The sequence below is a fragment of the Lactuca virosa genome, chromosome 9 (assembly GCF_052849685.1).
Source record: "Lactuca virosa cultivar CGN04683 chromosome 9, Lactuca_virosa_CGN04683_v6, whole genome shotgun sequence".
Lineage (NCBI taxonomy): Eukaryota > Viridiplantae > Streptophyta > Magnoliopsida > Asterales > Asteraceae > Lactuca > Lactuca virosa.
The window spans coordinates 89,489,308-89,557,968 of NC_136434.1; the positions used below are offsets into that span (position 1 = coordinate 89,489,308).

The 68,661-nt window shown below is 36.4% G+C and overlaps 3 protein-coding genes, 1 non-coding gene and 1 pseudogene across 4 annotated transcripts; 4 read left to right on the forward strand and 1 right to left on the reverse strand.

Annotated features, from left to right (window-relative positions):
* The first annotated feature begins 32,850 nt into the window (after nucleotides 1–32,850).
* On the forward strand, nucleotides 32,851–34,470 carry LOC145135500 (protein NODULATION SIGNALING PATHWAY 2-like). The gene has a single exon (XM_079069769.1). It carries the CDS (start codon nucleotides 32,925–32,927, stop codon nucleotides 34,263–34,265), a length of 1,341 nt encoding a protein of 446 aa, XP_078925895.1. The 5' UTR covers nucleotides 32,851–32,924; the 3' UTR covers nucleotides 34,266–34,470.
* A 2,064-nt stretch (nucleotides 34,471–36,534) lies between these two features.
* On the forward strand, nucleotides 36,535–38,102 carry LOC145136710 (protein NODULATION SIGNALING PATHWAY 2-like). Its single transcript, XM_079070816.1, has one exon. It carries the CDS (start codon nucleotides 36,603–36,605, stop codon nucleotides 37,974–37,976), a length of 1,374 nt encoding a protein of 457 aa, XP_078926942.1. The 5' UTR covers nucleotides 36,535–36,602; the 3' UTR covers nucleotides 37,977–38,102.
* A 1,334-nt stretch (nucleotides 38,103–39,436) lies between these two features.
* Nucleotides 39,437–40,888, forward strand: LOC145139498 (protein NODULATION SIGNALING PATHWAY 2-like). The gene has a single exon (XM_079073301.1). It carries the CDS (start codon nucleotides 39,437–39,439, stop codon nucleotides 40,886–40,888), a length of 1,452 nt encoding a protein of 483 aa, XP_078929427.1.
* Nucleotides 40,889–41,574: 686 nt separating this feature from the next.
* On the reverse strand, nucleotides 41,575–41,656 carry TRNAS-CGA (transfer RNA serine (anticodon CGA)). The gene has a single exon. It is a non-coding gene; the product is annotated as a tRNA-Ser (tRNA).
* Nucleotides 41,657–63,825: 22,169 nt separating this feature from the next.
* On the forward strand, nucleotides 63,826–65,310 carry LOC145135762 (protein NODULATION SIGNALING PATHWAY 2-like; annotated as a pseudogene).
* Nucleotides 65,311–68,661: the final 3,351 nt, after the last annotated feature.

Here is a 68,661-nt window from a genome sequence, read left to right on the forward strand (position 1 = left end):
CGATTTTGTTTATGCTTTATAAAAATTAGAGTACTTCTTTTGATAAAAATGTTGCGGAATTTGTGATGGGTTTTAAGCATAAGAACAATCCTATGTGCTCATACAAACCCTAATGCTTGGATCTAGGTTTCTCTATTGTACATGCAATGAATCCAAGACTTACAAACCCTAATCTAGCATACATAATATCAAATTAACATGTAACATCAGATCTAGATGTTTACCTCTTCAAATAGTAGCTTGAATCTTCTTCTCTTGAGCTTAGAATCACAATTGTAATTCCTCTAATGGATCACAAACACCACACAAGCAAGAAGGCAACTTTGAGATAGAGGAGGATGCTAATTTTCGGCCTAGGGTTTTTCTCTTGGGAACATATGACAACCCGAAACTTCTATCTTGTACCTTAGTCAAATTCTATCAATGTTAAACTCGTTTCAGCTATCTTTAGCATTGTTTTGAGCCTGTTTGGATGATCTAAAGCCTTGTACAACCAAAGTTTGAACTAGGGATGGGTTGGTTTAAGATTTAGGGTTGCAAATAGGCCAAACACTCCATCAAAAGGAGTGTGTGGCCGCACATATGAGTGTGTGGCCGCACACCCGAGTGTATGGCCGCACACATGAGTGTGTGGCCGCACACCCGAGTGTATGGCCGCACACATGAGTGTGTGGCCGCACACCCGAGTATATGGCCGCACACACGAGTGTGTGGCCGCACACCCATCCTCCAGCCGCACACTCATCCCTATTTATATAGGGTGACCCCTTCACTCATTCCTTTCATTTGGCTACACTCTACTTTCTCTCTCTAAGAACTTCATCCAAGAACGCTCTCAAGGCCTCAAAAACGTGAGTTTTCCATCACCTAGCTTATCATACATGAAGGACCCATTGATCTAAGCCCTTAACCATCAAAGTTCATCATGTTCTTTATCACATGAAGGTGTACGGCCGCACACCTTCATAAGGTGGCCGTACACACCTTAAAGCTCTCCAAAGTGAAGAGTTTGGCCTTCATTCACTAGTAGGACTTGGTATTAGCATTAGAACATCTAAAAATCGACATTTCAGGCACAAATGAGGAGTGTACGGCCACACACACCCTCTGTACGGCCGCACACTCCTGTGTGCAACCGCACACACAGCCTGGCCGCATACCCTGGCCGCACACACATGACACACCCTAATGACCATACACCTCCTTTGTTTGATCACATAAGGTCCCGACAAGCATTTCCAAGTCCTTAGAGTGGTTTCCCGTCATGTTTTGTCATGGAATACCTAAATCTAATACATATATGTGCTATTATATGTTACTAGGATCCACTTGAGTGCGAAACCTCAATTGACACTCAACACTCGTAACCGATCATCCGCTCGAATCATCTGTCAAACAGTGAGTTCATACCCCTATATTTTCCGTGTTTTTAATGTTTTTAGGGGGGGAATACAAGCCAAACGCTAAGTATTTTGTTAAGTTTTAAACTTATTAATGCAGTCCAACGTTTTCCACGTTTAATAACATATTCGGATATTTTATCTCTTTCTGTAATATGTTGAACATAAGGGAAACTTCTATTTTGGAAATCCAACTTCATAGCTTTCAGAAAGGTTTTTACAAAGAACTTTCCATATCAACTCTAATAAACTATAATGGGTATAGTTTGGGATAACCCTCTAGGCAGTCTCTACTTAATCGTATTTCATAAATGAATATATATAAACTATGGCAGATTTAGTTTATGTTATATGTTTCTCAGAAGTATAAAGTACATTTATTCAAGGATAATTACTGTTTTATACTGATTTCTCGCTAGTAAACTAGATTATACAGAATTGTGAGGCGCTACTTCAATACGGTACCCTTAGGTGTATAGTGATAAATCCTTTTAGTATAACCAGAGTACCCTGGAGGGAGAGCGTGAGATTTGTGAATAGATCTATTCGGGACTGACAATCCCACACCAGAACTGCTAGCTACAGTTAGGCGGGCACGCCTGTGGTGAACAAATGTCATTTAGCTTAACGCCTGAAGAACGTTATAAAGGTCTCTCGGTCATATCAAGTATGGTTATACGACTCGCAAATAAGTATAAACTAACCTTGTTTACGGACTCTACTCTTCACTTGTTTTATTTTGATTAATAAAACTACTTTCATGTATATACCGATAGTAATCATGGGTTTTCAAAACTTACATCTCTACCTCTAGTACGGATAACCTGTTTTTAGGGAAAATATAGGATTTTCCCAAGATAACACTGGCATTTCTAAAACTGATGGTTTATTTTCTACTAATGGACACTCTTTCAAAACCGCTTTTCATAAGAAAATATAGGATTTTCTTGAGGAACACTTTTCAAAAGGATTCAAAGAACATTTTCCACCAAAACCAAAATGCTTATGAACTCACCAGCTTTACGCTGATACTCTTTCAAAACTGCTTGTATTCTCAGGGAATTAGTAAACAGGTACTTCCAGGAGCTCGGAGAAGTCGAAGTGTTAGAGTCGCGTCTTTCTATTTTGCTTTTGATATGAACAAAACTATGTATTAAAACAATGTAAACCTCTTTCGTATATGTATTAAATGTCTGGTTGTGTTTACTATGCTTGCTATGATACAATTGTTGTGATACTACGCATGACGTCCTCCACCCCAGAACAATTCCGCCATCACGGTTTCGGGGTGTGACAGATTGGTATCAGAGCCCTTGTTTATAGCGAACTAAGTATACCGAACCTTACATGGTATACAACTAAATACTAAGGGGCCTAAGTGCTCTAAACTAAAAGTATACTTTCAGAAATACAAGTATTTTTATAAAATTATATAAGCATACCCGAGTATCAGAATCCGTGTCGTAAGCAGAACAAAACAAAAGTATTTGGATGCTGGACATCGCGGTTAAACCTGGGCAGTTATGTAATCAAGTCTAGGGTGAATATAGCCTGATCAACTATATTTAGTCGAGACATGACCAATATGTTCTTAGGAGTGACTGTGGTGTTGCAGCAAGCCTAAAACTTACGTAGATACCAGAAGAGTCCTAGAGCCAAACATAAGGATTAAAATACTATAGGAGTATTTTAGGATGCTATAACAACCAAGCCGGAAACTTACCCAAGAGTCCAATCTTCAAGAATTAATAATGTAGCTATAATACATTGGACGTATTATTAGATTCGATGCCTATTAACTATTCCTTTACCATCACCTCGCATAGATAGCATGGCTGGATTCCACCTCCCTGGCGACCCGTACTTTCCTAACCAAGGAGATGAGGGATGGATCGAACCAGAGCCAGAAGGAAACCATGAAATCCCTTTTGACGATGGCATTGCCGAACCATTTCCTGAAGAGACTGACTCGGAACCAGAAGTCGAGAACTTACCCCCAGTGGCCCCAATACCAAATCTCAACCCTCAGCTCGTACTCGAAGGCCCAACGCCTATGTGGGTCGGAAGCCTGGATAGGTGGAGTCACGAACACGGCCAACCCCTCCCGTATAATGGGGATCGCCACTTCTATAATGGGGACGGAGGAGGCTCCGCAGATAGAGCCCTTCCAATCATAGTCCGCCAAGTGGCCCGCAATGTCGAAATGAACGTGGCGGCCATTCACCGAACTGTGGAACTCGAGGCGGACTTGGATGCCAACACAAACCGTATTCGCAGTTTCGAGGCTACTCATGGGAGGATTTTGAGAGACTATGAAGTCCAGCACCGAGATCTAGTTGCATCTCGAGCTGAAGTTGTAGAGCTCCGTGCACGCCAATCACTATACGAGAGCCGCCTGCTTGACGTGGAGCTCCAGCTAGCTAACTTAAGGTTCCGCCTGAGGAGTGGCCGTCGCCAGTAGGAAATATTCTACTTGTCCTTCCTCTTGGTTAAAGGAATAGCTTTCCTATTTAAGTTCTAAGTAGCTCCTTTCTCTGTAGGCATTCTTGTCTTGCAAGTACCGATTCACTAGTTCTTTATGTTGACAAATTGTTCCTCTAATGGTACGTTGTAGACCTACTCCTAGGTCAAAACTTTCCAAACTCTGTGTAATCTTAATATCATCAATGGTAGCAACTATCATATTTCAGTTAAAGATTTTCATCGTCAAAAGTATACCTTGGAGCAGTAGCATTCAAATTGAGCAACCTTAACAAAGTCCTATCAATGTTTTGTCCTCAAAACATGAATCATAATATGTGCTTAGACGATTATTCCTTTTCCCCATCAATTTCATATCAGTCTCCATGAAAAGCTTCAATGTCCTAATCGACATAGGATGAATGAGTCTCCCATCGTGCTGATGACCTTTGCTTCGAGAAAGCGATTCGTCTCAATCTTCCTTCTGACATGAGTCCTCACTAGTTTTAGTGATAAGTCTGTTCGAACCCTAGTATTATTTCATGCGTCGAAGCCTAAGAGCATTTACGGAAAGAATGCTACGCATTTATGGCTCATGTTGCCAATGAGACGCAATAAGTTAAAGACCTCGAGAGCATCTTCGAAGTCTGCAACTTTCCCACTGTCTTCCCCAAAGGCGTTCCAGGGATTTCTTCCGAGTGCCAAGTTGAATCTCGTATCGACTTGATCCTCAGAACTACCTTTATAACCAAATCTCGAAGAGCCGATGAAAATGTGAGAGTTACTCAGCCAGCCCAAGGAGCTGAGCAACCAGGAGTTCGTAAACTTATTTTATGTGAACTTTGTGTGTTCAAATCTGTTCTATCCTTGCTAAGACCATATCATGGGGATGTGGGCCGAGTCAATGAGAGTCAGATAGCAAAACGGGAAATCTCAATGCATAGATAAACATTTAGGATACATCCAGGGGCAACCATTGTTGCTCATAAATTTCTTTTCTTGACATGTAGCAGATCATGCCTCCGAAGGAACGTACCCAACCCACCAATAAGACACCAGTCCTTCAGGTGGACTCAGCTACGTTCCAAGCTACTGTCACGGCAGCCGTAGCAGCCGCCCTAGCTGTTCTTAACGCTAACAACCCAAGTGGGAATGGGAACAATTTCCACATCTCGAACTGTAGCAACACCTCAGGAAACCAACAAGGGCTTTTCCAGGAGGACACTCCGACTCCCAAACCTAAGAGCGCCAAACGAAAATTTTGGAACAAGAGAGAGCGCAAGTTGTGTCAGAAACTTGCCAAGAGACAACAACCCGTGATAGCTCCTACAGCCACAACATCCGCCAAACCAGTGCCAACGCCAGTGCGACGATATGCTGGAAAACTTCCAAATTGCGAGGAATGCAACTTCCACCACGTAGGAGAATGCCACGAACTTCGATGTAAGAACTACAACAGGCAAGGACACACCGCTCGTTACTGCAGAGCACTAGCACCGTCAAACGCCTCGATTTCTGGTGAAAAGATGGGTCAGGTTTGCTACAAGTGTGGCGAACCCGGACATTTCAAAAGAAATTGTCCAGGGGCCGAGGATGGCCAGGAAGCTCGCTTCGCAAAGACCCCGACTGAGCACATCACTTCCACTACCGACGCGAGCATAATTCAAGTGTGCGGTACATGTGGCGAAATGGGACACTTCACAACAGACTGCCCAACAGAAAGGAACAATGAGGAAACCGGAGGAGTCTGACCTCAGTGAAGGAGGAAGCATCGAAGGACTCTGCCTTGTTTTGGTACGTTTTCAAAAACCTCAATGACTAATTCATAATCCTAATTTCTTTCTCGTCCAAATTTAATCACGACGTACTCTTAGAAGTTGATGCCCTAAGGGGTAAAAAAAATATGGTAGCCTAGTGTATACATTAGAGTCAGTTGTGTTTATACATGACTTGTATGCGCCAAGAAATCATAGGAAAGTCTAGTGAGAATCATTTCATCGAGAGTTCATGGTTTCAAAACATCGGGACCCTCGCACTAGTAATAGTACCTACCGAGTCCAATATCAAACGCTGAAAACACCAGAGACGTTCATCTAGGGATACCAATGTGCTAGCAAAACGATCCTCCCGGACTAACTTAACGCGCGATTCTACGACACCATCCTGTCTAGTTTCGACCGAGTCTATGTTATACCAAACCCTTTTGTCTTAAATCGTTCGAATCGCGAAACTCCCGTCGCTCGTGATGACAAACTAGATGCGAACTTTGAAAAATTCATGTCTCTTTGAAATCCGAAAGTATTCATGCGAAGAGTATCATCCACCAAGAAATGGACGAGATAAGAGAACAATCCAGAAAATTGAAGATGCGTCGTGAGACACTCATCTATCCTTAATTGAACCTTTTTGCAAACAACGACGACCTTTCCAGTAGCAAGGTTGCGCCGTTCGAAGCCCTCTGCAGCCATAAGTACAGACCCCATCTGCGCTAGGCTGAGGTGGGCAACACACAGCTAGACAAGAGTCAAGTCCACAATATCACTCTCGCAAGTCATCATCCGAGAGACGGCAGAAAGGATCGTACGAAAGGGCTACGCCGATGAGAGACAAAAACCCTTGAAATTCCAAGTTGGTGACCGTGTCCTTTTAAAGGTCTCACCCTGGAAAGGCCTGATACGCTTCGGAAAGCGTAGAAAGCTAAATCCAAGATACGTTGGACCGTCTGAGATCCTAGCTAGGATCGGTCTCATAGCGTACAAACTCCAGTTACCTCGAGCGCTTAGCAGCATCCATCCCGTCTCTCTTGTGTCGAACCAAATAAGTGTCCGTCCGATGAGACACCTACGAATTCCCCTCGACAACCTCGAGTTAGACGAGAGTCCACTGAGCTCACAGATCGAGAAGTCAAGAGAACGAAATAACGTCACATCCCGATAGCGGATGTCCACTGGAACGTCAAACAGGAACTTGGATTCACTTGAGAGCACAAGAGTTCCATGAACCTTAGGTACCTCCATCTTTTCCAAGTCTATGAGTTATACCTCTATTCTTGAATTTCAGGACGAAATTCCCTCTAACGGGGGGATGATGTGACAACCCGAAACTTCTATCTTGTACCTTAGTCAAATTCTATCAATGTTAAACTTGTTTCAGCTATCTTTAGCATTGTTTTGAGCCTGTTTGGATGATCTAAAGCCTTGTACAACCAAAGTTTGAATTAGGGATGGGTTGGTTTAAGATTTAGGGTTGCAAATAGGCCAAACACTCCATCAAAAGGAGTGTGTGGCCGCCCACATGAGTGTGTGGCCGCACACCCGAGTGTATGGCCACACACATGAGTGTGTGGCCGCACACCCGAGTGTATGGCCGCACACATGAGTGTGTGGCCGCACACCCGAGTGTATGGCCGCACACACAAGTGTGTGGTCGCACACACGAGTGTGTGGCCGCACACCCATCCTCCAGCCGCACACTCATCCCTATTTATATAGGGTGACCCATTCACTCATTCCTTTCATTTGGCTGCACTCTACTTTCTCTCTCTAAGAACTTCATCCAAGAACGCTCTCAAGGCCTAAAAAACGTGAGTTTTCCATCACCTAGCTTATCATACATGAAGGACCCATTGATCTAAGCCCTTAACCATCAAAGTTCATCATGTTCTTCATCACATGAAGGTGTACGGCCGCACACCTTCATAAGGTGGCCGTACACACCTTAAAGCTCTCCAAAGTGAAGAGTTTGGCCTTCATTCACTAGTAGCACTTGGTATTAGCACTAGAACATCTAAAAATCGACATTTCGGGCATAAATGAGGAGTGTACGGCCGCACACTCCTGTGTACGGCCGCACACACCCTATGTACGGCCGTACACTCCTGTATGCAACCGCACACACAGCCTGGCCACATACCCTGGCCGCACACACATGACACACCCTAATGACCATACACCTCCTTTGTTTGATCACATAAGGTCCCGACAAGCATTTACAAGTCCTTAGAGTGGTTTCCCGTCATGTTTTGTCATGGAATACCTAAATCTAATACATATATGTGCTATTATATGTTACTAGGATCCACTTGAGTGCGAAAGCTCAATTGACACTCAACACTCGTAACCGATCATCCGCTTGAATCATCCGTCAAACAGTGAGTTCATACCCCTATATTTTCCGTGTTTTTAATGTTTTTAGGGGGGAATACAAGCCAAACGCTAAGTATTTTGTTAAGTTTTAAACTTATTAATGCAGTCCAACGTTTTCCACGTTTAATAACATATTCGGATATTTTATCTCTTTCTGTAATATGTTGAACATAAGGGAAACTTCTATTTTGGAAATCCAACTTCATAGCTTTCAGAAAGGTTTTTACAAAGAACTTTCCATATCAACTCTAATAAACTATAATGGGTATAGTTTGGGATAACCCTCTAGGCAGTCTCTACTTAATCGTATTTCATAAATGAATATATATAAACTATGGCAGATTTAGTTTATGTTATATGTTTCTCAGAAGTATAAAGTACATTTATTCAAGGATAATTACTGTTTTATACTGATTTCTCGCTAGTAAACTAGATTATACAGAATTGTGAGGCGCTACTTCAATACGGTACCCTTAGGTGTATAGTGATAAATCCTTTTAGTATAACCAGAGTACCCTGGAGGGAGAGCGTGAGATTTGTGAATAGATCTATTCGGGACTGACAATCCCACACCAGAACTGCTAGCTACAGTTAGGCGGGCACGCCTGTGGTGAACAAATGTCATTTAGCTTAACGCCTGAAGAACGTTATAAAGGTCTCTCGGTCATATCAAGTATGGTTATACGACTCGCAAATAAGTATAAACTAACCTTGTTTACGGACTCTACTCTTCACTTGTTTTATTTTGATTAATAAAACTACTTTCATGTATATACCGATAGTAATCATGGGTTTTCAAAACTTACATCTCTACCTCTAGTACGGATAACCTGTTTTTAGGGAAAATATAGGATTTTCCCAAGATAACACTGCATTTCTAAAACTGATGGTTTATTTTCTACTAATGGACACTCTTTCAAAACCGCTTTTCATAAGAAAATATAGGATTTTCTTGAGGAACACTTTTCAAAAGGATTCAAAGAACATTTTCCACCAAAACCAAAATGTTTATGAACTCACCAGCTTTATGCTGATACTCTTTCAAAACTACTTGTATTCTCAGGGAATTAGTAAACAGGTACTTCCAGGAGCTCGGAGAAGTCGAAGTGTTAGAGTCGTGTCTTTCTATTTTGCTTTTGATATGAACAAAACTATGTATTAAAACAATGTAAACCTCTTTCATATATGTATTAAATGTCTGGTTGTGTTTACTATGCTTGCTATGATACAATTGTTGTGATACTACGCATGACGTCCTCCACCCCAAAACGATTCCGCCATCACGGTTTCGGGGTGTGACAGATTGGTATCAGAGCCCTTGTTTATAGCGAACTAAGTATACCGAACCTTACATGGTATACAACTATAAATACTAAGGGGCCTAAGTGCTCTAAACTAAAAGTATACTTTCAGAAATACAAGTATTTTTATAAAAGTATATAAGCCCCTTTATTTAATTAATCTCTTTTAGTCCATTAGGTTTCCCAGCCTTAGTCCATTAGGTTTCCCAGCCTAAAACTCAACTATCACACATTTGACAGTTTATGCCCCTTTATTTAATTAATCTCTTTTAGTCACCAAATTAATTCCTAATTAAGGTATGACTAATACTAATTAAATAAATATGATTTCTCCTTTAATATATTATTCTTATAATATATTAATAAACCATAATATCATCTCTCTTTCCTTAAATTACCTTGTCAAGTTGCTTTGGTGAAGGCAACCCAAAAGGATCATGCACAATCGGGTCAAGTACATACCAAATATAGTTACGGGCTTAGACACTAATCCAATAGTCTCCCACTTGGATAAGTCTAGTAACTATATCTTACATACGACTTCAGGATCCGGTTGGCAATCGTAGCTCTTATATGCTTCTGTCAACTCTGATCAAAATCCTATCCTTCAGATAAGGGATCGTATAATCCTCTGTTCTAGATATCATGCTGACAATACTTATTGTCCAACATTTTGTTTCTCGATCTCTGATTCGTTCGACATAGAATTCAGTTGAACACATCAACCTCATCCTGACCGGGCCCGGCACATAAGTCAAACCAAATCATCAAATGGCCAAGATATCGCTTTTATACTCTTAGAATAAAAGGAACAAAAAACTTCGACTTATATGCTTTTATTATCTACTAGCTAAGTTACACACAATAATACGTTTTATAACATCAAGTTACTGATGCGTTTTCGTATTATCAATGTATAATCAACTAGCAAACAATAACCATATCTCTAGGTTTAAAGATTATATGATATTATCATCTTGCGATCACTTGTGATATCTTTCATGAAGTGATACTAGCAAGTGCGGGTTTATTCCAATGCTCAAAACATATTTCATAAGCACTCATAAACTTTGTAGCAAACCTTTGCTATGTCTGAAACCTTTTAGACAATCTACAAACAAATTTATAACAATCTTCTTTCATATCTACTTCCAACATATGAGTGATTGTGGACTGTTCGAACAATCTTATTATTCAGGAAGTCAAAACATGCAAAATCGAAACAATAGATAAATAATCAACACAAGATAGTAACTTTCTTATAAATAACACACCTTTATTTAATCATCAAATGTTGAATACAAAATTATCCATTACAAGTTTCCTACCTATCTAATCTAAACTAATATCGTCCTTTAGCCCAACGCTCCTAGCGTGCTTCAAATGCTTGACCCTACTCAGTCCCTTCGTAAGGGGATCTGCTGGGTTATCTTCTGACGATACCCTCTTCACAACGAGGAGTCCCTCTTCTACCCGATGTCTAATAAAATGGTATTTCCTGTCGATATGTCGAGATCTGCCATGATCCCTTGGTTCCTTGGTCAAGGCAACCGCTCCTTCATTATCACAGAAAATTTCCATGGGCTCCTTTATGGATGGCATAACTCCAAGGTCTCCTATGAAGTTCTTCAACCATATAGCCTCCTTCGACGCTTCTCTTGCCGCAATGTACTCTGATTCGCACGTTGAATCAGCTACGGTCTCTTTCTTGGAACTTTTCCAAGTCACTGCTCCTCCATTCAGGGTAAAGACTTAGCCTGACTGCGATCGGTAATTATCCCGATCCGTCTGAAAGCTAGCATCACTGTACCCTCGCACCCTTAAGTCATCACTCCCACCGAGGACTAGAAACCATTCATTGGTCCTTCGTAGGTACTTAAGAATATTCTTGACAGCAATCCAATGTGCTCTACCAGGGTTCCCTTGATATCTGCTGACCATGCTCAAAGCGAAGGCCACATCAGGGCGAGTACAGGTCATAGCGTACATAATCGAGCCAACTGCGGAAGCGTAAGGTACTCGACTCATATCAGCTATCTCTGCCTCTGTACTCGGGCTCTGAGTCTTACTCAGTTTGGTATTGCATTGGATTGGCAACTCCCCTTTCTTGGAATTTTCCATACTAAAACGTTTTAGTACCTTTTCCAAGTATGTATCCTGACTGAGTCCTATCAGTCTCTTGCTTCTGTCTCTCACTATCCTTATTCCCAGAATATACGAAGCCTCTCCGAGGTCCTTCATAGCGAAACACTTCCCAAGCCAGGAATTGACCTCCTGCAAGGTTGGGATGTCGTTTCCTATGAGCAGTATGTCATCGACATACAATACGAGGAAGCTCACTATACTCCCACTGGCCTTGACATACACACATGACTCATCTTCGCTTCGCAGAAAGCCAAACTCTTTGACCTTCTCGTCAAAACAAAGATTCCATCTGCGAGACGCTTGCTTTAATCCATAAATGGATTTTTCAAGCTTGCACACCCTATTGGGATGCTTCGCATCGACAAAACCCTCTGGCTGATTCATGTAAACATCCTCAACCAACTTCCCATTTAGGAAAGCGGTTTTTACGTCCATCTGCCAAATTTCATAATCATGAAACGCAGCTATTGCGAGCATTACCCTAATAGACTTTATTTTAGCAACTGGCGAGAAGGTCTCATCATAGTCAACTCCAGGAGTTTGAGTAAAGCCCTTCGCGACCAATCGCGCTTTATAAGTGTGCACTTTCCCATCCATGTCTGTCTTCTTCTTGAAGATCCACTTGCACCCGACTGTCTTACGACCTGGTACATTATCAACCAAATTCCAAACTTGGTTGTCATACATGGACTGAATCTCACTGTCCATTGCCTCTTTCCATTTAGCAGACTATGGGCCTGCCATGGCTTCCTTATAGCTATTAGGTTCGTCCAGATTTACTAGTGTACTATCACTAATAAACGTATCCCCGTCAGTAGTAATATGGAAACCATAAAACTGGGGTGGAACACTAACTCTATCCGAACGTCTAAGAGGTAAGGATCGGTCAATTGGATCAACAGGAGTTTCTTCCTCAGGTTGCATGCCAGTGTCAGAGGTTCCTTCATCTCCTGACTCTGGAAGCTCTTCAAGGTCAATCTGACTCCCACTGTCTCCTTGACTTATGAGTTCTCTCTCTCTGAAAACCCCTCTCCTAGCAACAAAGACAACATTGCCACTTGGTCTATAGAAGAGATAGCCAAAAGACTTCTGTGGATAGCCGATGAAATAACACTTCTCACTACGAGGTTCTAGCTTGTCGTGAGTCTCTCGTCTTATGAAAGCTTCACAACCCCAAACCTTGATATGTGCTAACGAGGGAGCTTTCCATGTCCACATCTCGTGAGGTGTTTTGGCAACCTTCTTGGTGGGAACTAAGTTAAGGATATGGGCGGCAGTCTCTAAGGCATACCCCCAGAATGAGATTGGTAACGAAGCACAACTCATCATAGAACGAACAATGTCCAACAAGGTTCGATTACGTCTCTCAGCCACACCATTCAATTGTGGCGTTCTAGGAGGGGTCAATTGCGAAACTATTCCACATTCTTTTAGATAGTCGTGAAACTCAAGACTTAGGTACTCTCCTCCTCGATCAGATCGAAGCATCTTGATTTTCCTGCCCAACTGATTCTCCACTTCATTCTTGAACTCTTTAAACTTTTCAAAGGTTTCTGACTTCTGCTTGATTAAGTAGATATATCCATATCTGTTATAATCATCTGTAAAAGTCACATAGAAGCGACAAGCGTCCCTTGTGGTGGATCTAAAGGGTCCACATACATCAGTATGTATGAGATCCAATACACCCTCACCCCTTTCACATGTGCCAGTAAAGGGTGACTTGGTCATCTTCCCAAGTAAACAAGACTCACACACGTCATCGTCCCTAAGGTCAAATGACTCCAAGACTCCATCCTTTTGGAGTTGGGCTATGCGTTTCTTGTTAACATGGCCAAGGCGACAATGCCACAAGCATGCTTTGTCCAAACTTGTGGACGAATCAATATTCAAAACATCATTTCCTAAATTATCTATAATTAACACAGATTCATAAATCCCATTACAAGGTAATTCATTGAAATAAAAAACACCATTCAAATAAGCATTAATAGAACCATTACTATTATCAAACGAATATCTGAAACCTTGTCTAAAAAATCCATGAAAAGAAATGATGTTCCTTGCCATATATGGCGAATAGCAACAATTATTTAAATCTAGCCCTAACCCATTACTCAACACTAAGGAATAAACTCCGATCTTGGTTACTGGTGAAGACTTCTTGTTTCCCATGATCAAGTTTATCCTTCCATGCTCCACTTCCCTACTTTTTATTAGCCCCTGCAAATCAGAACAAATATGGTAACCACATCCAGTATCAAGGACCCATGAAGTAGCAAGTGATGAGTTATTAGATTTAATTAAATACATACCTGCAAATGTGGGCTTTATCTTCCCATCCTTAATATCCTGCAGATATTTAAGGCAACTTCGTTTCCAGTGGCCCTTCTGATGGCAATAGAAGCACTCTGCTTCCTTGGGGTTAGAAGAGGGCTTAACAGAACCTGCTTTGGTCCTACTAGAAGAGGAACCATCTTGGGTCTTACCCTTATGGTGGCTCTTAGAAGGATCCTTCCTCTTCTTTCCCTTTCCTTGGCCAATTGCCAACACAGGAGCAGCTACAGTAGAGGATGATGCAATAGATTTGTCCTTGAGGTTGCTCTCAGTTGTCCTCAGGAGCCCTTGAAGTTTACTCAGGGTGACCTCTTCTTTGTTCATATGGTAGGTCATTCTGAACTGGTTGTAGCAGGAAGGCAAGGAGTGGAGGATGATGTCGATAGCCAAATCCTCATCAAACTTAACATTAAGTTTGAGAAGACGATCAACATACCTTTGCATTCTTTGCAAATGAGTAGTTAGGGATTCTCCACTCCCCATCCTAGCGGTGATCATGTTGGTAATGATCTCAGAGCGCTCTTGCCTCGCGCTTTGGTGGTACCTGTCCAGCAAATCTTGATGCATCTCATATGGATACATGTCCTCATATGACTTTTGGAGTTCGAGGTTCATGGTGGCCAGCATGATGCAATGAACTTTCGTAGCATCACACCCGTGGGCCTCAAAGGCGGCCATCTCTTCAGGAGTAGCTTCTTCTGGGTTGATCTTTTCTAGTTTCTCATCGAGGACATATTCTTTGTCCTCGTAGCGAGTTATCATGCGAATGTATCTCATCCACTCGTTGAAGTTCGACCCATCAAATGTCACCTTTTGACACAGGTTCATCAACGAGCATGACCCAGAAGTGTTGTTGTTTGCGTTTGCGTTAGACATCTGAAATAGAAAGAAACAAAGTTTGATTAGAAATGAATCCCCAATTAAACACCCAAATGAGAAATTAGGGCTAGGATCCAACAACCTTATTTACAACTTAGAAAAGGGATGCCGTAATCTAAAAGTAAATAATTTGAAGGTAAGTGAATGACGATTCACAAATTTTCACCATGAAAAACGAAAAGGGATTAAGTTTTAAATGTATTTGAAAATTCCTAGATTTCTTTTGAGATTCATTGAACATTTCAATGGCATGTTTAAATCTCGATATGCACTTCAAATTTGCGACTGGGATGCCGAGGATCGTAAACAAGTTGTGAAAATAACCATGCGAATCAACATGGTGCACCCAATGTCTCTATCACCTAATCAATGTGCCGGTTAGCCACACACGCTCCATTGATCTATGATAAACATCGAGCCACCCTTTGTCACCAATGTCAATCCCAAATTAGTGTGCCGGTTAGCCACGCACGCTCCACTAACGTTTGACAGGGGTACAAAGTGTAATTCCATGGAATAACATCATTTTCACATTTTACCCTAAAGTAACTAAGATTGAGAATTTATAAAACAATGTAGTTACTTTAATATTTCCATTATACTTATAATGAGGAATTAAGTGCCCTATCCTATCTGTTCGGCTAACGACCCTCCACCAGTCAAGCAAGCGGTGGGTGTGAGTGTACACCCATTAAGCGCCATTTTATAGGCAGCAACCTTATACCCACCTTATAGACTGGCTTCGTGAATGAGGCCTACTAGCGATAAGACTAGCTTATTCTTATACACACATATATATATATATATATATATATATATATATATATATTAATCTTGTAATAGATAAAGTATAAGATTGAATTTTAAACTTGTAAAATTCTAAGGGTTGAAATTTAAAGTTTTCAAAATTAAACTTTTAATCAAAAATTAAATTTCAAAACTTGAGGGCAAGTTTTTGAACTTTTCAAAACACAAGGGATCAAATAACAAATAATATAAATCAAACAATTAATTTAGTGATTATCTATATTTGACCTAATTCAATTTCTTGCAAGACAAGTTACCCAATTAATTCAAATAATCAATTTTAATCATATAAGGAATTTATTATCTAATCAATTGGTAAATATCTTTTGTTTTTGGCAAGGATAGTCTCACAAAATCATTAAAATTCGAATTTTATCAGTAAAAACAGATTAGGCAACTATTCCATAGCAAAAACAGCAAGAAATCCCGATATTGCCTCTGTCAGACGATCCGACTCGCCGAGTCACTCATGGACTCGCCGAGTTGGGCCGACTCGCCGAGTCCATGAAGTGACTCGCCGAGTCCAGTCGAACAGAAGCCAGAAAAAACGATTTTCAGCATGTTAAACACACAAAGCATCCATACAACAGAAACCAATCAAGGCTCTGATACCACTGATGGGTTTTAAGCATAAGAACAATCCTATGTGCTCATACAAACCCTAATGCTTGGATCTAGGTTTCTCTATTGTACATGCAATGAATCCAAGACTTACAAACCCTAATCTAGCATACATAATATCAAATTAACATGTAACATCAGATCTAGATGTTTACCTCTTCAAATAGTAGCTTGAATCTTCTTCTCTTGAGCTTAGAATCACAATTGTAATTCCTCTAATGGATCACAAACACCACACAAGCAAGAAGGCAACTTTGAGAGAGAGGAGGATGCTAATTTTCGGCCTAGGGTTTTTCTCTTGGGAATAAGTGGCCGAAAATTGCATGCAAGGGTCTCTTATTATACTATAGGCTGCTAGGGTTTCAATCTAAACCCTAATGGATAGCTTAGCCACCAAGCAGCCCAAGGAACCTTCTGGAATAGGGCCCTTGGATGAAAATATGATGATCCCTCATCATAATTTCGTTCCCCCCTTAGTCCATTAGGTTCCCCAACCCAAAACTCAACTATCACACATTTGACAGTTTATGCCCCTTTATTTAATTAATCTCTTTTAGTCACCAAATTAGTTCCTAATTAATTTATGACTAATACTAATTAAATAAATATGATTTCTCCTTTAATATATTATTCTTATAATATATTAATAAACCATAATATCCTCTCTCTTTCCTTAAATTACCTTGTCAAGTTGCTTTGGTGAAGGCAACCCAAAAGGACCATGCACAACCGGGTCAAGTACATACCAAATATAGTTACGGGCTTAGACACTAATCCAACAATTTGTTCCCAGTAAAACATGATAAATACGTTATCAAAGCATTTCCGAATAAATGTATTTTTATTCATTTTAAAACATTTGGGATGTCATCGTCAATACAGAAACATAAGCATAAACAGAACTTACATTCATTATCACTAGTGATCTACACCTCTTTAATCTCTCAGTGTAATGTAACTTCATATCGACACCTGTGATAGAAATAAGCTGGAGTGGGTCAGGTTGGGAAACCTGGTGAGTACATAGGGTTTTCAACCCACAATAATATAATTATTATGTTTAAACATCAAACAATCAACGCAATTACCTATCCCCATTATCTTCTTTACTCTTAAGGATCTACCCTAAGAATCAACTATTCCTCGTTCATTCATTCCTAAGGATCATCCTAAGGAATCATAACGAAGTCCATCTTCACCGGGATTTAGGCACTAAGTCTGCATAGTCGCCAGGATTTATACAACAGACACTAAGTCCGCATAGTCGCCAGGGTTTATACAACAGGCACTAAGTCTGCATAGTCGCTAGGGTTTTGGCACTAAGTCTGCATAGTCGCCAAGGTTTATACAACAGGCACTAAGTCCGCATAATCGCCAAGGTTTTGGCACTAAGTTTGCATAGTCGCCAGGGTTTATACAATAGACACTAAGTCCGCATAGTCGCCAAGGTTTTGGCACCAAGTCTGCATGATCGCCAAGGTTTAGGCACCAAGTCTGCATGATCTCCAGGGTTTAGAGTACACCGGGTGAACACATCGTTCACAACAACTACAGGTTGCGAGCCTGCTAGTGTTCCACTGGACTGTCTAGAATAGTCTGTGGTTGTCATCCATACTCTGCTAGATGACGGGGCCATCATTCGAGAAAGGCTTCTCACATCGTCCACCTCTCACACTCACCTCGTGGTCTATAACACCTCTCAACTCATCATCCAACTCATATTCCATCTATTACATCTACCCATGTTTTTACCCAACATATTATCGTATATATATATATATATATATATATATACACACACACAGAGTTTAAATCATTTAAAACATGTATAAAATCGTTCATCAAGCATAAACAGCAAGTACTCAGATAATATGCACACATAGCACGTAGCTTATATAAAATACTTCATATCTATGTGTAAGATGAAAGTAACTATGTACTCACTTGAAAAGGTGGTGATTCCGAACTCAGACAGCGCTTCGCTTCTTAAAAAAATAATTTCCTTCGACGAAACCTAGTATTATTACCACTAGAGTTTAGTCTATTATTCGCCGAGACTAATTAATAGTCTAGCTATTATTACTATTATATAAGCGTTAAACAATACTTATATAACCCATAATAATAGCCCAAGTACTTATTATAAGTTCCTAATAACGTTACTATAATTAAATAAAAGCTATATTAAAAATAGCGTAGGCGTAGCTCACTTACAGCGGGTTTTATAGAAAACCGGGCTTTGCTTGGAGCAGCGTTCCGGAGCCGAAAAGCTCTTCTTCTCGGAGTCGTCGAACACTCCGGGGCTTCCGCCTCGTGCTAGGGAGGTTCCCTAGGCTTTTCGGGGGGTTTCGGGGCTAGAGAGAGGTTCTAGAGAGAGTAAAGAGAAGAAAGAATGGGAAAGGTGTGAAGAAAATGAGGGTGGGAGAGGTTCTATTTATAGGGTGAAAAATGGCTGAACTTGGTGCCACATGTCACCATCTAGTGGCAAGACTTGGGGAGAAAGCAATGGCCAAGATTGTGCCACATCACCCATTTTCGCACAGCACACTTCCGACTTCTAAAATCCGTAACTTTCACATACAACCTCCGTTTTTGACGTTCTTTATATCCACGCGTAGGTAAAAATAAGATATACAACTTTCATTTTGACTCCATCGGCTAATTCTCGACCGATCTTAAATTTAACAGTACGAGGAGATTATACTGTTAAATGTTCGCGTAAAATTCATAACTTCTACATACGGACTCTGTTTTCGTCTGTCTTTTTACCGTTGAGTTCCTATTAATGAGATCTTCAATTCTCATTTAGGTCGCGTAGGCCAAAAACCGCTCGATCTAAAATTCGAGTTTCGGGTTGTGCACTGCTAAGCCAAATCTTAGAAAATTCATAACTTCCTCATACGAAGTCAGATTTGGGCGTTCTTTTTTTGTATGTTCTCGGTTTAACGTATACTAAAGCTTTTGTTAAGATTTCTAAGGCTAAAAAGTCCTCCATCATAAATCCACTATTTACGTCTCCCGGTGTCGTGCCGGTTTTGCCATAAAACTTCGACGGACCATAACTTCTTCGTTATAACTCGGATTTCAACGTTCTTTATATGTACGGAACGGAACCCTTGAGACGTATTCTACAACTTGGTTAAGATTATTTATTCTAAATAATCTTTTGTCAAAAAGTCATTTTCGACCCCTATTATCTCTAAATTGACTAGCCCGGATCTATGGGCGTTACACATACTGTCAGACATATATGGGTGTCCGACCTACCCTGCTAGGCATACCGGGGTGCCTAACCTACCCCTGTCAGACATATCGGGGTGTCCGACCTACCCCTCCGGTTTATCTCAACCGGTTACGGGTACTATATCACCCCTACTACTTCCACATAATAACATAACATAATCATATTGTCTAGCATAGCTGGGGTACTATACTACCCCTTAGGACCTATCAACCGGTAACTGGGGACTATTCCCCTTACTACCACTATCACATAACATCATATTATACTAGCATGTAAAAAACATCAGATAGTGGCAAACCCAAGTAATTATCACATAGAAAACTACTCGACAAACAATCCCTACTAGTGGGCCGACATTGTGGCCGTAGACCCACTTCTACTGGAAGGTAACTCACCTCGATGTCGTAAACTGTTTGAACTGTCCTTGCTGCCGATATCAACACCTCTCAGATCCTACACATAACAATCTTCCTTTAATTACCAAATCCTGTTCAACTCAGATCAAAGTCAAGGTCAACACCTTGGTCAAAGTCAACATCCAGTTGACTCAACTTGTCGAGTTGGCCCCACATCTCGTCGAGTTCCGAAATCATGAAAACGCCAAGACTTTGACCCTACTCGTCGAGCCTTACAAGGGCTTGTCGAGTTCTCTTTTAAACAAAGTCGGGACCTTCGACAACTGACTCGCCGAGTTCATCCTTGAACTCGTCGACCTCATCTTCATCCGAGTTAAGGTGTTTAGTCCTTGAATCGCCAAGTTCATCCTTGAACTCGTCGAGTTCAACTTCATCTGGTTGGGATATTGCCTTGAACTCGCCGAGTTCATCCTTGAACTCGTCGAGTACGTTGATCTTCAGGTCCATAATGAACCCAACTGGTTGAGTCTTCTTCCAACTCAACACACTAACCGATATCAGAAGGGGTTTTAGGAGAAATGCGACCTGACTCGCCGAGTCACATAACCGACTCGCCGAGTCCCCCTATGTCTAAAACTATTCAGTCGATTTCAGATGGTCCTAATGCATTCAAAACATAGATATGACCTCCTAGGGTCCATATTACACGTAAAGTTACGAACTTGACGTTCATGCATGGGGTTTTTGGCTCAAAAGGATCTAAAATGAGGTTTATATGATGCATGGAACTCCCATGGCCATAAAGTTGGCACCTTTATGCCATGGGAACCCTCAATGGTTCCAAATCTGAAGTCATACCCCTTAAGAACCACAAAATCCTGAATATGGCTCTACTAAAGCTTAGAAAAGGTGGAAACTTGCCCTAACTAGAGATCTAAGAGATAAATGGTCAAGGTTTGAGCCTTTTACCTTGAATAAGCTGGAAATGAAGCAAAACCTCTGGATCTACTTGCTTCTTCTGGAACCCCCAAGCTTCCACTTCTTTCTTCAAGCTTCAAACAACCAAAAAACACACAAAAATGACTCAAGAACACTCCAAATGCTTTAGGGTTTGGAGTTAGGGCTTTTCTGGACTGTGAGAGGCGATGGAGGCTGAAGTGGGATAAGATAATGTGTTTAAATAAGGTTCAAACCCTAAATATTAGGGTTTCATCCAGGCAGTCCTACTCGTCGAGTCGGGGTCCCGACTCGTCGAGTAGATTACTTAAAACCTGTGTCCATAATCCAGTCTACTCGACGAGTTGGCCCTCCAACTCGTCGAGTCCCTATGTAAAAATGCAAATACTTATATTTAAAATACGTACCGGGAACCGGGCGTTACAAGTGATGTCGAACAGTTGTATGCCGCGCATCAAGCTAAACATGGGTTTCCACGGATGCTTGGTAGTATTTATTGTACACATTGGGAATGGGCAAATTGTCCCAATGCGTGGCGTGGTTCGTTCACGCGAGGTGATCATGGGGTCCCGACTGTTATATTAATATTAGAGGCGATTGTTTCACATGACCTATGGTTTTGGCATGCATTCTTTGGTATGGCGGGGTCCAACAATGACCTGAATGTGTTTTAAGTGTCTCCGTTATTTAAAAATATTTTGCATGGTAAAGCACCAGACATGTCATACGTTGTGAATGGAAATGAATATAAGTATGGGTATTACCTATGTGATGGGATATATCCAGAGTATGCTACAAATGTCAAGTCATATTCATTTCCAGCCGATGAAAAATGAAAATTATTCAAGTTAGCACAGGATCTGCACAGAAGGATGTGGAACGAGCGTTGAGTCCTAAAACAAAAGTGGCACATAATCAAACATCCAACACGAACATTGGATATAGCAAAACCGACGACGGTGTTGACTGCTTGTATTATTTTACATAACATGATAATAGAAGAAGAGGGCAGAGCTATTTGTTCATATACCGGGAACGATATACTTAATCCACCTGTAGTAATACAAGTTGGCAGCCCGACATACTTCTCTAGGGTATTGGAAATACAAAATCGTGAAACACATCACAATCTACGTCACAGTTTGACCGGGCACATATGGGAAAGACGATTCCAATGGGAAATGACGATGAAGCCGAAGAGGATGAGGGCGATGACGGCGAGGCAGACGTGGACGGTGACGACGAGGAGGATGTTGACGGTGACGACGACGAGTAGTGTTTGTCTATGATTTTTATGTTTTAAATTTTTATGTTTTTTAAGTAGTGTAATGTTTTATTTGTTATGTTTTATTTCTATTTTAGTAAATTAGGTTTTAAATTTATATGTTTTTAATTAATGAAATGTGGATTTATTTTTTTGTTTTTTCAAAAAATGTATTTATGTAATAAATTATGTTTTTTATTTAATATAATGTTACAAAAATAAAAAAAATAAGGAATATTGTGTAGTGATAACCATTTCCAATGTCTAGTGAGTTGGTGGTGAAGCTGACATGACACAGAGGTTGCAACACTTTTTGGGTGGGTTGGTGGTAACCACTCCTCATAGCCTTATAATATAAATGTATAATTTCAAGTTGGACAGATTGTTTTTTAGGAGTGTGCATGTGGTTTATTATAAGTACCCAAAGATGTCCTTAATCATATGGTTCAGTTTTTACTTTTGTTAGTTTGTGTGTAACGATATTGGTGAGTGGTAGTAAAGAAGAAAATAAATATATGTAGAGTATAATAAATATAACCAAGTGGAAGACCTTAATATATAAATATTTTAATCATTTTATTTGTTGTTTTCTTTGTTTTATTTTGCATCATCTTTGCATATATGTTCTTGGAGCTGTGGGTTTTTTTATTCTTTAACTGTGTGAAGGAGGTTATGTGAGTAAAAGATTAAAAAAAATGCCTGGGAAAAGAATAGAATATTACACACAATTTAATAATATATTGGTATGTTAAATATTGACAGTAATAACTTGAATTAAATAGAAATATAAGATTTTAAATTGTGAATACTATAAATGTGAAGAGTGTCCGATTAAACTTTGAATGAGTGTGTTATTAAATTGTGAATACTGTAAATTTGATCTATTTTTTTGTATAAGTGATTTTTTTTGTTAAAATATGAATGATAAATGTTTAAATGTGTTGTATAATATTTTTGCGAATAGTGTAAATTAAACTGTGAATTAATGTCTAAACATGCGTATTAAACTGTGAATACTGTAAATTTGATATGTGAATATATATATATATATATATATATATATATATATATATATATATATATATATATATATATATATATATATATTGAATAGTGTAAATTAAAATTTGAATGATAATCATGAAATGCTCTATGGAATTGTGAATTTATATGGTGAATACAAGGTGTTTGAAATACTTCAACAAAATCAATTATATTTTTACGATGTAAATACTGTGAATGAGACTCCTAAACTACTTTATTAAACGGTGAATTAAATTCTTGAAATGTAAGTTTTAAGTTGGATATGGTCGTAAATGTATATTTTTGTTTACTAAACTCTGAATTTATTATGTTAAGCTAAGATTTTTGTATTTAAACGGTGAATTAAAGTCCTGAAATGTAAGTTTTAAGTTGGATATGGTCGTAAAGTCTTTTTGTGTATTTAACTGTGAAATTATTGTCTTATGCTGTAAATTTTGTATATTAAGCCGTGATTTTTGTATTTTAAACTGTGAGTTAACTGCATTCAGTTATGTATTTTCTATTTAAACTGTGAATTGATTATATTGAGATGTGAATTTTGTGTAGTAAACTATGATTTTTGTGTTATAAATTGTAATTTGACTGCATTAAGTTGTGAATTTTCTATTTAAACTGTGAATTGACTGTGACTTTTAATGAATTTTATATTAAATTATGAACGATTTATATATTAATATTTGTATTAATTTCTTGTGAATATATTTATTTTTTTGTTGTATAAATATGTAAAAATGTATTAGTTTTTATAATTATTTTGCATTAAACTCCAAATAAGTGAATTAATTGGTTTATTACATTGTGAATATAGTATTTAAGCTGTTAATCAATAATTATATATATATATATATATATATATATATATATATATATATATATAGGCTAAGGTTATTTTGTTTTTACTAACTATTGTGTGCCAGAATGCACAGATCTAGACGACCGGATGAAATAGAATCAAAGATCATGATCTGAGGGTTTATGATATTGGAATAGGATAACGCGTACCATATAATCACATAAATTTCAGCATAGGGCATTTTAGTCGGTTAACCTATATTAAAAAAGGAAATTTTCGAATTTTTAAGGATAATTAATTCCTTTACTTTTAAAAATCTGAATATTTTAAATTAATTCAAATTTAAAAATCCGATTTAATCTGTCAGAATGATAGAATGCTAACCATAAACTAGTACCGGTTTCAGTTTTTATTCTGTCAGAATGACAGAATAAAACCATAAACTAGTAAATATAATTTCTATTTTATTCTGTCAGAATGACATAATGCCAACCATAAACACTAAATACATTCTGAAAGAATACACAAAATCGATTTTTGAACTAATAATATACCAAATAATTACATTGTATGATTGTGATTCATTGAATAATAACAACATTATGAAAGAATAACAAGTGTAATTCTTAAAAAATAGCAACATTCTTAAACAGTGAGTGTGATCATTCTTTGATTCATTCTTCACGCCTTTCCCATCAGGTCTTTAAGCCATTTCTATCACAAATATATTGCCAAATATTTTGTAGTGATACACTTGTAACAACTGCACATTAAACATATAAATAATTAACTACTATTCTATTAGAATACAACAATAATATTCTTACAGAATAAACTATTCTTGCAGAATGGTTTTGAATATTCTTAAAGAATTTGTATTATCAAGAATATACCCAACGAACAAAACATTTGAAATATAAATGCATGAAAAGATCATGTTAACACAAAAGGTGACTAACAAAAAAACAATTAGAATATATAAACCATCTTCGGCTCACAAGTTTTTTGTTGTGAAAAATGACGATCTATGAAAGCACCAGGATGAAGACTCCCTGTATGTATTCCAAATGCATTATATTTCTATTTAGTTTCTCTTTACGTATAAAAAATCATGTTACAAGAAAAAAAAAAAAAACCAAATATCCAAACCACATGGAACACAGTAAGGGGACAATAAGTAGGAAGAAGACCCTCCAAGGGTAAAAAGGTCCGAATAGATAGTATCTATCCCACCAGGTGTAAAAAACCACCTTTGTTTGCACCTACAACTTGTGTAAATTATTGCAACAGAAAATTATTCCATGTGTTTGCATTCTAATATGAAAAAAAAAATCCCCAGCTTAACCCTTTTTCATGCAAATTCCGACAGAATGCCAGCTTAACGCTTTTCATCAAAGACTAATGACATGTACCACTACCAACTAGAATAATTCTTAAACAGTGAATTTGACACATTCTTTTTTGAACAATATAACCAATTCTTAAAGAATGGTGAAAAATATGTTATGTACTCTTATAGATATAATATGTTTCTTTATTTAAAAAATAAAAAAGAAGAGTTCATTGAGGCATTTCATCGAACGGTGTATGAGCATACAAAATATGCTAATTTAGTAAGAACCAAAATTATCGTTTCTTTTTCTAACTTTGGAAATTCAGGGGGACTTTGCCCTACTTTGAATTCAAAGTTTTCCACTAGCAGATGGATTCAACTTACAATATAAGAAAAATGGTTGCTTTCAAAGGATTTTTCAACACCAAATTAAGTCATCGACAATTGCAACAAAAAAAATTCAGTTACACATCATAACAAGAGAACAAAGACCAGATAGGGAGAAGAGAGACATTACAATGGATTTAGAATCCCTCTCCTGTACTCTTCCATCATGGTTAGGGGGGATCGGTGGTGGTCAGAATAAGAAGACCGGACTTGAAAATCGGCAAATTGGGGTTTTCTTCATTGACTAAGTCGACGGTGGGTTGTAAGGAGGACTAGATCTCGCCAGGCTGAAGAACTGGGCGACTGCTACTGGTGGTTTCTACCGGCAGCAAACAGTTTCCGGTCATCTTCAATTAAACAGTCGGTCTCAGGGGGAATCGGTGGTGGTGTTTTTGGGTCTGTAGAAGAAGAAGAAGAAGCGGTGGATCAGAAACAATGGTGAGTACGATTTAGGGCTAAATGTTCTAAATTTATATTTGCTTCTTGCGTGATATCAGGAATATTGATTATCTACCATAATTAACTATGCAAAGATTAGTATAATACTCTTAAATGATTTATTTAATTATTTATTTTTTCCTAAATTCCTATTAGTGCATTCATACACACTATAGTTGCTAGAAACATTTGAACCTATCTCTGTTTCTCTCTCTCTCTCTCTCTCTCTCTCTATATATATATATATATATATATATATATATATATATATATATATATATATATATATAACTGACAGAATGCCAACCATAAACTAGTAAATACATTCTGAAAGAATACACAAAATCGATTCTTGAACTAATAATATACCAAATAATTACATTGTATGATTGTGATTCATTGAATAATAACAACATTCTGAAAGAATAACAAGTGTAATTCTTAAAAAATAACAACATTCTTAAACAGTGAGTGTGATCATTCTTTGATTCATTCTTCACGCCTTTCCCATCAGGTCTTTAAGCCATTTCTATCACAAATATATTGCCAAATATTTTGTAGTGATACACTTGTAACAACTGCACATTAAACATATAAATAATTAACTACTATTCTATTAGAATACAACAATAATATTCTTACAGAATAAACTATTCTTGCAGAATGGTTTTGAATATTCTTAAAGAATTTGTATTATCAAGAATATACCCAACGAACAAAACATTTGAAATATAAATGCATGAAAAGATCATGTTAACACAAAAGGTGACTAACAAAAAAAACAATTAGAATATATAAACCATCTTCGGCTCACAAGTTTTTTGTTGTGAAAAATGACGATCTATGAAAGCACCAGGATGAAGACTCCCTGTATGTATTCCAAATGCATTATATTCCTATTTAGTTTCTCTTTACGTATAAAAAATCCTGTTACAAGAAAAAAAAACCAAATATCCAAACCACATGGAACACAGTAAAGGGACAATAAGTAGGAAGAAGACCCTCCAAGGGTAAAAAGGTCCAAATAGATAGTATCTATCCCACCAGGTGTAAAAAACCACCTTTGTTTGCACCTACAACTTGTGTAAATTATTGCAACAGAAAAGTATTCCATGTGTTTGCATTCTAATATGAAAAAAAAATCCCCAGCTTAACCCTTTTTCATGCAAATTCCGACAGAATGCCAGCTTAACGCTTTTCATCAAAGACTAATGACATGTACCACTACCAGTTAGAATAATTCTTAAACAATGAATTTGACACATTCTTTTTTGAACGATATAACCAATTCTTAAAGAATGGTGAACAATATGTTATGTACTCTTATAGATATAATATGTTTCTTTATTTAAAAAAATAAAAAAGAAGAGTTCATTGAGGCATTTCATCGAACGGTGTATGAGCATACAAAATACGCTAATTTAGTAAGAAAAAAAATTATCGTTTCTTTTTCTAACTTTGGAAATTCAGGGGGACTTTGCCCTACTTTGAATTCAAAGTTTTCCAATAGTTGATGGATTCAACTTACAATATAAGAAAAATGGTTGCTTTCAAAGGATTTTTCAACACCACATTAAGTCATCGACAATTGCAACAAAAAAAATTCAGTTACGCATTATAACAAGAGAACAAAGACCAAATAGGGAGAAGAGAGACATTACAATGGATTTAGAACCCCTCTCCTGTACTCTTCCATCATGGTTAGGGGGAATCGGTGGTGGTCAGAATGAGAAGACCGGACTTGAAAATCGGCAAATTGGGGTTTTCTTCATTGACTAAGTCGATGGTGGGTTGTAAGGAGGACTAGATCTCGTCAGGCTGAAGAACTGGGCGACTGCTACCGTTGGTTTCCACCGGCAGCAAACAGTTTCCGACCATCTTCAATTAAACAGTCGGTCTCAGGGGGAATCAGTGGTGATGTTTTTGGGTTTGTTCATAATTGACAAGTAGTTTGCAAACTAAGGAATTGAAAAGTTTGTTTTATACAATATAAATGTTGGATTTGTTCAAAATATCCTTAATAAAAACATTTTAAAAAAATGGTTTTAAGATTCTTAACCTTTTTGGGTTCTCATTTGAATCGTTATATATATATATATATATATATATATATATATATATATATATATATATATATATATATATATATATATATATATATATATATATATATAATTAGAAATTTTGTGTTTTGGACCGATATGTTACAACTCATTAAAATGAATACGTTTTTTGGGTTTGATATGATACAACTCGTAAAAATGAATATGTTTCCGTTTCTTGTGCCTTTTGGACCGATCAAACATTGAATGTTTATACTTTATAACATTTGTTTGAAGGATTGTAACTCATTGAATATAACACAAAAACAGCAAAACTATAGTCTAAATTCATCTACAAACTCTAAATTACACGTCGTAAAAAACCACATGTCAATCCCGAATGGGATATGTTTGTTTAAAAATTTTCACAGAATACAAAAGTTTAAACTTCTTGCTTCAAAGCTGAAATATTTCAGCTTTGATATCTCATTTTTTAAGGATTGTAATTCATCGAATATAACACCAAAACAACTAAATTATAGTCTAAAATCATCTACAAACTCTAAGTTATACATTGGAGAAAATCGCATGTCAATCCGACTTCAAACGAAGGAGATATGTTTGTTTAAAAAATTTCATTGAATACAAAAGTTTAACTTTCTTGCTGAAAAGCTGAAATATTTCAGCTTTGATATCCCATCTTTGAAGAATTGTAACTCATTGAATATAGCACCAAAAACAACAAAATTATAGTCGAAAATCATCTACAAACTCTAAATTACACGTTAGAAAAAACTGCATGTCAATCAGACTTAAAACGAATGAGATATACTTGTTTAAAGAATTTTACATAATACATAAGTTTAAATTTCTTGCTGAAAAGCAGAAATATTTCAGCTTTGAAGGATTATAACTCACTGAATATTACACCAAAATTATAGTCTAAAATCATCTACAAACTATAAATTACATGTTGGAAAAACCGTATGTCAATCCGACTTAAAACGAATGAGATATGTTTGTTTAAAGAATTTCATAGAATGCAATTTTTTTTAAAAATAAGTTGGTCCGAAACCGGTTTTTACCCGGAACCGGTAAAAAAACCGGACCGGTTTTGCTGAAATCCTAGCACCGAGAACCGGCCCGGGGGTTAAAAAAAACAGTCCCGTTCGGTTTGGTCCACAGGTCCAAATGCTCATCCTTACTTATAATCGACATAGAAGGTCGGCTTGGTCTGCTCTCTATTCGGATAACGCAAGAGATTGTAACCATCTAGGTAACCAAATTGATGTGGTGAGAAACTATTTCACAAAAACAATAATATTAATAACCATTACAATAATGTGATCAAATCAATTAAACTATGTTGCTAGGGGTAGTGAAACGAAGGAACACAAATTCTCGTTCTATAGTTAAATGAATGAACTGAACGATAATCTCGTTCATTCGTTTATGTTCGTGAACATATATTTATTTGAATAAAATAATAATCATAGAACATATATTATATAATTGTATATGAACGAATATAGTGATATTATGCATGCATTATTTAACTATCAAGCCAATATGTAAGCATTTTCTTAATGGTTTCAGGGAAATTTCAATGATATATAAATACACATTATAAATTGCAATTATAAATAATGGAGGCCTGATAACATTATCAATTATTTAGTAAGTTTTTAGTTTTTAGTAAGGCCATTTAGAGTTTGGAAATCGAGGCATGTGTGTTCCAATCTATAAACATTTACAGTTAAGGGATTAAACTTCGCGGAAAACTGAAGTTTTTTATAATCTTTTACCGTGTTTAGTCCAAAAACATAAGTTTTTAAGCATATCATTTTAATAAAGCTCCTTCTCCCATCTAATTTGTCGTTTTTAAGCATGCATAAATTTTAAATTAACTAATATATTGACATCTATTATCACGAATTTCTCTAATATTCATTTTGAATTTGTATATTTAATGTAATAAATAAACTAGTTGCTCCTTGATAATGCAAGATGAAAAATAAGTATATTTCAATACATAAATCAATAATCTCTAAATATTATTAAAAGATAAACCTTATGACATCATCTAAAACAATCAAGACCGTTGATTGTGTTTTCTTTATAGGTTTTACACCCTTAGATCAATTTGCTTACGTCACCTTGATCAAACAAAAGTCAACCCGTTTGTTTTGAAGCCTTACGCGGTTCCTTAATGATTTTAAAGTTTCCAAAATCAAATTTCGTTACCAATATTAATTTTCATCCGTTATATTAGGAAATTAAATACAGGAATTGAATGAGAATGATACTTGATTTCTTTCCAAACTACAACTGCAAAATTGGTTCCTTATTAATGTAAACCTTAAATTTAGGCTCTATTTTCATTTAAAAATTCTTTCCAAATATATTATATGTTGAAATATCGGAAACTATTAATTTCAAACTTCAAAAATTTCGGATATGATAAAATTTCGGATATTATCATGAACCAATATATTTTCAAGCATGATATCTTCTATTTTAAGTTTAAATGAGATTTCAATTGATTACCTGTTAATTTTCATCATATTGACTTGTATATAGATTTCAAACCTTTTTAATAATCGATTTACAGAAACATTCTGTCATAATTCTTCCGCAGAAAACAAAACAAAAAAACTTCAACCTTCCCATCAGTTTGATTAGTCGAATAAGTATATGTACTTCTTCCTTAAATCCTTTTAATCTCTTTTAACCTGTAAGTCTGACACTATTTTCGAATTTATATGTTTTTACTCATTCGTATGGTTCTTTGTTAAATACTTATAATTTGAATGTATAATGTTGTTTCTGAATTTATATTTTTTTTATGTTGTGTTTGTTTCTTGTTTCCATCTTTTTAATCTGTAACTATGATTCTATTTTCGAAAACAGTAAACCCAATGTTAAACTTGGATGTTATAAATAATGAAATTATGATGTTACATGTGTGTATACCTTTGTAAAAAAATCAATGTTAAACTTTGTTACTTTTGTACTAAATGGGTATATAATGATAATCAAGTTTTTTTTGTTCTTTTATCTGTTTAGCATCAAAGCAACAAGAAAACATTGTTTTTTTAATTCATCTTGAATAACCATTTAATAGCTATATGTAAAAGATACGGATACTCAGCAATTAAGACCACAAATCTTATGCAAACGTCTTCAGACGTCTTGAAGTAAGCATTCATTTTTCCATTATTTTATCATTATCATAAAATAAAAAGACATCCACGTGTGTTTAAATTATTTAATCCGTCTCATAATAACAAGTATGTTGTGTGCCAATTCTATATTTTGACATTTTCAATAAGTCACGGGCAATGTCTAAATTGAACAAACATAATTGTTTTTATATTTATTGGTTAGAGTTTCTTTATATTTAATATTGTGGAGGGTTTTATATGGTTCATTTTGAAGAAACATAAATAAGTTGCTATTTTTTGAAATAAACAGTTCTATTTCACAATATAACCATAAAATAACAATGTATTTTAAAAGTACATTGTCAAATGTTGGATTATACTTGCGTAGACCCATTTTCATGCATGATCGGCTATATGTAGTTGTTTACCGTGTCACAAGTAAAAAATGTGTGAAGGTACTCATATGTGACGAGGAAGGTCGTTTAACTAATAAAACAAAAAAATATTGTCTATAAAGAGGTCCTTCAACGACTATATATATTTATTGATTTCAATGTATTTTCTACACATTTCAATAATACCAATAACCCTGCTTTTTTATAACTATTCTGCAATATCTATATAAATTTGTATTTTATTTATGCGTTCCTCCGCGTTGAACGCGGGTCATAATCTAGTTTAATATTAGAAGAAAGATAAGGACGTCATATACAACAATCACATGTAAACAAATTGGGAGAAACCAAAGATAAGCCTAATAAAGCACTACATGTCAAACCACTCACCTTCATATTCATAATAAACAAGTTAGGCTATATCAAGAAAGAATTTGAAAAAAACCAAACTGTTCATATGGTAAACAAGTGTCATCTCCTAATAGCTAGGTTATACAGTTTTTTTAAGATAAGGATGCAGCCACAATATCATTCAACCTATAAGAGAGGAAGACCACAAAATGACTTCTTTACGAAATTTACTTCCTTCAAATCGAATCTTTATAAACCCCACTTTTAACCTTTCTATTGACATTTGAAAGTAGTAGAAATGGAATTGGCACAAATAGTCAAGGAATAATAGAAGGAGAAAAATTAGGTTACCATACAATAAGGCATTATCAAATGAAGATATTATATTTTAAAGGAGAAATTTGAGAACCAAGACAAAATGCCTAAAATGTTATATACAATAAGCATATCTACAACATTTATCAAAAGAAAGAAAGAGGTCTCATGCATACAGGTGTTTGTGGATCATTTAGTATACAACATATATGTATAAACGTACCTTTTTTATGGGATAAAAACAATCCCATGACTTGAATATCTAAAACGGATTGGAAAAATCAAAGACATGCCTAATAAAACACGCCAATCACTTTCATATTCATAAAATAAATATGGAGATACCAAGAAAGAGTTTTCTGGAATCCAAACTGTTCATATGGTAGACACGTGTCATCTCCTAATAAGCCAAATAATTATTCAAACAATATAAAAGACCAAATGAAGAATCTGTGGGGTCCACGGACAATTTTCAGCCACAATGTCATTCAACTTTCAATAGTAACCATTGAAATAGAAATTAATAATTTATCTAATCTTGATTAAGAATTTAGAGGAAACCAAAAGTTACTTGTTTAGAAGTTTACTTCCTTCAAATTCCCATTTCTAAAAACCCCAATTTTAACTTTTCTGTTGACTTTTTTAATATAAAAGAACTCTCATCATCATCACTCAAGAGGACACACACATCTATCTCTCTTTCTCTCTTTAGCACCATAGCTTTAGATCATTATAGAAACATAAACATGATGCAATCAGAACTTCTCCTTCATCCCTCTTGGGCAACTCACTCTTATATTCACTCGATTCCTCAACACTCCTCACTGATTCCATCTTTCTCCAATAATGAATTTTTAGGTTATGATCACATGGAGAGTTTTGATGATGTTTTCAGATGGTTGTGTGATGATGATGATCAACAGATGGAATCAGAGATTCCAATCGATAAATCCACCGAAAACGGCCCAACCCACTCCATGACCTCGAGTGAGTCATATGATTCAGAAGCCATGGAAATGGAATCCGAAACAGGAATCCAAAATTTACTCACAGCATACGCAGAAGCCATGGGATTACAACAGAGAAAGCTGGCTGAAGTGATTCAGAAATGTATAAGTGAAAAAGTCAACCCCAATGGTCAAACCCTTGAACGTTTAGCACTTAACTTGTTCCCATGTTCTGAGAATGAAAAAGAGTATCTAAAACAAGAATCTATTAGAAACTTCAACACAGCATTCAGAGGATTCTATGAGATCTTTCCCTATGGAAGATTTGCTCATTTCACAGCAAATTCAGCAATCCTTGAAGCTGTTCCAAACCATGTTGACTCGGTTCAGATAGTTGACTTTGACATGGGTGAAGGAAGTCAATGGCCTGTGGTCATACAAGTCATGGCACAAAGAAGAAAATCATTGACTATTACAAGTGTGAAGCTAGAAGATGATAACTCAGGATTATTTGAAGAGACCAAGATGCATCTGTTAAACTATGCAGGAAGTTTTGGTCTAAATTTGAAAGTAGAAGAAAAGGAATTGGGTCAAATAGTCAACGGGAATGAATTTATGGCTTTCAATTGTATGGTTGGGCTTCCACATATGGGAAGGACAAGGAGAAGAACTCAAGTTATTGATTTTCTGAAGGTAGCAAAACAGTTATTGGTGAAAACCCAAGGAATTATAACCTTTGGGGATGGAGAATACAGTGACAGAATGGAAAATTACCCAACCTACCCTTCGTTCTTCGATGGGAATTTGTCACATTATAAAGCATTGTATGAATCAATGGCATTGGGGTTTCCTAGTTATTTAACCCAAGGAAGGGTAGCTATGGAAACCCTTTTCATTGCACCTTTTATATCATCAATGTCTTGGTTACAGAAATGGGAGGAAGGAAGAGAAAACTTGTTTTCCCAAAATGACCTTGGGTTAAAAGGAAGAAGGATGAGTAGAGAAAGCTGGAATGAAGTGAGGGAATTGGTGAAGGAAGGAGAAAGTATGTATAAGGTTAGAGTTGAAGGAGGGAATGAGAATGAAATGGTGTTGGAATGGAATGGAATTCCACTTGTGAGAGTTTCTGCTTGGATGTAGTTAGAGAGATATACAGAACATGCATGCCTAGATAGAATTATAGATATGTACAAAAATTAATTATTTTTTTCATTGAAAAAAATAAATAAATTCACTCATTCTAGCATCAAAATAACAAACTTGAAATAACATATTCCCTCCTTTCATAGAAGTTGTAAGTTTGACTACACATGTAGTTTAAGTAAAAAGCACTGGATCATTTTTAAGTGGTGAATTTTAAAAAAAAAACATAGAAATTGATAGCGCTTCTATTGCAGTATACAAAGTCATAATATGAGTCATTTGGGATTTTGGAATTGATTCTTGTGGGAAAAAGGTTCCAAAATGGTAAAATGTCAACCACATCTTTCAACAATAATGAAATAGAGAGACTGGTGAGGATCAAATTCAGTATCATCCACTAACTTTGGAGACAAGGATGAGCATAAAATCTATTTTACAATGAGAATTTGCCAAAATGAAAACTTTGCGACTAATGTGCACATAATAAAGTTAAAATTTGTTGTAATGAGTAGGTTTCTGACAAAATGATTGATGGGGATATTAACAATTTAATATAAGACTGAAGGGTAAAGCTGATCAGCCTTAAGAAAACTCCAAGGCATGAAGAAAGACAAAAAATGAGGTCCTCAAGTAGGTAAATTAATTCAAATTCTTATTCGTAATATCCAATTTAATGTTTCTCTTGACTTCTATCAACAAATATTGTATATAACCATATCAAGAAATACCCAACCAGTCATCAAAACTCAAAGCAAAAACTTCTATCTACTTAGCTTCAAAATCATCATCAAAAAAATAACAAGATGATGCTTATTCTGAGCTTCTACTTCAAGCTTCTTGGCCAATTTAATCTTATTTTTATTCAAATCTTAATCATTTTGGTCTAAACATGTGTTTTTATGAGATAAATACCATGATTGTTCTTCTTCAATCAATAATAGTACAGCAGAAAACTCATTGTTGGGTTATGATCAGATACAAAACCCTTCAATGGTTGTGTGATGAGAATGAAGAAATAGAGGAGATTCAATTCATCAAATGTTCAGAGAATCAAGGAGGCAAGTATCTTGAAGAAGAACTTTTATGGAAACTTCAAGCAGATGATGACTTAGGGTTTAAATAGACAAAGAGGCAGCTCATTAACTATGCAAGAGATGTTAGTGTAAAGTTGAAGGTAGAATGGTAAATTCCAACTTCTTTAAGAAGTTTACTTCCTTCAAATTCAAACTTTTATAAACCCCACATTTTTAACTTTTTATGTTGACATTTGAAACTAGAAGAAATGGAATTGGCACAAAGAGTCCAAGGAAATATATTTTTTTTCCTATCTAATTATATATACCAATTATCATGAGACATTAGAGGAGCTCCAAACAAGAAACAAGAGACGATTCATAATGAAGATATTATAGTTTAATCGAGAAAACTAAGAACAAGACAAAAGGCCTAAAGATATCATATCAACAAGCATATCCACAAAATTTATAAAAAGAAAGAAAAGCACATAAAACAGTAACTAATTCCAAATTCAAAGAATATAAAACACATTAAACGTTACAATAATATATCATGTCACATCCATAATAAACTAGTAAAACAAGAAAGAGTTTGTAAGAAATCAAACACTGTTCACAATGTCAATATCATTTGAAAATTCACTGAATCAGGCAAAGATACACAAATTATTACTCAATTACCAAAATATCATTCAACCAACGAGTTAATACTCAATTACATGTTCCTTTTTTATTGGATGATAACAATTCCATCATGACTTCTATATATGTTTATCCAGATGAGAGCCTAGAAAAATAATTACATTTAGATACATAAATCCAGAACTGAATGTAATATTTTTTAAAAGATTAAAAAATTAGAAGAATAATAAGGACGACATATACAACAACCATATATAAAAGAGATACGGACAACCAAAAATAGGCCTAATAAAACACGCCAATCACCTTCATATTCATAAAATAACAAATAAAGATATACCAAGAAAGAGTTTGATGAAACCAAACTGTTCACATGGTAAACAAGTGTCATCTTCTAATAGGTCAGACAATTATTCAAACAAAAAAAAGACCATATAAATATTCTGTGGGTTCCACAGACAAAATGAAGCCAAAACATCGTTCAACTTTCAATTTAATACCCAAAAAAATCTATTCTTGATTGAGAATAAAACAATATAATATAATAGAGGAAGACCAGAAATGATAATTTGCTTCAAATTCCTATTTCTATAAAGGAGCACAATCATCATAACTCAAGGAAACACATCTCTCTCTCTTTTTCCTCATAGCTTTAGATCATTATAGAAACAAAAACATGATGCAATCAGAACTTCTGATTCAACCCTCTTGGCCAACTCAATCCTATTTTCACTCAGTTCTAGATCAAGATGTTCTAAACCATGAACACTCTTCACTGATTTCATCTTTGTCCATGAATGAATTTTTGGATTATGATCATATGGAGGGTTTGGATGATGTGTGTAGTTGGTTGTGTGATGATGATGATCAAAAGATGGAATCAGAGATTCCAACCGATAAATCCACGGAAAACAGCAACATATGGAGCCCAACCATCTCCATGACCTCTAGTGAGTCACGTGATTCAGAAGCCATGGAAATGGAATCCGAAACAGGAATCCAAAATTTACTCACAGCATACGCAGAAGCCATGGGATTACAACAGAGAAAGCTGGCTGAAGTGATTCAGAAATGTATAAGTGAAAAAGTCAACCCCAATGGTCAAACCCTTGAACGTTTAGCACTTAACTTGTTCCCATGTTCTGAGAATGAAAAAGAGTATCTAAAACAAGAATCTATTAGAAACTTCAACACAGCATTCAGAGGATTCTATGAGATCTTTCCTTATGGAAGGTTTGCTCATTTCACAGCAAATTCAGCAATCCTTGAAGCTGTTCCAAACCATGTTGACTCGGTTCAGATAGTTGACTTTGACATGGGTGAAGGAAGTCAATGGCCTGTGGTTATACAAGTCATGGCACAAAGAAGAAAATCATTGACTATTACAAGTGTGAAGCTAGAAGATGATAACTCAGGATTATTTGAAGAGACCAAGATGCATCTGTTAAACTATGCAGGAAGTTTTGGTCTAAATTTGAAAGTAGAAGAAAAGGAATTGGGTCAAATAGTCAACGGGAATGAATTTATGGCTTTCAATTGTATGGTTGGGCTTCCACATATGGGAAGGACAAGGAGAAGAACTCAAGTTATTGATTTTCTGAAGGTAGCAAAACAGTTATTGGTGAAAACCCAAGGAATTATAACCTTTGGGGATGGAGAATACAGTGAAAGAATGGAAAATTCCCCAACCTACCCTTCGTTCTTTGATGGGAATTTGTCACACTATAAAGCACTGTATGAATCAATGGAATGGGGTTTTCCTAGTTATTTAAATGAAGGAAGGATAGCAATGGAAACACTTTTCATTGCACCTTTTATATCATCGATATCTTGGTTACAAAAATGGGAGGAAGGAAGAGAAAATGTGTTTTCCCAAAATGACCTTGGGTTAAAAGGAAGAAAGATGAGTAGAGAAAGTTGGAGTGAAGTGAGAGAATTAGTGAAGGAAGGAGAAAGCCCATATGGAATCAGAGTTGAAGGAGAGAATGAGAATGAAATGGTGTTGGAATGGAAAGGGATTCCACTTGTGAGAGTTTCTGTTTGGATGTAGGTAGATAAATCACAAATATACATGCCTTAGATAGAATTATAAATCTGCACAAAATTAATTATTTTTACATAATGAAAAATATCTTCTGTACAAAGATTTCTAATACAAATCAATTGTTTACAACTATCTCACTACTTCCATCCATTTATATATTTACTAATGGCATTTCCCAGTGTATATCAGTTAACACAGTTAAATATACATTTCTAGATTGTGAAAGAGTGATATGATTTTAAAGAAAAAGGTACAAAAATTAGAGGAATGAAAAGGGAAGACAAAAATCATATCTTAAAACAGGGTATTGATCAATGATAAGCCAAAAGGCCTAAGTATATCAGATACAGCAAGAATATCGAAAATATTTATCAAAAGAAAGAGAAAAAAAAACATATTTCAAAACAGAATCTGATTAGCTAATTCCAAATTCTGAGAATGCAAAACACATTAAACTTGATAAAAATATATCATGTCACAACCATCACCTATCACATCCATAATAAAATAGTAAGATTATAACAAAAAAAGAGTTTGTAAGAACCCAAACACTACTCACAATGTCAACATTATATCAACATTCCCTAAATCAGGCAAAGATCACTAATGAAGATTGCAAAAGACAATTGAAATTATTGGGGACCCACAGACAACAAACAGCCACACTATCATTCAACCAACAAGTTAATACTCAATTACCACAATCACTTAATACCAAAAAGATAAGATATATATATTTATCTAGAAATACGTGTGGCTTTTTTATTGGATGAAAGCAATCCCATGACCTCTAGCATCTTTATGAGTTTGATTAGACATGTAATTTAAATAAAACCGTTGGATCATTTTTCAGAGATCAATTTGCAAAAATAGAGCAATCTATAGCTTCTAATGGAGCATATCAAGTCATAATAAAAGCATTTATTTGGGATTTTGGAATTGATTCTTCCGAGAAAAAGGTTCTAAAATGGTGAATTGTCTACCACATCTTTTAACAATAACGAAATAGAGAGAATGATGAGGAACAAAATCAATATCATCCACTACCTTTGATGACAAGGATGAGTATAAAAGCTATTTTAGATTGAAAATTTACCAAAATGGCAAAATGAAAAGTTTGCAATTGATATGGATATACTAAAGTTGAATTTTTTTGAAGTGAGTAGTATTCGGACAAAATGATTGATGGATATATTAACAATTTAATATTAAGATTGATGGGTACAGCTGACCAACCTTAAGAAAACTCCAAGGCATAAAGAAAGACAAATTGAGGCCTCCAAGTAGTTAAATTTATTCAAATTCTTATTCATATATGATATATCCACTTTAACTTTTCTTTTAACTTCTATTAACAAATATGATATATAAACATATCAAGAAACATCCCAACACTCATCAAAACTCAAGCCACAAAGTTCTATCCACTTACCTTCAATATCATCATCAAGAAAATAAAAAAGAAGATGGAGTCTGAGCTTTTACTTCAGACCTCTTGGCCAACTCAATCTTATTTTCATTCAAATCTTGATCATTATGATCCAAACATGGATTTTTATGAGAGTTATTACCATGAATTTTCTTCTTCAATCAATAGCTCCCCAGAAAACTCATTGATTTCATCAGAGCCATATGTCAAATCTCCATTGTTGGGTTATGATCAGATACAAAACCCTTCAATGGTTGACAACATCAACACACTTGATGATGTGTGCCAATGGTTATGTGATGAGAATCAAGAAATAGAAGAGATTCAATCAGAAAAGTCTACTGAAACTGAAAGTGTTCATGTATGGAGTCCAGACCTTTCCATGACATCAGATGATGTCATGGAAACAAGACTGGAGGATCTACTGAAGGCCTATGCAGATGCTATGACAATGGGACAAACAGAGCTTGTGAAAGTGATTGTCAGATGTATAAGTGAAAAAATAAGCCCCATAGGTCCAATCCTTGAACGCATAGCCTACAATTTGTTTAAAAGTGCAGAAAATCAAGGAGATGAGTACCTTAAAGAAGAACTCATGGGAAACTTCAAGTCAGCATTCAGAGCCTTCTATGATATCTTTCCTTATGGGAGGTTTGCCCATTTCACAGCAAATTCAGTCATCCTCAAAGCTGTTCAATCCAATGTAGAATCTGTTCACATAGTTGACTTTGACTTGGGTGAAGGAACTCAATGGCCTCCAGTGATAGAAGCTGTAGCACAACAAAGAAAATCATTGACTTTGACCATTACAAGTGTCAAACTAGAAGAACATGACTTCAATTTTAAAGACACAAAGAGGCAGCTATCTAACTATGCAAGAGATGTTGGTGTAAAGTTGAAGGTAGAAGAAGTCGAATTGGGACAATTGGTAAAAGTAATGGAGGGAAAATTAGACACAGAATTTTTGGCCTTCAACTGTATGATTGGCCTTCCACATATGGTAAGCACAAGGGAAAGAACTCAAGCTATGGGATTCCTAAAATTAGCCAAAGGGATATTAACAAACAGCAAAGGGATCATAACATTTGGTGATGGCGAAAATGGTGGCAAAATGGTAAATTCATCAAACTATACTTCATTCTTTGATGGGAATTTGTCACACTACAAAGCTTTATATGAATCAATGGAATGGGGGATTCCAAGTTACCTCACTGAAGCAAGGATAGCTTTGGAGACTCTTTTTATTGCACCTTCTATATCATCTTTGTCTTGGTTCCAAAAGTGGGAAGAAGGACAAGAAGAAGTTTTTTCTTTGAAGGGTATTGGGTTAAAAGGACAGTTGATGAACATAGAAAGCTGGAATGAAGCCAGGGAATTGGTGAATGAAAGAGAAAGTCCTTATGGAATCGGAATTGGAGGAGACAATGGGAATGAAATGGTGTTGGAGTGGAGAGGAACTCCATTAGTGAAAGTTTCTGCTTGGGTGTAAGTGAAAGATACAGAATCTTGATAGTTAGGCATATATAGATGTGTACAAAAATTAGGTATTTGAAACTTGAAAGTAATATGTGCATTTAATATAGATGATGATGATGATGATGATGATGATATCCTAAACTTGAGATCAGAAACCGCATCTTCTTTACTGATAAACATATTTGGTGTGCAAAATTCAAACGTTATAATCACTTTGATAAAACAAGTCCAAACACCAACTCAGTTTAGATTCTAACAAGACAAGGACATGGCCAATTCATGAAGGAAAAAGCTCAATAACACTGGGCGGAGAAAATGGATAATTGGATATTACCATATACAAACAAAAAGTATGCAAACATAATACACACAAATTAGGGCAAAACTTATACATATACTACCATATACAAACATCAAGTAGGATCAACTGCTTGGAATTATGCACGATAAAGATAATTAATTGATAGACATGAAGAAACGGAAATGAACAAGTAGCATAGTAGATTTCTGTAGTTACAACAATCTCCCATTTCGAATAAAGAATCTAATCAAATGAAAAACAATACACACGAAATACCACTGAGTTAAATTGCTTGAATCCACGTCGAAATTGGAGGATCAGTAAAATTATACAGTGGGAGTGGTAGAAAAAGAAAATAATCAAATCCCTAGACCTATATTGATGTGAAAAATTAAAAACGTCGACAGCAGGATTCGAACCTGCGCAGGCAAAGCCCAACAGATTTCGAGTCTGTCTCCTTAACCACTCGGACATATCGACTCTACGATGAAGGTTAACGTGTATAAAAAATATAAAAACAACTTTCATTTTGTAACTTTTAAGTGGAATAAAAGTCATTAAATAAACACTTTTATGCTATTATTTCCCAAAATATTTGTATTTTTCGGTGCTAAGTTAGTACATTGTTGCCAACCAAACACACTAGGATCATGTAGACATATTTGTAATGCAACAAAAAAATTCATAAACTATTATCAATTGTTCAAACTTAAGAATAAATCATTGCAATAAAATAAAGTTATTTTAATTTAGAAAATTATGAAGCAACTCAGGTTGTTTATTTTATTGGTTTCATAGTTACAAACGATGACAATATTATTATTGATTATGTGACCTTTATTAGCTAAATCAAGTTTATACATTGACCCAACATTTCACTTTCTTTCGGTTAAGTTTCACACGAATAACTCATTCCCATTTAATCATGTATGTCATTTTAATATCATGTGGTATATTGATGACTTGTTGTGTGAGAGATCATGACCAATATTATGTGGTTTGTTGTTCTTTATCGATAGAGTACATGACAACCATATATTATTTTGATTTATCAATAAAAACTAGTGAGCTAGCTATCTATATGTGTTTAGGATGTCTTTCATTAGGTGGTTTTCAAAAAGTTCCAACTTCAAGACAACTTTATGAAATGTTATTGGTGGTCCTCTTAATACCTCTGAAATGCCTTTCCTTATAAACTTAGTGTATTGATTTTGGCCAAGTTCGAATTATGCAATCAAACATCTTGAAATAGATAGTGTCGATTCCTTCAAAAAAAAATTATTAAGAACCATCAAAACAACATATTGACCCAGCATCACAAATTGGTTCAAAAGTAGTAAACCAATATTTATAAAAACACATGTGATAGGTGTAAGCCGAATCAATAACCCAATTATCATCGACACCTCCAATAATGATAGTAAAAACCTCTCTATCAAAATCATTATCACGAGCAAAAGTTTGCAATTGCATACTTTATTTATTCTATAACTTATAAAATGAAGACATCTCATGACCATCTTTCTTGCAATATCAATAAGACTTATCTTTATCTCATGATTGGATTGACTACTTTTTCCCAGAGAATCACGTTCATTATAACAACCCCAAATATATAACCCTTCACCGTGCAAATTGTTTTCCTTGTTTGTAGTTATACCATCTCTCTCATTTTTTTTCTTAATATTAAGCTTCATAAACTCCATGTAAGGTAAGAGTATCATGACTATAAATAATCGTCTCCCTTAGGTTTGAATAAGATTTCAAAATAGATTACAATAGAGTAAAAGGAAGGTCTTTTACTCTTGTTCAGAATGCTTAATTTCCAAAGTTAACAAACTGGACACAATCTCTTTGAAATTAATGATATGGTTAAGTAGATTACCACCTTCTAAAAGTTTATGTAAGAATTTTTTTCCTTTAAATGCATCTTAGTTGTGATATCTTTTATCAAGCATATTGATTCAATATTTGACCTGTAGTTCTTTCATTGAGCACCTTTGGGAAAATATTGTTGTGAAGATGTAACTAGATTTGAATCAGTGCTTTTTGATCCTTCCTTTTTTCGTCGAGAGTTCTAGTAGCTTTAACTTTTCATCCAACAAATCTAAAACACCATTATAGTATGAGCCACAAGGCCTCTCATCTTCATTTGTTAAAGGAAAAATCTAGTGACATGATCCAAAAACAGAATGTCATACTTACTCTAGCTATGAAACAATCTAAACTGTGTAGGAAAAACGATTAAATAGGTTTTTTAAATAGCTTAAAAATCGTTATTTGTAACGCTCATAGATTCGGGCTAGACACTTAAGATATAATAAGTAATAATTGTTCGTCATGCGAGCGATAAATAGATGATTTTGATAGAATATTATTTTGGATAAATATTTTTAACTAAAGTTATAGTATATGTGACAAAGATTTTGTACATATAAAGAACTTTGAAATCCGACTTCGTATGAAAAAGTTATGTTTCTTCGAAGTTTCACGATTAAACTGACACAATTATACGCATTGTAAAAAGTGAATCAGAGTTAAGTTGCTTATTAGCATAAGTAATCTAAATGAAAGTCGTAGTAATCGTAAAAGCGAGGGCATACATATAGAGAACGTCTAAATCTGACTTCATATGAGGAAGTTATGATTTTTCGAAGTTTCAGTGCGGCAGTACGAATACATAAATCGAAATTCAAATCGGTTAATTGTTAGCCGAACAATTTAAACGAGAGTTGAATATCTCGTGATTAGAAGTTTGTCGATATAAAGACAGTCGAGAACGGAGTTCGTATGAAGTAGTTATGAATTTCGTAAAAACTTTAACAATCTAAACCTGTCTAAATATGAATTTTAGTTAGAGCAAGAATTAGTTGTTGAGACCTTAATGAAAGTTGTAGAGCTCTTCGAGAGGATTCCGGGATATAAATAACGTCAAAAACGGAACTCGTATATGAAAGTTATGGTCGTTCAAAGATTTGCGAGAATTTACTTGGACCGATGGCGTGGCAACACCAAGTGGCGCCACGTTGTATGGCCAGGTAGTCTAGGGATGAGCATAGGTGGGTACCCGCCTCATTTGGCGAGAACCGGAACCGGAACCGGCGGTTCCTAGAAAGTTAGAACCGGAACCGCTCTAGGCAGTTCTTAAATGTTTGGAACCAGTCCCAAAACCGGCGGTTCTGGTTCCGGGAGCGGGTAACCCAGTTACATTAATTTTTTTTAACTTTTGTCGATAAAACCGCAATTTAGTTCGATTCAAATCGAATCAATTCAGACCAAAGACGGACAAATCGGACCAATATATTCTAAACCGATCTAAGTAACACACACATATTTATATGAAATACCAATATAAATATAAATATATATATATATATATATATATATATATATATATATATGGTTAGGTTAATTTGTTTCTTATATTTATTGTGTGCTAGAATGCACCAATAGGAATTTAGTAATTAAATAATTATTTAATTAAATAAATATAGATATTAAATAATTTCCATAATTATATGTATATTAAATGATATCCATAATTATAATTCTCTTTTTATGGAAACTAATTAAATCCGTCATTAATGTCAGCAATAACATTCTTTCAGAATGAATTCACATCTAGGTTTTTATGTATGAGTTCGTATTTTGTTTTAGTACTCACTCACTTAAAATACAATAAAGTTGCATGAAATATGAAAAACGAGAGTGTATTATACTAGAATACACTCTCATTCTGCTGGAATACACTCTCATTCTTCTAGATATGAATTCATTTTGAAAGAATATTATTGTTGACATTAATGACGAATTTAATTAGTTTCCATAAAAATGAGTTATAAGTATGGATAGCATTTAATATACATATAATTAATACTAAATTCCTATTGGTGCATTCTAGCACACAATAGATGTGAGAAACCTTTGAACCTACCTCTCTCTCTCTCTCTATATATATATATATATATATATATATATATATATATCAATCGGTTCTGGCGGGTACCCAGCGGGTAGCGATTCCGAAAAAATGAGAACCGGAACCGCTTAAGGCGGTTCCATAACTTTAGGAATCGGAACGGGAACCACTTAAGGCGGTTCTAGTTCCAAAACCGGCAGTTCCGAGGCGGTTCCGGTTCCAAAAGCGGGTACCCGGTTCCGATGCTCATCCCTAAGGTAGCTGCCCTCTCGAAGAGACACGGTGATGTGACGCCACAAGATTGTGACATGTGGCACCACGAAATGGTGACACGTGGCAAAGTTCTAGAAGAAAGGATGCGGTCGAACGGGAGTTGGACACGTGGCAAGCAGCTGGTGGAGACATGTCAGCTTTGAGGCATGGCGCACCCCATTTGTGGCCCTATGTATATCAGTTGAAAACAACCCTTATCCTCACACCTTTCAAGCCAATTCTCGCTGGATCCCTTCCCACTCTTAAGATTCGATTTTTTTTTAGCTTTTAAGATAATTTAATAGAAACTCTGAAGCTCCAGGTGCCCAACAATTAGAGGTCGTGACTTTAATAGTACTACTGGACTAACAATGTAGTCACATAGTAGGGTATTGATAATGAACATAGACTATTCTAGACAATTCGGGTCAAACATGGATATACTTGCAACCTGTAGATATTTATAAGCCATACATGGGTAGGTTTACAACCTATAGGTGTTAGTCGATCATACATGGGCAAGTTTACAACCTGTAGATGTTAATAAATTTTTTGCAGACAGGTCTACGACCTGTAGGCATTGATGAACCGTACACTGACAGGTTTAACTGTATGTGTTACTAAACTATACACGGGCAGGTCCCCGACATGTAGATGTTAAGGAACGACATACTGAAAGGACTACGACCTTTAGGTATGAATAAATTATTCATGAGGGTACTCTGTTCACCCCATGGTTGTCTTATTAACACATAATGCTAAGGAACCCCCGAGGCAATGTTGTCCACTTAGAGATCCTTTAGGATAGATCCCTTGAGATCATCGATTTAGGATCAGGGAGTGAGAATAACGCGAATGGATAATCAGATTATTTGTTTGATGTGAAATAGATAATTAAACTAATTAATTATATTATTGTGGGTTGAAAACCGTATGTGCTCACCAGGCTCCTAAGCATGACCCACTCAGTTTCTTTGTATCACAAGTAGCAGTACAAAGTATATGTTGTTTGGATCTGATGAGAGATTCGAGGAAATATAAGCCATTAGATGTTGTAAGGCCAGTAGTGACTATGTTTATGTGTATGTTTCTTATATCAGTTATGAAATCCCAAGTTTTTAATAATCAATGAAAAACATTTATTCAGATATACTTTTTATGGGACAAATTCTGCAATTATCAATAAACTATGTTTTAAAATAAGCATAAATAAAAAGGTCATTTCTGACCATAAAAATGACGATTTCACATTACTGGGCCCAAAAAGGGTTATTGGGATGCTAATTTGGCTTTGAAAATATAATTTATTTGGCTAGTAAATCGATTATAGTGGTTGTAATAGTATAGTAAAAACAGGTTATTAGGTTGTGAGGGAAAGGGTAAGGGGGAGGATCTCTCTCTCTCTCTCTCTCTCTTTCTCTCTCCTCATGTGATTAGACATTTTTTTCCTTTTTGATTTAAATGCAATGAAAAAATTCTTTTTTTTTAATGTTATCGGCTACAAACATTATATATATATATATATATATATATATATATATATATATATATATATATATATAAGAGAGAGAGAGAGAGAGAGAGAGAGAGAAAGAGAGAAAGAGGTAGGTTCATGTATTCTAACTATCTATTGTGTGGATATAGGAATCACTATAGACCAATCATTTTAAAAACATAAATAAGGATAAAATTATGATCTTACCTATTAATTAATTTTGGTAATTAAATAAATATTTAATTAATTCCTTTAATTTAGGGAAGATAGTTTAAGGATTTAAAACCCTAAATGTTCTTTATTCCTACGCCTCACATCGACCACAGATCATCATCTTCATCTCTTCGTTCTCTTATCGATTGTCTGGGTTTTTAGTTTATCAACCCTAATAAACCACACTCCTACTTACACGTCGTCATCTTTCCTTCTCGATCGGACCATCACATCCGATATCTCCATTTCATCATTATATTTTTGTCGTTCAATCCAATCGACACATAACATTCTCGCAACCACAACACGACAGTGAAGTTGATCGCATACGGTCTCTCTTTTCCCGGCAATTTATGTACCACCAATCCACCTTTGATCTATGTTATATCTTACTCAGTTAGTCCGACTTGACAATTTGGGTTTGCAACCTGGTTCGAGAAAGAAATCCAAGAGAAAGTTTAGAGGGCATGCCGCTAGTTAAGGTGTGAGTTGTGGGTTTGGTATGAGAGGTCAGAAATCAAGGTTCAGGCCTGGTGTTCACAAGGATTTTGAGGGTGGACTGCCTATTTACCATAAACTTCTTAGATTAAGTGGTATTGCATAAGGTAATAAAATTATGCTGTTCTTTTGACTATTCAAGCTTTTGGTATTTGAATTGTGTTCGACCACTGTCTGTTCATTGAAATTCTTAGCTTCAGATACTTGAAGCCTTATTGTTCTTTTTTTGTAATGTGTTATATGATTTATTGGTTTTGACCTTTTGCAAGCTTAAATTATAGTTGATAATGTGATAATGGATTTGTTTGTAGAATCTATACAATGGTATGAAATTATGAATAATGTGAGGTGGGATAATTAAATATTTGAATTTTGTTTTACCTTTTGCTTTCATCAAGATTTTGAAAATAAGAAAAGAAACATCACATTTTTTTGTGTTTGTTTTCCACTAGAAAAGAACAATGATTTTTCCCCAATTGTTTGCGGTTTAAACAAAATTCAAAGAAGGAAGTGAGTTTCATACTAACTAATATACATATATATGGAGGCTTTTGATCAAGCAATTTGATTTCGCTTTTTAATTTTTTTTTATCTGGTGGATCTTTGTTTTTTATACTTTGAGTTTTAGTGTTCTATTATCTGTATACAGTTGCAAGACAAGTGTTTGTGGAAATGCCTAAAAGAGAATATGACCATGTGGTATGCATTCTGTCAAAATGAGGAAGACTAATATTCTTTCAAAATAAGGAATGACAATATTCTTTTGGTTCTCATACAAAATTCTTTGGTTATAACCATGTGGTATACATTATGTCTGAATAAGTTTTAAGGGTATTTAATCATTGGATTTGATAATGTGGATTTTTTTTTTGCAGAGACATGAACATTGCATATATTAGATGATGAAGATAAATATGTTCTCACATAATGGTATTCATACATAATGTAATTTTTATATGATGTTTTCACAGAATGTCATTCTCGTAAGAATGTTTGGAATCAAGTCAACTATGGTGTAACATTCCATTTAAAATAAATAAATTAAATTAAAATAAATAAATAAATAAATAAAATAAAATAAGTAAGTAAGTAAATAAATAATAATAATAATAATAATAATAATAATAATAATAATAATAATAATAATAATAAGCCATAAAGCCTCGAGATATATTTTATATTTTATTTTATTTTAGCCCTGAATCCGTAATAATTTATCAGTGTTAGTGAAACATCCCAAAATACGGACCAAAAATTTCATTTTTCAATCATTAATTAAATCATAAACCATCCAAGATCATAAATAAAATCGTGTGTCATGTATCATAATGTGTCATAAAAACTGTTCCATATAAAAATCTCATAACAAAATATCAGAGTAAAACTCCCAGGCTGAAGACTGTGGTGTGTGCCATGCGATCATCCCGAGCCCTTCCCTTTGCTAGTGGAAGTACCTGAAACCAAAACTGAAAACCGTAAGCACGAAGCTTAGTGAGCTCCCCCAAACTAACACATACCATACAATAACACATATAACAAATATTGGGCCTTGCCCACTGCATCGGGCCCCGCCCGACATCGGACCGAAGTCCGGCATAATTTGGGCCCCGCCCACTGCATCGGGCCCCACCCTGCATCGGACCGAAGTCCGACATAATTTGGGCCCCGCCCACTGCATCAGGCCCCGCCCGGCATCGGACCGAAGTCCGGAATAAACTGAACATAACATGAGCATAAACATATAACATATAACATAAACATATAATTGCTGCATCGGGCTTGCCCGGCATCGGACCGAAGTCCGGAACACATAACACATAACATAAACATGCATGAATCACAAAGACATCAAGCATACATAACTACTTCTCGGGACCACCCCGGCATCGGACCGAAGTCCGGAAACATATAAATTGCATCGGGCTAACCCCCGGCATCAGACCAAAGTCTGGAACTACTAACATCTAAACGGGTCGGCATTGTGGCCGTAGACCCGTTCCTACTGGAAGGAAACTCACCTGGCGTAACTGGCTGCTGAAACACTAAGCGGAAAATATCTGACTGCTGCTCCGGCGACTCTCCGGCTATAATTTCCACAATGACACTTAGTCAGAAACTGAAAACAATCCTTAGGGTAAATTGACCATTTTACCCCTGGCTAAAGTCCACATCCTTGTCAAAGTCAACTTTCCAGTTGACCGGACTCGCCGAGTTGGCCCGCCAACTCCCCGAGTCCCAATCCTTTCATTTATCCCCAACTCGTCTCCACTCGTCGAGTTTAGCAAGAACTCGACGAGTTCTCCTTCAATCATAACATCGGGACAATCTTCATCTGATTCGCCGAGTTCCTCCTGAACTCGTCGAGTTTATCTTCATCATATGATAGTGTCTAGTCTGTGACTCGCCGAGTTGTATGAACAACTCGTCGAGTCCGTCTTCATGAGTTGGGAGATGGCCTTGGACTCGCCGAGTACGTTCCTGCACTCGCCGAGTCCCATGGTTTCCAGATCCATGGCTATGTCCATTTCGTTGAGTCCCTTCCCTGGACTCATCTAAATCCCTTCTAAACTCAACTGGGTTTTCTCCTGAATCATAACAGTTTTGGGAATCAACCCACGACTCGCCGAGTCCCAAGAACGACTCGTTGAGTCTATTCATGTCCAAGCTCATAAGTCGATTTCTGATGTGCAAAACTTAACCAAAAGGTAGATCTGGGCTCCTAAGGCCGATATAACACGTAAAGTCATAAACTTTACGTGCATGCATGAAGCATTTGAGCTTAAAAGCTCAAAATGGGGGTTAATAGCATGCATGGGGGTTCTCATGGCCATAAAGATGGCACCTTTATGCCATGAGGACCCTTCAAGGTCCAGATCTGAAGGTGTATCAACTTGGGACGTCTAAATCCCAAGGATCAAGCTTCAAAGCCCAAAATAGCCATAAGAAGATCTAGGAAATCATAAGTCAAGTGTGAAGCTTTATTACCAGAAAATGAGGAGAAGATGGTGCTGATTCTGGATCTGAAATCTTCTCTTGAAGTCCTCCCTCTTCCTCTTCTTCACCCAACTTCAAACACACAAGATAACTTAAGGAAATGGCACCCAGATACTCACAAAGCTCAAGGGTGGCGGTTTAGGGCTTTCTGGATGTTGAGGGAATGATAAGGGAGGCCACAAGGGTGTTATGTTTCTTTAAATAGGGGACAAACCCTAAAATTAGGGTTTCCATAAGACAGTTCCTACTCGCCGAGTCGGTCTTCCGACTCGTCGAGTAGGTCACTTAGTTCCACGACCCGGAGTCCATCCTACTCGACGAGTTGAGCCTCCAACTCGTCGAGTCCAAGGGTAGAACATGAATTTTGACTTGAATTAAATGCGTACCTGAGACCGGGTGTTACAGTTAGCGTCAAGGAGTTAAATGATATGAATTCCAGAATTTGGGGTCTATATTGTAACATTAGGACTTAAATTGTAATGAAATTCGTGCAGCAAGGCCTGTTCGGTAATTAATGGATTTAAATTGAAAAGGATTTGTGGAGTCATGGGCTAATCTTGTACAAATGGAATGAAGTTTAAAATGGAGACAGGGTTTAAACCCGTCACCACCTTTCCCTCTCCCCTCGTCGCATACACCAAACCCTAACCCTAAAAGCTCCAGCCACCGCCACCTTATCTCTCTTATCTCCAGCGCCGCCATCCCCTTCGTTGAACCACCACCACAACTATCCTACTGTCGGCAACGACTAGCGTTGTAAGGGAAGTTTTCGAGACCGAAACGACTGTGAACGACCGCTACCACAATTTATATTTTAATTTATTTTAGCCCTGGATCCGTAATAATTTATCAGTGTTAGCGCCAAGGAGTTAATTGATGTGATTTCCAGAATTTGGGGTCTATATTGTAACATTAGGACTTAAATTGTAATGAAATTTGTGTAGCAAGGGTTGTTCGGTAATTAATGGATTTAAATTGAAAAGGATTTGTGGAGTCAGGGGCAAATCTTGTACAAATGGAATGAAGTTTAAAATGGAGACGTGGTTTAAACCCGTCACCACCCTTCCCTCTCCCCTCGTCGCATACACCAAACCCTAACCCTAAAAGCTCCAGCCACCGCTACCTTATCTCTCCCATCTCCAACGCTGCCATCCCCTTCGTTGAACCACCACCGCAACTATCCTACTGTCGGCGACGACTAGCGCTGTAAGGGAAGCTTTCGAGACCGAAACGACTGTGAACGACCGCTACCACAATTTATATTTTATTTTATTTTAGCCCTAGATTCGTAACAATGTATCAGTATTAGCGTCAAGGAGTTAAATGATATGATTTCCAAAATTTGGGGTCTATATTGTAACATTAGGACTTAAATTGTAATGAAATTCGTGTAGCAAGGGCTGTTCGGTAATTAATGGATTTAAATTGAAAAGGATTTGTGGAGTCAGGGGTTAATCTTGGAAGTTTAAAATGGAGACACGGTTTAAACCTGTCACCACCCTTCCCTCTCCCCTCGTTGCATACACCAAACCCTAACCCTAAAAGCTCCAACCACCGCCACCTTATCTCTCCCATCTCCAGCGCCGCCATCCCCTTCGTTGAACCACCACCGCAACTATCCTACTGTCGGCGACGACTAGCACTGTAAAGGAAGCTTTCGAGACCGAAACGACTGTGAACGACCGCTACCACAATTTATATTTTATTTTATTTTAGCCCTAGATCCGTAATAATTTATCAGTGTTAGTGTCAAGGAGTTAAATGATATGATTTCCAAAATTTGGGGTCTATATTGTAACATTAGGACTTAAATTGTAATGAAATTCGTGTAGCAAGGGTTGTTCGGTAATTAATGGATTTAAATTGAAAAGGATTTGTGGAGTCAGAGGCTAATCTTGTACAAATGGAATGAAGATTAAAATGGAGACGGGGTTTAAACCCGTAACCACCCTTCCCTCTCCCCTCGTCGCATACACCAAACCCTAACCTTAAAAGCTTCAGCCACCGCCACCTTATCTCTCCCATCTCCAGCGCCGCCATCCCCTTCGTTGAACCACCACCGCAACTATCCTACTGCTGGCGACGACTAGCACTGTAAGGGAAGCTTTCGAGACCGAAACGACTGTGAACGACCGCTACCATAATTCCTCCGCCACTTCTTCTTTTCTGTCGTCATCCGCAGTCGCAACACGGTAGTTGTAGGTACTACTCCGACTGCCCCTCGCCTTCTTTCTGTCCCGTAGAAGCTAGTTGCCACTGCCGCTTCTCGTACGACCCTCCCATCCGCTGCTCCGGTCGTCGTACCACCCCCGAATAGGGCTGCTGTGGACGCATTTGTGTATGTTGTCACACCCCCAAACCGGAATGGCAGAAACGTTCGGGGGTGGAGGACGTCATGTATAGTTTCACAACAATTGCATCATAGTAATCAAAGTAAACACAACCATTACATTAAATGAGTAAAATATTTACATTTGTTTGATACATAGTTTGTATACATCAAAAGTATAGCAAAATATAAAAGACGTGACTCTATACGCTCCGTCTTTTCAAAAGCCCGCAGAAGTACCTGCTACTGATTCCATGAGAATACAAACGATTTTGAAAGAGTATCAACATTAAGCTGGTGAGTTCATAAGCATGTTTTTGTAATGAAAACCTGTTGATGAATCTGTGAAAATGTTTGTATGTTTCCAAGAAAATCCAATAGTTTCTTTAGTAATGAAAAGTAGTCTTAAACCCTAAGACCAATTGTAAGTTCGTTATTGAATTCTGTTTTTATGTATGAAAGTACTTGTATGTATGCCTGGTACCACCAGCTGTATTGTATTGTATTGTTTTGCATGAAATCCTTGGCTACCACCAGTAATGTAAGTAATGTATAGTATGAAAACCCTGGCTAACACCAGTATGTATAGTATGTTCTTTATAAAAACCCTGGCTAGCACCAGTATGTATAGTAGTTTTATTACTTAAAATAAAACCATGAATTGTAATTCCTGAAATCCTCCAGTTGTAGTACGTCGTAGTTCTATTAATGAAAATAAAACTATTGAAGAATGAAATCCCTTAAACAAAAGGTTAGTTTATACTGTTGTGAGTTTGTATAACCATGCTTGATATGACCTAGTGACCCCTACGACGTTCTTCAGGTGTGACATCCCCATTTTTACGGCCAGAAAAGACCGATTTTGTTTATGTTTTATAAAAATCAGAGTACTTCTTTTGATAAAAATGTTGCGGAATTTGTTCCTAGTAAAACATGATAAATACGTTATCAAAGCATTTCCGAAGAAATGTATTTTTATTCATTTTAAAACATTTGGGATGTCATTGTCAATACAGAAACATAAGCATAAACAGAACTTACATTCATTTACACTAGTGATCTACATCTTTTTAATCTGTTAGCGTGATGTAACTTCATATCGACACCCGTGATACAAATAAGCATAAGTAGGTCAGGTTGGGAAACCTGGTGAGTACATAAGGTTTTCAACCCACAATAATTTAATTATTATGTTTAAAGATCAAACAATCAACCCAATTACTCATCCCCATTATCTTCCTTACTCTTAAGGTCTACCCTAAGAGTCATCTATCCTGCATTCATTCATTCTGAAGTCCATTGCTCTCAGGGTTTATATGATAGGTACTAAGTCCATAGCGGCCAATGCTCGTTCGTAAAGCACTAACTCCATAGCTGATAAAGTTCATTCATCGGGTACTAAATCCATAGCTACCAGTGTTTATATAATAGGTACTAAGTCCATAGCTACCAACGTTTATCTAACAGGTACTAAGTCCATAGCTACCAACATTTATCCGATAGGCACTAAGTCCATAGTTGCCGATGTTTTTTTGTTAGACACTAAGTCTATAGCTGCCAACGTTCACTCATATCATCTTTCATCTCTCATCATTCATCTACCCATGTTATCCCAACATATTCGTAGATATAAAATACATATACAGTTTAAATTATTTAAAACATGTATAAAATCGTTCATCCGACATAGGAAGCAAGTATTCAAATAATATGCAGACATAGCACGTAATTTATATAAAATACTTCATATCTATGTGTAAGATGAAAGTAACTATGCACTCACCTGATAAGGTGGTGACTCGGCACTCGGACAGCACTTCGTTACTCTTAAAACAATTTCCTTCGACAAAACAGCGGGTTTTCTCGAAAACCGGGCTCCGCTGGAGCAGCGTTCCCGAGCCAAAAGGCTCTTTTCTCGGGGCTTCGGGAGCCTTGGGGCTTCCTTCGGGTGCTAGGGGGTTTACCTAGGCTTAGGGGGGGGGGGTTTGGGGGCTAGAGAGAGAGTTTAGAGAGAGAGAGAGAAGAGGTTGGAATGGTGTGAAGAATGAGGGAACCCGACACCTCTATTTATAGGCTGGAATCCTGCTCTACTTGTCGAGCAGGAGGTCCTACTCGTCGAGCCCATGGCCAGGTGTCACCATCTGGTGGCTTGCCTTGGGGAGAAATCATTGGCCCATATTCAGCCACGTCACCCGATTTCGCACAACACCCTGCCGACTTCTAAACCCCGTAACTTTCGCATACGAGCTCCGTTTTCGACGTTATTTATATTCACGCGTAGGTAAAAACAATATCTACAACTTTCATTTAGACTCTGTCGGCTAATTCTCGACCGATCTTAAATTTTAACAGTAGGAGGAGATTAGATTGTTAAATGACCGCGAAGAATTCGTAACTCCTTCATACGGACTCCGTTTTCGTCTGTCTTTTTATCATTGAGTTCCTATTAATGATATCTTCAACTCTCATTTAGGTTGCGTAGGCCAAAAACCGCTCGAACTAAAATTCGAGTTTCGGGTCGTGCACTGTTATGCCAAATCTTAGAAAATTCATAACTTCCTCATACGAAGTCAGATTTAGGCGTCCTTTTTTTGTATGTTCTCGGTTTAACGTATACTACAACTTTTGTTTAGATAAATAAGGCTAAAAAGTACTCTATCTTAAATTCACTATTTACGTCTTCCGGTGCCGTGCCAATTTTGCCGAAAAACTTTGACGGGCCATAACTTCTTCGTTATAACTCGGATTTCGGCGTTCTTTATATATACGGAACCCTTGAGACATATTCTACAACTCGGTTAAGATTATTTATTCTAAATAATCTTTTGTCGAAAAGTCGTTTTCGACCCCTATTATCTCTAAATTGACTAGCCCGGATCTACGGGGGTTACATCAGGCGTCAGACGTTATGACATTTGTCACCCCAGGTATGCCTGCCTAACTGTAGCTAGCAGTTTAGGTGTGGGATAGTCAATCCCGAATAGATCTATTCACAAATCTCACGCTCTCCCTCCAGGAGACTCTGGTTATACTATTATAGGATTTTAGTCCGCACCCCGAAGGGGTACAATTGAAGTGATGTCTCACAACCCTGTATTAACTACTTTACGTGTAATGTAATGTTCTCTTGTACTTGAATCTATATGTATGTCTGATAGAGTAAAAATAATTATACTTAAATAATTATTTAGTAAAGTACTCTTGTATTCGAGAAACAGTATTGTATACCATAAACTAGTTTTACCATAGTTTATATGTTCGATATGATGCACAGTTCTTGAATTTGTGAAATGGTGTATTGAACCCCAAACTATACCAATTATAGTTTTGTATGTATGTTTACTCGTATGCCCTGAATTATGTAAATATTTGATGATGCTTCCAGAGTATATCAACAAGGTTTGAATGTATAGCATGTATGATACAGAAAACCTTGCAATTTGTATATTGAAAACTACCCTCATGCTCAGCATGTTACATAAGGGATTTAAAATATCTAAATATTTTAATAAAAAGTATTGATTTCTTGGTTTTGTATCGATTGCAAAGGTTTTTAAATCCGTTTGAAACCATTTTGTATAAAAGCACAAAATTCTAGTATTTTACTTGTATTCTCCCCCCTGAAAACATTAAAAAGTAGTAAAAATGTAAGGGTATGAACTCACAGTTGGTTGTGTGTATGTGCCGGACACGAGACTGGAAATGAGGACCCTCGAGTTGATGCACACGAAATTAGCGGATTCCTAATAATAATTAAACACATAATTGCATTTAAATTATCGAACCCATTAGATAAAGTGTTAGAAAACACTTGCTTTTGGTTAAAGAATGTTACCGAGACTTGATTGAAGTGGGAAGAGTGGGTTTGCAGCAAAGATTGACGATTTAGGGTAGTTTGCGGCCGTGAAAGGTTTTCGGCCGTGAACTATTCTCGGCCGTGAATTGTTCTCTGTCCTTGAAGGGTTTACGGTCTTTGAACGGTTTGCGGCCTATTCTTGGTGTTCTTGGTGAAATATGAAGATTTGAAGGCTTCACGGTCGTGAACTCAAGAATGAAGAATGTGTGATTTGATGAAATGGTGAATGTTTGATGTTCCTAAACAAGTTCCAATGTGGATTGGATGATTTTCGGAGGTTAGATGAGAGAAATCTTGAGTTTTCGGTTGGTGGGTTTAGAGAGAGAAAGTAGTGTTTTCGGCCAAAATCGTAGAAATGAGGGTAAAAATATATATTTATAGGCTGGGTTCACGGTAGGAGGTGGGGTCCCCAGGCCGTGAACGGTTTACGGCCGTGAACGGTTTACGGCCGTAAACGTCGGGATGAACGAGACTCGACTGATTTTTGAAGAAAAACTTGATTTTTCGCACGATTTTAGTCCCGACACTTATATAAATTTAATTTATATAATCTAAGTTGTTTTCAACCCTTACGAGCTTGACAAAGTTTACAAAATAAATAAAATTTGAAATTTTTTTTTAACAGGATTTGACTTCGTTGACTGAAAAAGATTCGGGTTGTCACATATGTGTTTAAGTGTTGATGCCCGTGGTAGGCGTGTTGTTGGCCGGCAAAATCGAGTAGAAAGACCACCATGGCAGCCAACCACAGTAACTGCCGCCCGTGTTGCTCTTTCTGTCGCCACAGCCACCGTGAGTGGTGGTTGTGTGTGTGTGTGTTATGGTGTTTATGTGTGTGTTTAATGGTATGAGATTTTATGAGCGTTTCGTGGCCATAGAATTGAAGGAAACCCACCACCACCACTGTGAGGTGGTGGGTACCACCTCATGCCGTCGTTCTGACGCCACCTACCGCCACCTTGGGTGGCTGTGTGCTTATGTGTATGTGTTTGGACCTAAAAATTTATAACTCCCGCCATAACAATGGTGGTTTCCGCCTCCTGTCGCCGACCACCACTGCCCGAGGTGGCTGTGGGTGGTGCCCGATTTATAAATACACATATATTTATTTAATTAACTAATTATCTAACTTAGGAGTTGGAAACCCTAATTAGGGTTTAGAATGCCCTAATGTCAAGAAACCCGAATCTTGGAGTTGGTCGGGACCCGCATTAAAGCTATTAATTAAACTTAAAATAATACTTAATAATTCTCTACAGTTAACTTAATGCAATATTGGACTTAATGGATTAAGTCCTTAAGGGGTTAAGTGCGGAACACTAACCCTAATTATCATTTTATGTGAAAAACCTTAGAATCGGGGAGCTCTATTTTGGACAATGATCAGGCGCGTATTTTGGGCCATTGATTAGATTATTATTTCACTTGAAAATTTCTAAGTCAAACCTTAATTAGTCATACCCTTAAGTGATTAAGTCCTTAATGGGTTAAGTGTTCTTACTTAACCCTAATCATCATTTTATGTGAAACCCCAATCGTCATTTCATGTGAGGTGGTCACGGTTGCAAGTGACTATGACCTGGGATCAGGTATTGACTCAAGTATCTTCCTATAGGTGTTTGGAAGTGAGTTGAAGCTGGGAGAGTCCTTCATTGCTACAATGGTCATTTACACGCATATCGAGGTGAGTTTCACCTCACTGTACCCATGGGTCGAAGGCACCAATGTCGGCCCACTAGTTTTGATTATCTGCTAGTATAGGGATGCCCTAGGAACTGTATATAGTCATGTAGGATAGACTGAGGACTCTTGATCTATGCTCTCTTACATGTTCCTTATTTGGTTGTGGATCTAGAGTAGGATCACCTGTCCAGGTGACTATCTCACCTCTGAGTATATACGGCCATGCACTCCTTGGATTGTTGATATTTAGTATGCTGTTATGCTATAGTAATCAGATATATCTGTGTTTTGGTATTGAGTATGTTGTTATGGTGTAGTGATCTGTTAGATCTTGGTTTTGGTATCGAGTATGCTGCAGTGATCAATTAGATATGTCTTCTGGTATTGAGTATGTTGCTTTGTGGTAATAAAATGTAGAATTGTATGTTATCTGTGCTTGCTGGTTATCATCTATGGAGTGCCGTTAGGGACTGTCGGTGGTCATATAGGATAGCCTGAGAACTCTTGGTCTAGGCTCTCTTGCCTGTTCCTTGTTTGGTTGTGGCTCTAGAGTATGACCATTTGTTCGGGTGGCTATCTCACATCTGATTACTTATGGTTACACACTCTATGGGGGTTAGCTGGTAGTGGGACTGTATGTTATGAGAGGATTAGTAGGCAGTAGTGAGCTGTATGATTGTTGTTTGCCTGTATTATGTGCCTACTTGATCCTGATTGTTTATATGTCGACATATTGTGTTTGGTTGGGTTGATGCGGTCCTGTTTTGTGCGGTAGGCCAAGATACCCGGTGCGGGCCGACTGTAAGCCGTAGGCACGGAGGCTCGGGAAGAGTGGTAGGTGTGAGGCGGTAGGCCAACAAACCCTGGGTATTCCAGCTCGATGGCTGATTGGACCTGTTGTATATTGGCATTCCAGCCTGAGGTATTCCAACCCGATCGTTGACTGGACCCGGCATGTTTGATTGTATATTTGACCTATTTATATGGTGATATTTTTTGGGGAAACTCACTAAGCTTTGTGCTTACTCAGTTTTTTATGGTTTCAGGTATCATCCGTTATTGCTGGAAGGCGAAGGCGGGACTGTACACACTCATCAGCAACATTCAAGATTCTGCGTTTCTACAATACTCTGATTTTTAATAAATGTAATTCAGAATAAATGGTTTTCTTAATTCGTGGATTAATAAATTGGGAAGTTTTTATCTTAATAAAAATGAAAATTTTTGGTTGTGAAAACGGGATGTTACATCCGGACCACTGAAGAAGATCAAGTGCATTTGTTCGAGAATTGTATATTTAAGCATACTATGATTTTTAAGAATTTATTTCATTTTTATGACACTTTGTTAGAATATGTATAATTGTATTAAAATGTATAAGACTATTATTCTGTAAGAATATGTATGAATCTACATTCAGATGTCCATTAATATATAATGATCTTTATATTTTTCAACTAATGGTTCAAGAATGTTGTCTTTATTCAAGAAGTTCGTTTAATCAAAATATGTATTTTTCCATAAATATGTAACATGACATTCTTATAAAATATCATTCTAACATAATGTCATTCGAATAAAATCGGGTATAATTAAAAATTATGTTAGAATTAAAATTTAATTAATTAAAAAAATCAAAATTTTTAAATGAAGAGAATTAATTATCCCTAAAAATTTGGAATTTTCCTTTTTTAAATTTATCTCATTGATTAAAATACATTTACTGTAAAATTAGATGGTATTTTTCTATTATCTTTAATTCAATAATATGTATTAATCATTTTCTTAAAATAACTAAAATGATTGGTCCACAATCAATCCTACATCCACAAAATAGATAGTTAGAATACAATAACCTAAGCATATATATATATATATATATATATATATATATATATATATATATAATTTGGACCAATTCCCTACATCTATTGTGTGTTCGTAAGCATAAATCTGGACCAATAGATGAATGTAATTAATGATTATGATCTGATGGTCTATGATAGTATAATAGGATAACATGTACAATATAATCACATAAATTTTAACGTAAGGGTATTTTGAACAAATAACTATATTTAAAAAAAGGAAATTTTTAGATTTTTTGGGATAATTAATTCTCCTAATTTTAAAATCTAAATTTTTAAAATTAATTAAATTTTATTTATAACGTAATTTTATATAATAACTGAATTTATTCTAACAGAATGACAACCATAAACTACTAACGATATTTCCGATTTTATTCTTACAAAATATAGCTGCAACTCATATATTTTTTTATAGTTAATATGATTTAAGAATTCTACATATTCTTCATATACATTAAGTGAGAATGAGGGTTACATCCGAACTTAAATACAAATTCATACATATTCTTACAGACTAATAGCCTTATACATTTCAATATAGTTATACATATTCTAACAAAATATCAATAAAAATAAATAAAATTCTTAAAAAATAGCATTCTTAAATATACAATTATTGAACAAATATACTTGATCTTCTTCAATGGTCCAAATAATCCACTTGATTCCAACTATTCTTACGAAAATGTGATGCATTTCCGTAAGAATGTAATTATTCGCAATTATACTTGTTATTGAACTGGATTCCATGTCTTTCTCTTGTATGATCAACATTTGATTGATTTTTCAAGCCATTCTGAAAGATTAACATTCAATACTCGTTAGTATTACTAGTTAAGTAAATATACTTGTTGTTAACAAACATTCTTAAAGATATTCTGACAGAATACATTTATACATTCTATGCTTTAAAATGTTTATACATAAAATACATTCTTCTAGAATATACTATCGTTTGCAATGTTTTCTTTCTTTTCCATATCAGAATGCAAAAAAAATGTTCATGCTAAGAGAATATAAATATTACGTAAAACATATGTTGCTAGTAATTCTAACAAAATACATACCACATGACTAGATTCTTTAGATTCTCTTTCAGGCATTTCAACAAACAAATTCAACAAAGAAGTGCACCACCATGTAAACACATCAACGATTCACTATGGCAAATTATTATATTGTTGCTATTAAAAAATATACCCACAGTAATATATACTGCAAATATTATAGAGAGCTTCAAAGAGTGGTACCTATAGTGATGTAACTTTAGAAGATTAATATTAAATGCTAGTATTTTTGTTTACAAATTTACATATGCATGTTCTTTTTATATTTTTGCATACATGAGATACATAAATTAAAGTAGGATGCTATAGTTTCATAAATGGTCTTTATATAAGACTAAATTTGTCCCAAATTTAAAGTAGTATGGTATTCTGGGTAAAAAGTGAAGGTAAGATGATATGTTTGTTTGAATGTCATTTTTTTAAAAATACAATGTTAATAATGACATAATTTTTGCAGAGTTTAATAAGAATGAAACCAGAAATTATGGAACAATGATGTTACACAAAGAAGTAACACACAAAACAGTATTATAAATATAGATGGATACTTAAACACGATGCGAACATTATTATGTGAGAGTATAAGAAAAAAATCAGAGGAACATGAAGTCAATGGAAAACAAAGAAAAAAGGAAGACCATGAACCAACTAAGCAGATATAGTGACATACACATATACATATATAATGAGATAGGGATAAAAGATTAAGGAAGAAGCGCATACATGTATTTTCCAAATGAAAGCGATTGAAAGGTTCAAGTATTTTTCTTTTCTTTACTTTAGACCATCTCCAACCCACTTCTATTTTTTCCCCAAAAAATAGAGTAAAAAATAAGGTAAATAGTGTTTCATCTCCAACCATATTCCATTTTTTACCCCATCTTTATCCCCAAAAAGTATATTTCATTCTTCCAACTTATATAGATTGTCAAACACACCTCTTCTATTAATATGGTTTTAACAAATATATAATATATATTTTTTTATTACAATAATATTAAACAAATAAGATTATATTCATAACACTTAATTATAAGTTTTTGTAAAATTTGTTACCGTGTTTTAAAATTTCTATATGTATTTAATTTTTTATATGGATTTAATAAACAAAAAAACTTTATATTTATAACTAATTAATATAATTTAATATATAACACAATATTATTAATATTAAATATTACATTTAAATTATAATTAGTAGATAAAAATAAATCAGAAATGTATAAATATATAAAAAGATGGACTAAAACCGACAACTCAAAGTTCATCCCCATTTTGAGAGAAATGAATAGTATAACACCATATTTGGTGTTATACTATTCATTTCCCCCAAAATGGGGTACGGTTGGAGAAGAATGAGGGAAGAAATAGATGAAATAATGGAGAATAAGAGTGGGTTGAAGATGCTCTTAGAGGATTATGAGATAAACACATGTATGAATGGAATACCACACATATATACGTACAATTGGATTGAAATCTGCAGAGGAGATGTGAGGTAAACAATTATGAGTCTTGATATCATGGGATTTTATTCAACAAATTTCGTGAAATGTATAATGAATTCCAAATTTTAAGCATTATGTATAGATTATATGGTTGGTTTTGAATTGCATTTAAAGCTTACCATATTACAATCTTTCTAAACGTAAATTCAAAAAGTCAAATGGATTTAAAATAACCAAGGGTATTAAAATAATTTAACAATGAAAGAAAAATGAATTATGGGAGTGACACGTCATAAAAAGAGTCTTTTATTAAGACAGGATTTATAACATATAAGCATAATGTCATGAATAAGGAATTGTAAGTAATAATTTCACGGGTAAATAATAAAATACATTTAAAATTTCCAGTTGCTATTTTCCATGAAAGTTACTTTTAAGTACATTCGTATTATGGATATAACTTTTTTAAGTACATCAGTAAAAACAAAATAAATTGCCTGATTAATATTAAGAAAATCATGGTTATGTCTTGGAATTTACCCATTTTAATATTTTAATCTGAGTATGGTGGGCACCTTGACCTACTTTAAAGAAAAATCCAAGGAATGCATGAAGGAAGACCAACAGTGTCCTTTTTTAGTAGTTAACTTGCCTTGTTTTATAACGCCGTTTTTTAACTTTTGTGTTGACATTTTTCAACCTAACATGATATATAAAACACATCAAGGAACACCCAAAATCATCACAACTCGACACAAATAACTCTCTCTAAACTTAACTTTGAGATCATCATCAAAACAATAAAAATATGATGTCGTCTCAGCTCCTATTTCAACCTTCTTGGCCACCTCACTCTTCTTTTCATTCGAATCTTCATAATTATGATCCAAAAATAGAAGTTTATGCAGGGGAGCATCACGATTTTTCTTCTTCAATCGCTTACGGGTCTGAAAACTCCTCAACAATTTCATCGGCCAACTTTCCCATGTTATCCTCTGATATGCATAACCCTTCATCGGTAAACATGGAGGGATTGGATGATGTTTGTGGATGGTTGTGTGTTGATGATCAACAGATGGAAGAGATTCCAACCAAAAGGTCTATCGGAGGTGACCATGTATTGAGTCCCAACCAAAGCGACAAATCCAGTGCGTCTTCCGTATGTATACCATCAGAAAATTATCAGTCACCAATGGAACGAACAGATGATTCCATGGAAAGTGAGTCCCAAGCAGGAATACATAATCTACTAATGGCTTATGCAGATGCTATGGGAAAGGGACAGGGAGAACTTGCCACAGTGATAGTGAAATGCATAAGTGAAAAGACCAACACCATTGGGTCACCCCTCGAACGCTTAGCCCTCAATTTGTTCCAGCCAGCAGAAAATCAAGGAGAAGCATACCTTAAACAAGAATCAATAAGAAACTTCAATCCAGCATTCAGAGCCTTCTACGATTATCTTTCCTTATGGTCGGTTTGCTCATTTTACATCGAGCTCAGTCATCCTTCAAGCAGTTCCCACCTATGTTGACTCAGTTCACATAGTTGACTTTGACATAGGCGAAGGAACTCAATGGCCTCCTGTGATTGAAGCCATGGCACGAGCAAAAAGATCATTAACCATCACCAGTATCAAACTAGAAGAGCATGTCTTAGGATTTGAGGAGACGAAGAGGCAACTTCTTAACTATGCAAGAACTTTTTGTCTAAATTTGATGGTAGAAGAGATGGAATTGTCACAAATGGTGAAAGGAACCGAGGGCAGAAATTCTGGAAATAAATTTCTGGCCTTTAACTGTATGGTTGGCCTTCCACATATGGGAAGGACAAGAAGAACAACTCAAGTTTTAGAGTTTATAAATATAGCCAAAGGAATTTTAGTGAAAAACAAAGGCATCATAACCTTTGGAGATGGAGAAGAAAGTGAAAGAATGGGGAATTCCCCAGACTACGCTTCATTCTTTAACAAACATTTGGCACACTACAAAGCGTTGTACGAATCAATGAAATGGGGTTTTCCTAGTTATCTCAATGAAGCAAGGATAGCTATGGAGACTCTTTTTCTTGCGCCTTACGTATCATCTTTCTCTTGGTTCCAAAAATGGAAGGAACAAGGAGAAGACATGGTTTTCCAAGAGGGTTTCGGTTTAAAAGGTGAACGGATGAGCATGGAAAGCCGGAATGAAGCTAGAGAAATGGTAAGGGAAGCAGAAACTCCATACAAGATTAGAGTTGAAGGCGATGATCATAATGAAATGGTGTTGGAATGGAGAGAAATTCCATTAGTTAGAGTTTCGGCTTGGAGACAAATCAAATAAGATGTCGAAAGTTTGATACTTAGTTTGTGATATCTTGACCCACATTCTATGTGAATTCTCAAACTTAAATCCCCTTATAAGTCCTAAGTTGTGGGCTACAAGTAGTTTCAACCATAGTTTTAAGTTGATTTGAAAGTTATTGGTTTTGTGTGCTATGACATGTAGCATCACACAGAGCATTATAGACTTGTAAAAACTAGTATATATACTCTACACATTTGCCTTTTTCATGATTTCAATTTCATTCTAATGTCTTTTTTCTTCGGTTTATGTATAATTTGTTTGAAAACTACCTAACATACATATAACAACCACTAAGAATATTGAAATATATTATTTTCCCATAAACTGATTTATCTCGTTAATTAGATAAATAGGAAATTACATGGACCATATGTAACATCCGGATCCTCAAGGTATGAAATTTTAAGTAAAATATGAGTTTTGGGTGGGTCACGACGTGAGGGAAACATCTTCACGTCGTGACATGGCTGCGAAAAACGAGAAGTCTCATTTAAGTGTCACGACGACGTGACACTATGATGGTCACGACGTGACATCTGATCAGGGGCAAACCCTAATTTTCGGACTTGGACCCTATTTAAAGGAAGTGAGGGGCTAGGGTTTCCTTCACCCTCATCCTCCATCACCTCCTAAGCCCCTTGAAGAAACCCTAATTTTCCCTCCTCCATTTTGAGCTCATGTTGGTGCTTTTGGTTGCTTTTGAAGGAAAAAGAAGGCATTGGTAGTGTTGTGAACGTATTGTCAAGCTTTGGGGACTTCATTTGGGCATCTTTGGCCCTTTGTAAGTGTTCAATACCAAAACTTTATTACTCTAGGTCTCTAGATCTAAGCTTTTGTCCATTTATCTTCAAGTTTGAGCAAGTTGAAATGGTGGGATTCCATAAAGTAGGCAACTTTATGGATCCTTGAGGTCCTTTGAGTGTCATATGGTTTAGATCTAGAATTTGCTAGTGTATCAAACCCATGCATGAGATCCTTGGTGATGTTTCTCCATTTTTGACTTATTTTGAGCTTTAGACTCACAATGGACATGCATGGCTGAAAAGCATCGATCTTTAGGTAGTATTGGACATTAGAAAGCCTTTTGGAAGGAATAAGTGAATGGCTTAATGATTTAAGGGCTGAATCCATTAAGCTATGGAAAACCCATTTTCACGTCGTGACTGTAACATCTAAAATTTTTAGGTATTCATTTTTGACCCTTGGTTTGTGATTGGTTTGCAAAATTGGTCCCCCAATGGCATTTTCGTAAAATTTGGGCGCAACATAGATACGTTGGGTGTACACCTTGGTACGCTAGGTGTACCTAGCCCTGTGCATGTACGCAAGGTGTACGCAGTGTTAGACCAAACCCTAATATTTAGGGTTTGTGTTGTGCACTATTTAAGCACCATTATAACCTCAAAACCTTTCTTCTTATCAACCTCCACTCCTAGAATCGACCAATCTTGCTAACCCTAGCGTATTTTGAATATTTTGATCTTTTGAGTGAGTTGTGAGCTTTCTTGTTTGTGAAGGAGGATCATCAAGGAGGTGACTTTGCTTTCAAGACTTTGGATCCAACACTTTCTCTCCTTTGGCCAAGATTGTATGGAGTAGCAGTGATGGTCGTCAGGAGTGCTCTGATTTGCTTCCATTGCAATCAGACCGGTCATAAAAAGGCCTCTGTCAGGAGTAGCAGTGATGACCGTCAGGCCTGTGCCTTCCACTTTGAGGATCACTAAGGGCCGTCAGGCCAAGACAGAGGCACCAGTAGTGAAGAGCAGGGCTTTTCTGCGGACCACCGATGAGGCCCGTGTAGTGCTGGATGTGGTTATTGGTATGTGTCTTACCCCTATATTTTATTGCCTTCTTTATTTCATGCTCATGTTATGCTTGATTCTATATAGGGGCCTTTTTGGTCAACGGTATGACTGCTCATGTTTTGTTTGATTCGGGGGCTACCTGATCCTTCGTATATCTTGCGCTTAGCAAGAAGTTTTGTGATGCTCTGAGTACATTGGATTCTCAACTGGAGGTAGAGATCGCAGATGACCGAACTGTGAGTGTGTCGAGGATTCACCGTGGTTGTGTCATGAATCTATTCAGTGAGAGGTTCTCTATTGATTTGGTGTCGATTCCCTTGATAGGATCGAAGGTTATCATCGGGATGGATTGGTTGCGCCCCAATGGGGCCATGATTGATTTTGAGCGGCAATTAGTGAGAGTTCGAACCCTAAGTTGGGGAGAACTGGTTATTCCTGGCGCGAGAGCTTCGCATGGTCCAACTATCTGTTTAGCTGCGAGGGCCAGGAGATATCTACAATAGGGTTATTCTGGGTTCCGAGCTTATGTTGCAGACACCCGAGTTATGGACACGTCGTAGTTGGGTAGGGTGCCCATTGTGCGGGATTTCCCCGATGTATTTCCCGAGGATTTACCAGGAGTGCCTCCTGAGAGGCAGGTTGAGTTTCAGATTGATCTGGTATGGTGCCGGCTCTGATAGCCAAGGCGCCATATCACCTGGAGCCACCTGAGATGTAGGAGTTTTCTACGCAGCTTCAAGAACTGCTAGACAATTATTTTATTTGTCTGAACAGTTCTCCGTGGGGAGCACCAATTTTGTTTGTGAAAAAAAGGATCACACGGAATGTGCATTGATTACCGGGAGTTGAATAAGTTAACGGTGAAGAATCGTTACCTACTCCCAATGATTGACGATTCGTTTGACCAGCTTCAGGGTGCATTTTGGTTCTCCAAGATGGATTTACGGTTGGGGTACCATCATATGAGGGCCAGGGAGGATGATGTGTAGAAGACAGTCTTCAGGACTCTTTATGGTCATTACGAGTTTGTGGTGATGCCATTTGGGCTCACCAATGCACCAGCAACGTTCATCGATCTCATGAACCGGGTCTGGAGGTCGATGTTGGATCAGTCTGTGAATATATTCATTGATGATATTCTGGTCTACTTTAAGACCAAGGAGCAACATGAGGAACAATTAGGGAGGTGTTGGAGACCCTGAGGAGGGAGAGGCTTTATGCCAAGGTCTCCAAGTGTGAGTTTTGGTTGCTTGAGGTGCAATTTTTGGGGCACATCGTGAACCAGAAAGGTATATTGGTCGAACCGGCCAAGATTGAGGTTGTGAAGCGATGGAAGGTTCCGAGAACCCCATATGAGATTCGGAGTTTCCTAGGTCTCGCATGGTATTAGCGGAGATTTATTCGGAATTTCTCCAAGATTGTTGTGCCCTTGACTCGTTTAACAAAGAAGAATGTGACTTTTTGGTGGGGGCCTGATCAACAGTTGGCTTTTAAGACTCTGAGGCATAGATTGTGTGAGGCCCCAATTCTTGCGCTTCATGAGGGTTTGGATGATTTTGTGGTTTATTGTGACGCCTCTATTTCGGGTTTGGGAGTCGTTCTTATGCAGAGGGGTCACGTGATTGCGTACGCTTCGAGGCAGCTGAAGCCTAATGAGGCAAACTACCCTACGCATGATTTGAATTTGGAGGCTGTGGTTTTTGCCCTCAA

Coding starts and splice junctions, on each gene's coding strand:
- LOC145135500 (XM_079069769.1), top strand. CDS start 32,925: ATGATGCAATCAGAACTTCTCCTTCATCCCTCTTGGGCAACTCACTCT.
- LOC145136710 (XM_079070816.1), top strand. CDS start 36,603: ATGATGCAATCAGAACTTCTGATTCAACCCTCTTGGCCAACTCAATCC.
- LOC145139498 (XM_079073301.1), top strand. CDS start 39,437: ATGGAGTCTGAGCTTTTACTTCAGACCTCTTGGCCAACTCAATCTTAT.